This window comes from Aristolochia californica, unplaced genomic scaffold (assembly GCF_029961685.1).
Source record: "Aristolochia californica isolate CCGP_79_NKW_82.1479 unplaced genomic scaffold, dmAriCali1.0.hap1 SCAF_4, whole genome shotgun sequence".
Lineage (NCBI taxonomy): Eukaryota > Viridiplantae > Streptophyta > Magnoliopsida > Piperales > Aristolochiaceae > Aristolochia > Aristolochia californica.
Window position 1 is genome coordinate 28,141,214 of NW_027182103.1, and position 72,089 is coordinate 28,213,302.

A 72,089-nucleotide genomic window follows, 5' to 3' on the forward strand; every position below is an offset into this window, starting at 1 on the left:
TAAATCAATTTACAATCATCTATAATCGTTAGGTTAGCTTTTTTTAAAAGGACAAAATAATGGCTTGTTTGACTCGGATAAATATCCCACCGCACGTTCTCATGAGACTTTAAAGTTATTCTCTATAAAATGTTTGGATCCATAGGTCATTTGCATCTTTATCATCTTTCAAGTATGCATATCCATTCTTTTAAACATGTGTATAAAAATATCTCTCTTATAAAATTCTGAGCTATTAGGGTTGAACTAGTGGAATTTCCCAAAAATGGATAACAAAACGTTTGTGTTCATTTGTGGTGTGTGAATAAATTTTCTTTACTTACATTTTTTTATTGCAATGAATTATTTCCATACATAAACTCTAAAACTTTCATTTTGTTGTGATATATTTTCCTTTTATCTCTTTTTTTGTTTACGAGATGAAGGGAAAGTGAAAACTGAAGGTTTGATTTAAGAAAAAATTATACATCTAAAATGGAAATGCAAAATGCACAAATGTAGAGAGAGATAATTCCAAAAACTTTCTGTGATTTTCACGGATTGTAAACTCTTTTTAGTTTTTATATATCGGGTTCTTCATTCGTTGGGAAAAGGGGGAGGCAGGGGATTTTTGACTGAGTATTGACTCCCAATCTATAAATCATTCCTTACAAAAATATAGCCCATTACGCATCATAAATCACTTTACAATCATCTATGATCGTTAGGTCAGCTTTTTCTAAATGGGCAAAATAATGGAATGTATGACTCTGGTAAATATCCCTCCGCACGTTCACTTGAGAATTTAAAGTTATTCTCTTTAAATGGTTTGGATCCATAGGTAGTTTGCATCTTTAACATGTTTCAAGCCTGCATATCCATTTTTTAAAACATGTGTAGAAAAATCTCTTTCTTATAAAATTCCGAGCTATTAGGGTTGAACTAGTGCCCAAACCTGGACAAATAAACTTTTTTGTTCATTTGTGGAGTGTTAATAAATTTTCTTTACTTACATTTGTTTATTGCTATGAATTCTTTCCATACATAAACTCTAAAATTTTCATTTTGTTGTGATCTATTTGCCTTTTATCTCTATTTTTCTTACGAGATGAAGGGAAAATGAAACTCAAGCTTCGATTTAAGAAAAAAGTATACATCGAAAAAGGAAATGCACTGTGCACAAATGTAGAGAGAGAAAAATCGAAAGAGTGTCTATAATTTTTTGGGATTGTAAACACTTTTTAGTTTTTATTTATCTTGTTTTGCAAATGTCGGGAAAAGGGGGAGCCGGGGGATTTTTACTTGAGTGTTTATTCACAATCCATAAGTCATTGCTTACAAAAATATAGCCCATTACGCATGATAAATCACTTTACAATCATCTATGTTCGTAAAGTCTGCTTTTTATCAGTGGACAAAATAATGGCTTGTTTGACTCGGGTAAATATCCTACCGCACGTTCACTTGAGAATTTAATGTTACTCTCTTTAAAAGGTTAGGATCCATAGGTCATTTGCATCTTTAACATGTTTTAAGCATGCATATCCATTTTTTAAAACATGTGTAGAAATATCTCTTTCTAATAAAATTTCGAGCTATTAGGGTTGAACTAGTAAAATTTCCCAAACTCTGATAACAAAACTTTTGTGTTCATTGTTGGTGTGTAAAAAAAATTTTCGTTACTTACATTTTTTTATTTATTCAATTATTTCCATATATAAACTCTTAAACTTTCCTTTTTTTGTAATCTATTTGCCTTTTATCACTTTTTTTTTGTGGAGATGAAGGGAAAGTGAAAACTCAAGCTTTGATTTAAGAAAAAAGTATACATCTAAAACGTAAATGCACAGTGCACAAGTATACAAAGAGATAATTCCAGAAAGTGTCTTTAATATTTTGGGATTTTAACTCTTTTTAGTCTTTATATATCAGGTTCTTCAATTGTTGGGAAAAGGGGGTGGCGGGGGAATTTTAACTGTGTGTTGACTCCCAATCCATAAGTCATTCCTAAAAAAAATATAGCCCGTTATGCATGATAAATTACTTTACAATCATCTATGATCATTAGGTCAGCTTTTTCTAATTGGGCAAAATAATAGCTTGTTTGATTCGGGTAAATATCCCTCCGCACGTTCACTTGAGAATTTAATGTTATTCTCATTAAAAGGTTTTGATCCATAGGTCATTTGTATCTTCAATATATTTCAAGCATGCATATCCATTTTGTAAAACATGTGCAGAAAAATCTCTTTCTTATAAAATTCCAAGCTATTAGGGTTGAACTAGTGGAATTTCCAAAACTTGGATAACAAAATTTTTGTGTTAATTTGTGATGTGTGAATAAATTTTCTTTAATTACATTTTTTATTGCTTTTAATTCTTTCCACACATAAACTCTAAAATTTTCATTTTGTTGTGATCGATTTGCCTTTTATCTCTTATTTTGTTTACGAGATTATGGGAAAGTGATAACACAAGCTTTGATTTAAGAAAAAAAGTATACATCTAAAATAGAATTGCACAATGCACAAATGTAGAGAGAGATAATACATAAAAGTGTCTATAATTTTTAAGTATTATAAACACATTTTAGTTTTTATATATCAGGTTCTGCAATCATCAAGAAAAGGGGGAGGCAGGGGCTTTTTAACTGAGTTTTGACTACCAATCCATATGTCATTCTTTACCAAAATATAGCCCGTTATGCATGATAAATCACTTTAAAATCATCTATAATCGTTAGGTTAGCTTTTAGTAAATGGACAAAATAATGGTTTGTTTGACTTGGATAAATATCCCACCGCACGTTCACATGAGACTTTATTGTTATTCTCTATAAAATGTTTGGATCATAGGTCATTTGATTCTTTATCATCTTTCAAGTATGCATACCCATTTTTTTAAACATGTGTAGAAAAATCACTTTCATATAAAATTTTGAGCTATTAGGGTTGAATTAGTGGAATTTCCCAAACATGGATGACAAAACGTTTGTGTTCATTTGTGGTGTGTGAATAAATTTTCTTTACTTACATTTGTTTATTGCGTTCAATTCTTTCCATAAACTCTAAAATTTTCATTTTGTTGTGATCTATTTTCCTTTTATCTCTTGTTTTGTTTACGAGATGAAGGGAAAGTGAAAACTCAAGCTTTGATTTAAGAAAAAATTATACATCTAAAATGGAAATGCACAATGCACAAATGTAGAGAGAGATAATTCCAAAAAGTTTCTGTGATTTTTGGGGATTGTAAACTCTTTTTAGTTTTTATATATCGGGTTCTTCATTTGTAGGGAAAAGGGGGAGGCAAAGGATTTTTGACTGAGTATTGACTCCCAATCCATAAATCATTCTTTAAAAAAATATACCCCATTATGCATCATAAATCACTTTACAATCATCTATGATCGTTAGGTCAACTTTTTGTAAATGGGCAAAATAATTGATTGTTTGACTCTGGTAAATATCCCACCGCACGTTCACTTGAGAATTTACAGTTATTCTCTTTAAAAGGTTTTGAACCATAGGTAATTTGCATCTTTAACATGTTTCAAGCATGCATATCCATTTTTTAAAACTTGTGTAGAAAAATATCTTTCTTATAAATTCCGAGCTATTAGGGTTGAACTAGTGCCCAAACTTGGACAAAAAAACTTTTGTATTCATTTGTGCTGTGTAAATAAATTTTCTTTACTTACATTTGTTTATTGCTTTGAATTCTTTCCATACATAAACTCTAAAATTTTCATTTTGTTGTGATCTATTTGCCTTTTATCTCTATTTTCTTACGTGATGAAGGGAAAATGAAAACTCAAGCTTCATTTTAAGAAAAAAGTATACATCGAAAATGGAAATGCACAATGCACAAAAGTAGAGAGAGATAATTAAAAAAATGTCTATAATTTTTAGGGATTTTAAACTCTTTTTAGTTTTTATTTATCTGGTTTTATAATCGTCGGGAAAAGGGGGAGGTAGGGGCTTTTTAACTGAGTGTTGAATCACAATCCATAAGTCATTGCTTACAAAAATATAGCCTGTTACACATGATAAATCACTTTACAATCATCTATGATCATTAGGTCAGCTTTTTGTAAATGGGCAAAATAATAGCTTGTTTGATTCGGGTAAATATCCCTCCGCATGTTCACTTGAGAATTTAATGTTATTCTCTTTAAAAGGTTTTGATCCATAGGTCATTTGTATCTTTAACATATTTCAAGCATGCATATCCATTTTTTAAAACATGTGTTGAAATATCTCTTTCTTATAAAATTCCGAGCTATTAGGGTTGAACTAGTGGAATTTCCCAAACTTGGATAACAAAAATTTTGTGTTCATTTGTGGTGTGTAAAAAAAATTTCTTTACTTAAATTTGTTTATTTTTTTAATTATTTTCATATATAAACTCTTAAACTTTCATTTTTTGTAATCTAATTGCCTTTTTGCACTTTTTTTTACGAGATGACGAGAAAGTGAAAACTCAAGCTTTGATTTAAGAAAAAAATATACATCTAAAATGGAAATACACAATGCACAAATGTACAAAGAGATAATTCCAAAAAAGTGTCTTTAATATTTAGGGATTTTAACTCTTTTTAGTCTTTATATATTAGGTTCTACAATTGTTGGGAAAAGGGGGTAGCGGGGGAATTTTAACTGAGTGTTGACTCCCAATCCATAAGTCATTCCTAACAAAAATATAGCCCATTACGCATGATAAATCACTTTACAATCATCTATGATCATTAGGTCAGCTTTTTGTAAATGAGCAAAATAATAGCTTGTTTGATTCGGGTAAATATCCCTCCGCACGTTCACTTGATAATTTAATGTTATTCTCTTTAAAAGGTTTTGATCCATGGGTCATTTGTATCTTTAACATATTTCAAGCATGCATATCCATTTTTTTAAACATGTTTAGAAAAATCACGTACTTTTAAAATTCTGAGCTATTAGGGTTGAACTAGTGGAATTTCTCAATCATGGATAACAAAACGTTTGTCTTCATTTGAGGTGTGTGAATAAATTTTATTTACTTACATTTGTTTATTGTGTTGAATTCTTTCCACAAATAAAGTCTAAAATTTTCATTTTGTTGTGATCTATTTTCCTTTTATCTCTTTGAAAACTCAAGCTTTGATTTAAGAAAAATTATACATCTAAAATGGAAATGCACAATGCACAAATGTGGAGTTAGATAATTCCAAAAAGTGTCTATGATTTTTAGGGATTGTAAACTCTTTTTAGTTTTTATATATCAGGTTCTTCATTCGTCTGGAAAAGGGGGAGGTAGGGGATTTTTGACTGAATGTTGACTCCAATCCATAAGTCATTTCTTACAAAAATATAGCCCATTACGCATCATAAATCACTTTACAATCATCTATGATCGTTAGGTCAGCTTTTTCTAAATGGGCAAAATAATAGCTTGTTTGACTTGGGTAAATATCCCAACGCACGTTCACTTGAGAATTTAATGTTATCTCTTTAAAAAGTTTGGATCCAAAGGTAATTTTCATCTTTAAAATGTTTCAAGCATGCATATCCATTTTTTAAAACATGTGTAGAAAAATCTCTTTCTTATAAAATTCCGAGCTATTAGGGTTGAACTAGTGGAATTTCCAAATCTTGGGAAAAAAAACTTTTGTGTTCATTTGTGGTGTTTAATAAATTCTATTTACTTACATTTTTATATCGCTTTAAATTCTTTCCATACATCAACTCTAAAAGTTTCATTTTGTTGTGATCTATTTTCCTTTTATCCTTTTTTTCTTACTAGATGAAGTGAAAATGAGAACTCAAGCTTTGATTTAAGAAAAAAGTATACATCTAAAATGGAAATGCACAATGCACAAATGTAGACAGAGAAAATTCCAAAAAGTGTCTGTAATTTTTTGGGATTGTAAACTCTTTTTAGTTTTTATTTATTTGGTTTTGCAATCGTCAGGAAAAGGGGGAGGCGGGGGATTTTTAACTGAGTGTTGACTCACAATCCATAAGTCATTGCTTTCAAAAATATATCTCATTACGCATGATAAATCACTTTACAATCATCTATGATTGTTAAGTCTGCTTTTTGTCAATGGTCAAAATAATGGCTTATTTGACTCGGGTAAATATCCCACCGCACGTTCACTTGAGAATTTAAAGTTATTCTCTTTAAAAGGTTTGGATCTATAGGTCATTTGCATCTTTAACATGTTTCAAGCAAGCATATCCATTTTTTAAAACATGTGTAGAACAATACCTTTCTTATAAAATTCCAAGCTATTAGGGTTGAAGTAGTGGAATTTCCCAAACTTGGATAACAAAACTTTTGTGTTGATTTGTGGTGTGGAATAAATTTTCTTTACTTACATTTATTTATTGCTTTAAATTCTTTCCATATATAAACTCTAAACTTTTCATTTTGTTGTGATTTATTTGCCTTTAATCTCTTTTTTTGTTTACGAGATGAAAGGATTGTGAAAACTGAAGTATTCATTTAATAAAAAACTATATATCAAAAAATGGAAATGCACAATGCACAAATGTAGAGTGAGATAATTAAAAAAAGTGTCTATAATATTTAGGGATAGTAAACTCTTTTTAATTTTTATATATCAGGTTCTGCAATCGTCGAGAAAAGGGGAGGCGGGGGATTTTTAACTGACTGTTGACTCCCAATCTATAAGTCATTCCTTACAAAAACTTAGCCCGTTACGCATGATAAATCACTTCACAATCATCATTGATAGTTAGGTCTGCTTTTGGTAAATGAGTAAAATAATGGCTTGTTTGACTCAGGTAAATACCCCACCACGCGTTTACTTGATAATTTAATGTTATTCTCTTTAAAAGGTTTGGATCCCTAGGTCATTTGCATCTTTAACATGTTTCAAGCATGCATATCCATTTTTTAAAACATGTGTAGCAAAATTTCTTTCTTATAAAATTCCGAGCTATTAGGGTTGAACTAGTGGAATTTCCCAAACTTGGATAACAAAACTTTTGTGTTCATTTGAGGTGTGTGAATCAATTTTCTTTACTTACATTTGTTTATTGCTTTAAATTCTTTCCATACATAAACTCTAAAATTTTCATTTTGTTGTGATCATCTTGCCTTTTATTGCTTTTTTTTTACGAGATGAAGGGATAGTGAAAATTCAAGCTTTGATTTAAGAAAAATGTATACATCTAAAATGGAAATGCACAATGCACAAATGTAGAGAGAGATAACTTCTAAAAGTGTCGGTAATTTTTAGGGATTGTAAACTCCTTTTAGTTTTTATTTATTAGGATCTGCAATTGTCGATAAAAGGGGGAGGCTAGGGATTTTTATCTCAGTGTTGACTCCTAATCTATGAGTAATTCCTTAACAAAATATAGCCCATTACGCATGATAAATCACTTTAAATCATCTATGATAGCTACGCCAGCTTTTGGTAAATGGGCAAAATAATGGCTTGTTTGACTCAAGTAAAGATCCCACCACACGTTCACATGAGAATTTAATGTTATTCTCTTTAAAAGGTTTGGATCCATAGGTCATTTTCATCTTTAACATGTTTCAAGCATACATATCCATTTTTTAAAAAATGTGTAGAATAATCTCTTTCTTATAAAATTCAGAGCTATTAGGGTTGAACTAATGGAATTTTCCAAACTTGGATAACAAAACTTTTGTGTTCATTTGTGGTGAGTGAATAAATTTTATTTACTTGCATTTTTTTATTGCTTTGAATTCTTTCCATACCTGAACTCTAAAATTTTCATTTTGTTGTGATCCTTTTGCCTTTTATCTCTTTTTTTGTTTACGAGATGAAGGGAAAGTGAAAACTCAAGCTTTGATTTAAGAAAAAATTATACGTCTTAAATGGAAATGCAGAGTGCACAAATGTAGAGAGAGATAATTCATAAAAGTGTCTATAGTTTTTAGGGTAAACACTTTTTTAGTTTTTATATATCATGTTTTGCAATCGTTGGGAAAAATGGGAGGCGGGGGAATTTTAACTATGTGTTGACTCCCAATCCATAAGTCCTTCCTTGCAAAAATATTGCCAGTTACGCATGATAAATCACTTTACAATCATCTATGATCGTTAGGTCAACTTTTTGTAAAGGGGAAAATATGGGCTAGTTTGACTCGAGTAAATATCCCACCGCACCGTCACTTGAGAATTTAATGTTATTCTCTTTAAAAGGTTTTGATCCATAGGTCATTTGCATCTTTAACATGTTTCAAGCATACATATCCATTTTTTAAAACATGTGTAGAAAAATCTCTTTCTTTTAAAATTCAGAGCAATTAGGGTTGAACAAGTGGAATTTCCCAAACTTGGGTAACAAAACTTAAGTGTTCTTTTGTAGTGAGTGAATAAATTTTCTTTACTTTCATTTGTTTATTTCTTTGAATTCTTTCCACACATAAACTCTTAAATTTTCATTTTGTTGTGATCTATTTGCCTTTTATCTCTTGTTTTGTTTACTAGATGAAGGGAAAGTGAAAACTCAATCTTTGATTTAAGAAAAAAGTCTACATCTAAAATGGAAATGCCCAATGCAAAAATGTAGAGAGAGATAATTCGAAAAAGTGTCTACAATTTTTAGGGATTGTAAACTCTTTTTTGTATTTATTTATCAGGTTCTGCAAATGTTAGGAAAAGGTGGAGGTGGGGGATTTTTAACTGACTGCTGACTCCCAATCCTTAAGTCATTCCTTACAAAAATATAGCCCATTATGCATGATAAATCATTTTAGAATAATTTATGATCGTTAGGACATCTTTTTGTAAATGGGCAAAATAATGGCTTGTTTGACTCGGGTAAATATCCCATCGCGCGTTCAATAGAGAATTTAATGTTATTCTCTTTAAAAGGTTTGTCTCCATAGGTCATTTACATATTTAACATGTTTCAAGCATGCATATCCATTTTTTAAAACATGTGTAGAAAAATCTTTTTCCTATAAAATTCCGAGCTATTAGGGTTTATCTTGTGGAATTTCCCAAACTTGGATAACAAAAATTTTGTGTTCATTTTTGGTGTGTGAATAAATTTTATTTACTTACATTTTTTATTTCTTTAAAAATCATTTCCATACACAAAATCTAAAAATTTTGTGTTTTTGTGATTTATTTTTCCCTTTTATCTCTTTTTTTGTTTACAAGATGATGAAGGGAAAGTGAAAACTCACGTTTTGATTTAATAAAAAAGTATACATCTAAAATGGAAATTCACAATAGACAAATGTAGAGAGAGATAATTCCTAAAAGTGTCTGTAATTTTTAGGGATTGTAAACTCCTTTTAGTTTTAATATATCAGGTTTTGTAATCGCCAGGAAAAGGGGGAGGCGGGGGATTCTTAACTGAGTGTGGACTCCCAATCCATAAGTCATTCCTTAAAAAATGTAGCCCATTATGCATGATCAATCACTTTACAATCATCTATGATCTTTAGGTCAGCTTTTGGTAAATGGGCAAAATAATGTCTTGTTTGACTCAGGTAAATATCTCACCGCATGTTCACTTGAGAATCTAATGTTATTTTCTTTAAAAGGTTTTGATCCATAGGTCATTTGAATCTTTAACATGTTTCAAGCATGCATATCCACTTTTTAAAACATGTGTAGAAAGATCTCTTTCCTATAAAATTCCAAGTAGTTAGGGTTGAACTATTGGAATTTCCCAAACTTGGATAACAAAACTTTTGTGTTCAATCGTGGTGTGTGAATAAATTTTCTTTACTTACACTTGTTATTGCTTTAAATTCTTTCCATACATAAACTCTAAAATTTTCATTTTTTTTGTGATCTATTTTTCCCTTTTATCTCTTTTCTTGTTTACGAAGTGAAGGGAAAGTGAAAACTCAAGTTTTGATTTAAGAAAAAAGTATATAAATAAAATTGAAATGCACAATGCACACATGTAGAGAGAGATAATTCCAAAAAATATTTGTAATTTTTTGGAATTGTAAACTCTTTTTTAGTTTTTATATATCAGGTTTTGCAATCGTTAGGAAAAGGGGGAGGCGGGGAATTTTTACCTGAGTGTTGACTCCCAATCCATAATTCATTCCTTGCAAAAATATTGCCCGTTAAGCATGATAAATGACATTACAATCATCTATGATCGTTTTGTCAACTTTTTTTAAATGGGCAAAATAATTGCTTGTTTACTCGGGTAAATATCCCACCTCATGTTCACTTGAGAATCTAATGTTAATCTCTTTTAAAATTTTGGATCCTTAGGTCATTTGCATGTTTAACTTGTTTCATGTATGCATACCCATTTTTTAAAACTAGTGTAGAAAAATCTCTGTCTTATAAAATTCCAAGCTATTAGGGTTGAACTAGTGCAATTTCCCAAATTTGGATAACTAAACTTTTGTGTTCATTCGTGATGTGAAAATAAATTTTCTTTACTTAAATTTGTAAATGGTTTAAATTGTTTCCATACTTAAACTCTAAAATTTTCATTTTGGTGTGATCTATTTTTGCCTGTTATCTCTGGTTTGTTTTACGGATGAAGGGAAAGTGAAAACTCAAGTTTTGATTTAAGAAAAAAGTATATATCTAAAAAGGAAATGCACAATGCACAAATTTAGAGAGAGATAAATCATAAAAGTGTATATAATTTTTAAGGATTGTAAAATCGTTTTTGTTTTTACATATAAGGTTTTGCAATTGTCGGGAAAAGGGGGAGACGGGGATTTTTAACTGAGTGTTGACTATCAATCCATAAGTCATTCCTTAAAAAAATATAGCCTGTTATGCATGATAAATCACTTTACAATCATCTATGATCGTTAGGTGAGCTTTTTGTAAATGGGCAAAATAATGGATTGCTTGACTCGGGTAAATATCCCAACGCACGTTCATATGAGAATCTAATGTTATCCTCTTTAAAAGGTTTGGATCCATAGGCCATTTGCATCTTTAACATGTTTCAAGCATGCATATCCACTTTTAAAACATGTGTAGAAAAATCTCTTTCTTATAAAATTCCAAGCTATAAGGGTTGAACTAGTGGAATTTCCCAAAATTGGATAACAAAAATTTTGTGTTCATTTCTAGTGTGTGAAGAAATTTTATTTACTTAAATTTATTATTGCTTAAAATTTTTTCCATACATCAACTCTAAAATTTTCATTTTGTTGTGATCTATTTGCCTTTTATCTCTTTTTTTGTTTACAAGTTGAAGGGAAAGTGAAAACTCATCTTTTGACTTAAGAAAAAAGTATACATCTAAAATGGAAATGCACAATGCATAAATGTAGAGAGAGATAATTCTAAAAAGTACCTATAATTTTTAGGGATTGTAAACTCTTTTTTGTTTTTAGATATCAAGTTTTGCAATCGTCGGGAAAAAGGGGATGCAGGGGATTTTTAAGTAAGTGTTGACTACATATCTATAAGTCATTCCTTACAAAACTATAGCCCGTTACGCATGATAAATTACTTTACAATCATCTATGATCATTAGGTAAGCTTTTTGTAAATGGGAAAAATAATGGCTTGTTTGACTATGGAAAATAAGCCACCGCACGTTTACTTGAGAATCTAATGTTATTTTCTTTAAAAGGTTTGGATCCATAGGTCATTTGCATCTTGAACATGTTTCAAACATGCATATCCCTTATTTAAAACAAGTGTAGAAAAATCTCTTTCTTATAATATTCGAAGCTATTAGGGTTGAACTAGTGGAATTTCCCAAACTTGGATAAAAGAACTTTTGTGTTCATTTGTGGTGTGTGAAGAAATTTTCTTTACTTAAATTTGTTTTTTCTTTAAATTATTTCCCTACATAAACTCTAAAATTTTCATTTTGTAGTGATCTATTTGCCTTTTATCTCTTTTTTTGTTTACGAGTTGAAGGAAAAGTGAAAACTCAATTTTTGATTTAAGAAAAAAGTATACATCTAAAATGGAAATGCACAATGCACAAATGTAGAAAGAGAAAATTCGAAAAAGTGTCTATAATTTTAAGGGATTGTAAACTCTTTTTTATTTTTTTATATTTAGTTTTCCAATCGTCGGGACGAGGGGGAGGCGGGGGATCTTTAACTGAGTGTTGACTCCCAATCCATATGGCATTCCATAAAAAATATAGCCCGTTACATATGGTAAATCACTTTACAATCATCTATGATCGTTAAGTCAACTTTTTGTATATGGGCAAAATAATTGCTTGTTTGACTCGGGTAAATATCCCACCACACGTTCACTTGTGAGTCTAATGTTATTCTCTTTAAAAGGTTTGGATCCATAGGTCATTTTCAACTTTAACATGTTTCAAGCTTGCATATCTATTTTTAAATCGTGTGTTGAAAAATCTCTTTCTTATAAAATGGGTTGAACTAGTGGAATTTCCCAAACTTGGATAACAAACCATTTGTGTTCATTTGTGGTGTGTGAATAAATTTTCTTTACTTACATTCCTTGTTTCTTTAAATTCTTTCCGAACACAAACTCTAAAATTTTCATTTTGGTGTGATCTATTTGCCTTTTATCTCTTTTTTTGTTTGCGAGAAGACGGGAAAGCGAAAACTCAAGTTTTGATTGAAGAAAAAAGAAGACATCTAAAATGTAATTGCACAATGCACAAATGTAGAGAGAGATAATGCCAAAAAGTGTCTATAATTTTTAAGGATTTTAAACTCTTTTTAGTTTTTAAATATCACGTTCTGCAATCATCGGGAAAAGGGGGAGGTGGGGATTTTGATTCCCAATCCTTAAGTCATTCCTTACAAAAGTATAGCCCGTTCACTTTATAAATCACTTTACAATCATCTATGATCGTTAGGTCAGCTTTTTGTAAATGTGCAAAGTAATGGCTTGTTTGACTCGGGTAAATATCCCACCGCACGTTCACTTTGGAATTTATTGTTATTCTCTTTAAAAGGTTTGGATCCATAGGACATTTTAATCTTTAACATGTTTCAAGCATGCATATCTATTTTTTAAGACGTGTGGAAAAATCTCTTTCTTAGAAAATTCCGAGCCTTTAGGGTTGAAATAGTGGAATTTCCCAAACTTGGATAACAAAAATTTTGTGTTCATTTGTGGGGTATGAATAAATTTTCCTTACTTACATTTGTTATTGCTTTAAATTCTTTCCATATATAAACTCTAAAAATTTCATTTTTTTGTCATCTATTTCCCTTTTATCTCTTTTTTTGTTAACGAGATGAAGGGAAAGTGAAAACTCAAGTTTTGATTTAAGAAAAAAGTATACATCTAAAATGAAAATGCACAGTGCACAAATGTAGAGAGAGATAAATCCAAACAGTGTCTGTAATTTTTAGGGATTGTAAACTGTTTTTAGTTTTTATATATCCGATTCTGCAATCGTCAGGAAAAGGGGGAGGCGGGGGATTTTTAACTGAATGTTGACTCCCAATCCATCAATTTATTCCTTACAAAAATATAGCCCATTACACATGATAAATCACTTTACACTCATCTATGCTCGTTAGGTAAGCTTTTTGTAACTGGGCAAAATAATGGCTTGTTTGACTCGAGTAAATATCCCACCACATGTTCACTTGGGTATTTAATGTTATTCTCTTTAACAGGTTTGGATCCATAGGTCATTTGCATCTTTAACATGTTTTAGGCATGCATATCCACTTTTTAAAACATGTGTACAAAAGTCTCTTTCTTATAAAATTTTGTGCTATTAGGGTTGAACTAGTGGAATTTCCCCAACTTGGATAAAAAAATTTTGTGTTCATTTGTGGTATATGAAAATTTTTGTTTGCTTACATTTGTTTTTGCTTTAAATTCTTTCCGTACAAAAACTATATAATTTTCATTGTGTTGTGATCTATTTGCCTTTTATCTCTTTTTCTATTTACGAGATGAAGGGAAAGTTAAAACGCAAGTTTTGATTTAAGAAAAAAAGTATACATCTAAAATGGAAATGCACAGTGCACAAATGTAGAGAGAGATAATTCCAAACAGTGTCTGTAATTTTTATGGATTGTAAACTGTTTTTAGTTTTAATATATCAGGTTTTGCAATAGTCGGGAAAAGGGGGAGGCGGGGGATTTTTAACTGAGTGTTGACTCTAAATCCATAAGTCATTCCTGACAAAAATATAGCCCATTACTCATTATAAATCATTTTACAGTCATCAAAGATCGGTAGGTTAGCTTCTTGTAAATAGGTAAAGTAATGGCTTGATTGACTCACGTAAATATCCCACCGCACGTTCACTTGGGAATTTAATGTTATTGTTTTTAAAAGGTTAGGATCCATAGGTCATTTTCAACATTAATATGTTTCAAGCATATCCATTTTTTAAAAAATGTGTAGAAAAATCTGCTTATTAGAAAATTCCGAGCTATTAAGGTTGAACTAGTGGAATTTCCCAAACATGGATTACAAAAATTTTGTGTTCATTTGTGGTGTGTGAATAAAATTTCTTTACTTACGTTTGTTATTTCTTCAAATTCTTTCCACACATTAACTCTAAAATTTTCATTTTTTTGGGATCTATTTGCCTTTTATCTCTTTTTTTTTACTGGAAGAAGGGAAAGTGAAACGTCAATTTTTGATTTAAGAAAAAATTATACATCTAAAATGGAAAAGCACATTACACAAATGTAGAGAGAGATAATTCAAAAAAGTGTCTGTAATTTTTAGAAATTGTAAAGTCTTTTTGGTTTTTATATATGAGGTTCTGCAATCCACAGGAAAAGGTGGATCGAGGGATTTTTAACTGAGTGTTGACTCCAAATACAAAAGTCATTACTTACAAAAATATAGCCCGCTACACATGATAAATCACTTTACACTCATCTATGATCATTAGGTTAGCTTTTTGTAAATGGGCAAAATAATGGCTTGTTTGACTCGGGTAAATATCCCAACACACGTTCACTTGGGAATTTAATGTAATTCTATTTAAAAGGTTTGGATCCATAAGTCATGTGCATCTTTAACTTATTTCAAGCATGCATATCCAATTTTTAAAACATGTCTAGGAAAATCTCTTTTTGATAATATTCTGAGCTATTAGGGTTGAACTAGTGGAATTTCCCAAACTTGCATTACAAAACTTGTAAATTTTCTTTACATACATTTTTTGTTGCTTTAAATTCTTTCCACACATAAACTCAAAAATTATCATTTTTTTGTGATCTATTTGCCTTTTATCTCTTGTTTTGTTTACGTGATGAAAGGAAAATGAAAACTCAAGTTTTAATTTAAGAAAAAATTGTACATCTAAAATGGAAATGCTCAATGCACAAATGTAGAGAGAGATAATTCAAACAAGTGTCGGTAATTTTGAGGGATGTTAAACTCTTTTTATTTTTTATTTATCAGGTTCTAAAATAGTTGGGAAAAGGGGGAGGTGGGAATTTTTAACTGACTGTTGACTCCTAATCCATAAGTCATTCCTACCAAAGATAAATATAGCCCGTTAGGTCATCATTTTGTAAATGGGCAAAATAATGGTTTGTTTGTCTCGGGAATTTAATGTTATTCTTATTAAAAGGTTTGGATCCATAGGTCATTTGCATCTTTAACATGTTTCAAGCATGCATATCCATTTTTTAAAACATGCGTAGAAAAATCTCTTTCTTTAACAATTCCGAGCAATTAGGGTTGAACTTGTGGGATTTCCCAAACTTGGATAACAAAACTTTTGTGTTCATTTGTGGTGTGTGAATAAATTTTATTTACTTACGTTTGTTATTGCTTTAATTCTTTCCAAACATAAACTCAATCAATTTCATTTTGTTGGGATCTATTTGCCTTTTACCTCTTTTTGGGTTTACGAGATGAAAGGAAAATGAAAACTCAAGTTTTGATTTAAGAAAAAAGTATACATCTAAAATGGATATGCCCAATGCACAAAAGTAGAGAGAGATAATTCCAAAAAGTGTCTGTACTTTTTACGGAATGTAAGGTCTTTTTAGTTTTTATGTATGAGGTTCTGTAATCGTCGGGAAAAGGGGGAGGCGGGGGATTTTTAATTGAGTGTTGACTCCTAATCCATAAGTCATTCCTTACAAAATTATAGCCCGTTACGCATGATAAATCACTTTACAATCATCTATGATCGCTAGGTCAACTTTTTGTAAATGGGAAAAATAATGGCTTGTTGGACTCGAGTAAATATCCCATCGCATGTTCACTTGGAAATTTAATGTTATTCTCTTTAAAAGGTTTGGATCCATAGGTCATTTACAACTTTAACATGTTTTAGCATGCATATCCATTTTTTAAAACATGTGTAGAAAAATCTCTTTCTCATAAAATTCCGAGCTGTTAGGGATGAACTAGAGGAATTTCCAATACTAGGATAACAAAACTTTTGTGTTCATTTGTGGTGTGTGAAAAACTTTTCTTTACTTACATTTTTTATTACTTTTCATTCTTTCCGTACATCAACTCTAAAAATTTCAGTTTATTGTGATCTATTTGCCTTTAATATCTTTTTTTGTTTACGAGATGAAGAAGAAGTGAAAACTCAAGTTTAGATTTAAGAAAAAAGTATACATCTAAAATGGAAATGCACAATGCACAAATGTAGAGAGAGATAATTCCAGAAAGTGTCTCTAATGTTTAGGGATTGTAAACTCTTTTTTGTTTTTATATATCCGGTTCTACAATCGTCGGGAAAAGGGGGAGGCGTGGGATTTTGAACAGAGTGTTGACACCCAATCCATAAGTCATTCCTTACAAAAATATAGCCCGCTACGCATGATAAATCACTTTACACTCATCTATGATCATTAGGTCAGGTTTTTGTAAATGGGCAAAATAATGGCTTGTTTGACTTGGGTAAATATTCCACCGCACGTTCACTTGGGAATTTTACGTTATTCTCTTTAAAAGGTTCGGATATATAGGTCATGTGCATCTTTAACATGTTTCAAGCATGCATATCCATTTTATAAAACATGTGTAGAAAAATCTTTTTTTTTATAAAATTTTGAGCTATTTGGGTTGAACTAGTGGAATTTCCCAAATTTGCATCACAAAACTTTTGTGTTCATTTGTGGTGTGTGAATTAATTTTCTTTGCATACATTTTTTATTGCTTTAAATTCTTTCCTCACATAAACTCTAAAATTTTCATTTTGTTGTGATCTATTTGCCTTTTATCTTTTTTTTGTTTATGAGATGAAGGGAAAGTAAAAACTCAAGTTTTGATTTAAGAAAAAAGTATATATCTAAAATGGAAATGCAAAATCCACAAATGTAAAGAGACATAATTCAAAAAAGTGTCTGTAATTTCATGGATTGTAAACTTTGTTTATTTTTTATATACCAGGTTCTGCAATCGACAGGAAAAAGGGGACGCGAGGGATTTTAAACTGCGTGTTGATCCCATCCATAAGTTATTCCTTATTAAAATATGGCCCGTTACACATGATAAATCACTTTGCAATCATCTATGATCGTTTGGTCAATTTTTTTTAAATGGGCAAAATAATGGAATGTTTGACTTGGGTAAATATCCCACCACACATTCACTTGGGAATTTAATGTTATTCTCTTTAAAAGGTTTGGATTCATAGGTCATTTGCATATTTAACATGTTTCAAGCATTGTTATCGATTTTGTAAAACATGTGTCGAACAATCTTTTTCTTATAAAATTCCGAGCAATTTGGGTTGAACTAGTGGAATTTCCAAAACTTGGATAACAAAACTTTTGTGTTCATTTGTGGTGTGTGAATAAATTTTCTATACTTACATTTTTTATTTCTTTAAATTCTTTCCTTACATAAACTCTAAAATTTACATTTTGTTATGATCTATTTGCCTTTTATATCTTTTTTTTTGTTTACGAGATGAAGGGAAGGTGAATACTCAAGTTTTTATTTAAGAAAAAAGTATACATCTAAAATGGAAACACACAATGCACAAATGTAGAGAGAGATAATTCCAAAAAGTTTTTTTAATATTTAGGGATTGTAAACTCTTTTTAGTTGTTATATATCAGGTTTTGCAATCGTCAGGAAAAGGGGGGAGGCGGGGATTTTTAACTGAGTGTTGACTCTCAATCCATAAGTCATTCCTTTCAAAAATATAGCCCTCTATGCATGATAAATCACTTTACATTCCTCTATGATCGTAGTGTCTGCGTTTTGTAAATGGGCAAAATAATGGCTGGTTTGACTCAGGTAAATATCCCACCACATGTACACTAGGGAATTTAATGTTATTCTCTTTAAAATGTTTGGATCCATAGGACAATTGCATCTTTAACATGTTTCAAGCATGCATATCCATTTTTTAAAACATGTGTACTCGTTCTTATAAAATTCTGAGCTATCAGAGTGGAACTAGTGGAAATTTCCAAACATGGATAACAAAACTTTTGTGTTCATTCTTTGTGTGTGAATAAATTTTCTTTACTTAAATTTGTTTTGGCTTTAAATTCTTTCCATACATAAATTCTAAAATTTTCATTTTGTTGTGAGCTATTTGCCTTTTATCTCTTTTTTTGTTTTCGAGATGAAGGGAAAGTGAAAACTCAAATTTTGATTTAAGTAAAAAGTATACATCTAAAATGGAAATGCACAATGCACAAATGTAGAGAGAGATAATTCCTGAAAGTGTGTGTAATTTTTAGAAATTGTAAACTCTTTTAAGTTTTTTTATATATCAGGTTCTGCAATCGTCAGGAAAAGGGGGAGGTAGGGGATTTTTAACTGAGTGTTGACTCCCTATCCATAAGTCATTCCTTACAAAAATATAGCCCATTACGCATTATAAATCACTTTGCAATCATCTATGATGGTTAGGTCAGCTTTTTGCAAATGGGCAAAATAATGGCTTGTTTGACTCAGGTAAATATCCTACCGCATGTTCACTTGGGAATTTAATGTTATTCTCTTTAAAAGGTTTGGATCCATAGGTCATTTGCATATTTAACATGTTTCAAACATGCATATCCATTTTTTAAAACATGTGTAGGAAAATCTTTTTCTTATAAAATTCCGAGCTATTAGGGTTGAACTAGTGGAATTTCCCAAACTTGGATAACAAAACTTTTGTGTTCATTTTTGGAGTGTGAATAAATTTTCTTTACTTACATTTGTTATTGCTTTAAATTCTTTCCATACATAAATCGGAAAATTTTTATTTTGTTGTGATCTATTTTCCCTTTATCTCTTTTTTTGTTTACGAGATGAAGGGAAAGTAGAAACTCAAGTTTTGATTTAAGAAAAAAATATACATCTAAAATGGAAATGCGCAATGCACAAATGTAGAGAGCGATAATTCCAAAAAGTGTCTATAATTTTTAGGGATTGTAAACTCATTTTAGTTTTTATATATCAAATTCTCCAAACGTCTAGAAAAGTTGGAGGCGGGGAATTTTTAACTGAGTGTTGACTCCCAATCCATAAGTCATTCCTTAAAAAAATATATCCCGTTACGCATGATAAATCACTGTACAATCATCTAAGATCGTTAGGTCAGCTATTTGTAAATGGGAAAATAATTGCTTGTTTGACTCGGGTAAATATCCCACTGCACGTTCACTTGGGAATTTAATGTTATTCTCTTTAAAAGGTTTAGATCCATAGGTCATTTGCATCTTTAACATGTTTCAAGCATGCATATCCATTTTTTAAAACATATGTAGAAAAATCTCGTTCTTATAAAATTCCGAGCTATTATGGTTGAACTAGTGGAATTTCCCAAACTAGGATAACAAAACTTTTGTGTTCATTTCTGGTGTGTGAATAAATTTTCTTTACTTACTTTCATTATAACCTTAAATTCTTTCCGAACATAAACTTCTAAATTTTCATTTTGTGGTGATCTATTTGCCTTTGATGTCTTTTTTTGTTTACGAGATTAAGGGATTGTGAAAACTCAAGTTTTGATTTAAGAAAAAAGAATACATCTGAAATGTAAATGCACAATGCACAAATGTAGAGAGAGATCATTCCAAAAAGTTTCTGTAATTTTTAGGGATTGTAAACTCTTTTTAGTTTTTATATATCTGGTTCTGCAATCGTCGGGAATAGGGGGAGGTAGGGGATTTTTAACTGAGTGTTGACTCCCAATCCATTAGTCATTCCTCACAAAAATATACCCCATTACGCATGATAAATCACTTTACAATCATCTATGATCGATAGGTCAGTTTTTTATAAATGGGCAATGTAACGGCTTGTTTCACTCTGGTAAAAATCCCATCACACGTTCACTTGGGAATTTAATGTTATTCTCTTTTAAAGGTTTGGATCCATAGGTCATTTGAATCTTTAACATGTTTCAAGCATGCATATATAATTTTTAAAACATGTGTAGAAAAATCTCTTTCTTATAAAATTCCGAGCTATTAGGGTTGAACTAGTGGAATTTCCCTAACTTGGATAACAAAAATTTTGTGTTCATTTGTCATGTCTAAAGAAACTTTCTGTACTTACATTTTTCATTGCGTTAAATTCCTTCTATTCATAAGCTCTAAAATTTTCATTTTGTTGTGATTTATTTGCCTTTTATCTCTTTTTTTGTTTACGAGATGAAGGGAAAGTGAAAGCTCAAGTTTTGATTTAAGAAAAAAGTATACATCTAAAATGGAAATGTAAAATGTACAAATGTAGAGAGAGATAATTCCACAAAGTGTATGAAATTTTTTAGGATTGTAAACTCTTTTTAGTTTTTATATAACAGGTTCTACAATCGTCGGGAAAAGGGGGAAGCGAGGGATTTTTAACTGAGGGTTGGCTCCCAATCCATAAGTCATTCCTTGCAAAAATATAGCCCGCTACACATGATAAAGCACTTTACACTCATCTATGATCTCTAGGTCAGCTTTTTTTAAATGGGCAAAATAATGACTTATTTGACTCGGGTAAATATCCTACCGCACGTTCACTTGGAAATTTAAAGTTTTTCTCTTTAAAAGGTTTGGATCCATAGGTCATTTGCATCTTTAACATGTTTAAAGCATGCATACCCATTTTTTAAAACATGTGTTGAAAAATCTCTTCCTTATAAAATTCAGAGCAATTAAGGTTGAACTAGTGGAATTTCCCAAACTTGGATAACAAAACTTTTCTGTTCATTTGTGGTGTGTGAATAAATTTTCTTTACTTGCATTTGTTATTGTTTTAAATTCTTTCCATACATAAACTCTAAACATTTCATTTTGTTGTGATCTATTTGGCTTTTATCTCTTTTTTTGTTTACGAGATGAAGGGAAAGTGAAAACTCAAGTTTTGATTGACGAAAAAAGTATACATAAAAAATGGAAATACTCAATGCCCAAATGAAGAGAGAGATCATTCAAAAAAGTTTATGCAATTTTCATTTTGTTGTGATCTATTTGCCTGTTATTTCTTCTTTTGTTTACGAGATTAAGGGAAAGTGAAAGCTCAACTTTTTATTTAAGAAAAAAGTAGACATCTAAAATAGAAATGCACAATGCACAAATGTAGAGGGAGATAATTCCAAATAGTGTTTGTAATTTTTAGGGATTGTAAACTCTTTTTAGTTTTTATATATCAGGTTCAGCAATCGTGGGGAAAAGGGGGAGGCGGGGGATTTTTATCTTAGTGTTGACTCCCAATCCATTAGTCATTCCTTACAAAAAATATAGCCCGTTACACATGATAAATCACTTTACAATCATCTATGATCGTTAAGTCAGCTTTTTGTAAATGGGCAAAATAATGGTTTGTTTGAGTCGAGTAAATTTCCCACCGCACGTTCACTTGGGAATTTAATATTATTTTCTTTAAATGGTTTGGAATCATAGGTCATTTGCATCTTGAACATGTTTCAAGCATTCATATCCATTTTTTAAAACATGTGTTGAAAATTACCTTTCTCATAAAATTCCGAGCTATTAAGGTTGAACTAGTGGAATTTACCAAACTTGGATAGCAAATTTTTTGTGTTCATTTGTGGTGTGTGAATAAATTTTCTTTACTTAAATTTTTTATTTCTATAAATTCTTTCTAAACATAAACTCTAAAATTTTCATTTTGTCGTGATCTTTTTGCCTTTTATTATTTTTTTTACGAGATTAAGGGAAAGCGAAAAATCAAGTTTTGATTTAAAAAAAAGTATACATCTAAAATATAAATGCACAATGCACAAATTTAGAGAGAGATAATTCCAAACAATGTCTGTAAATTTTGGGGATTGTAAACTCTTTTTAGTTTTTATATATCACGTTCTACAATCGTCTGGAAAAGGGGAAGGCGAGGGATTTTTAACTGTGTGTTGACTCCCAATCCATAAATCATTCCTACCAAAAATATAGCCCGTTACGCATCATATATCACTTTACAATCACATATGATCGCAAGGTCAGTTTTTTGTAAATGATCAAAATAATGGCTTGTTTGACTCAGGTAAATATCCCACCGCACGTTCACTTGGGATTTTAATGTTATTCTCTTTAAAATGTTTGGATCCATACGTCATTTGCATCTTTAGCATGTTTCAAGAATGCATATCCATTTTTAGAACATGTGTTGAAAAATCTTTTTCTTAAAAAATTCCGAGCTATTCGGGTTGAACTAATGGAATTTCATAAACTTGGATAACAAAACTTTTGTGTTCATTTGGGGTGTGTGAATAAATTTTATTTTCATACATTTGGTACTGCTTTAAATTCTTTACATACATTAACTCTAAAATTTACATTTTGTTGAGATCTATTTGCCTTTAATCTCTTTTTTTGTTTACGTGATGAAGGGAAAGTGAAAACTCAATTTTTGATTCAAGAAAAAAGTATACATCTAAAATGGAAATGCTCAATGCACGAATGTAGGGAGAGATAATTCTAAAAAGTATTTTGGAATTTTTAGGGATTGTAAAGTATTTTTAGTATTTATATATCAGGTTCAGCGATCGTCGAGAAAAGGGGGAGGCAGGGTTTTTTAACTGAGTGTTGACTCCCAATCCATAAGTCACTCCAACCAAAAATATAGCCCATTACGCAAGATAAATCACTTTCCAATCATCTATGATCGTTAGGTCAGCTTTATGTAAATTGGACAAATAAAGGCTTGTTTGACTCAGGTAAATATCCCACCTCACATTTACATGGAAATTTAATGTTATTCTCTTTAAAAGGTTTGGATCCATAGGTCATTTGCATCTTTAACATGTTTCACGCATGCATATCCATTTTTTAAAACATGCGTAGTAAAAAAAAATTCTTTTAAAATTCCGAGTTATTAGAGTCGAACTAGTGGAATTTCCCTAACTTGGATAACAAAACTTTTGTGTTCAATTGTGGTGTGTGAATAAATTTTTTTTACTTACGTTTATTATTGCTTGAAATTCTTTACATACATAAACTCTAAAATTTTCATTTTGCTTGGATCTATTTGCCTTTTATCTCTTTTTTTTGTTTACGAGGTGAAGGGAATGTGAAAACTCAAGAATCGATTTATGAAAAAAGTATACATCTAAAATGGAAATGCACAATGCCAAAATGTAGAGAGAGATAATTCAGAAAAGTGTTTATAATTTTTAGGCATTGTAAACTCTTTTAAGTTTTTAATATATTAGGTTCTGTAATCGTTGGGGGATTTTTAATTGAGTGTTGACTCCCAATCCATAACTCATTCCTTCCAAAAATGTAGCCCGTTACGCAGGGTAAATCACATTACAATCATCTATGAACGTTAGGTTAGCTTTTTGTAAATGGGCAAAAGAATGGCTTGTTTGACTCGGGTAAATACCCCTTCGCTCATTCACTTGGGAATTTAATGTTATTCTCTTTAAAAGGTTTGGATCCATAGGTCATTTTATTCTTTAACATGTTTCAAGCATGCATATCCATTTTTTAAAACATGTGTAGAAAAATCTCTTTCCTATAAATTCCGAGCTATTAGGGTTGAACTAGTGGAATTTCCCAAACTTGGATAACAAAACTTTTGTGTTCATTTGTGTGTGTGAATAAATTTTCTTTACTTACATTTGTCATTGCTTTATATTTTTTCCATACATAAACTCCAAAATTTTCATTTTGTTATGATCTACTTGCCTTTTATCTCTTTTTTTTGTGTATGAGGTAAAGCGCAAGTGAAAACTCAAGTTTTGATTTATGAAAAATGTATATATCTAAAATGGAAATGCACAATGCACAAATTTGGAGAGAGATAATTCCAAAGAGTGTTTGTAAATTTTAGGGAATGTAAACTCTATTAAGTTTTTATATATCAGGTTCAGCAATCGTCGAGAAAAGGGGGAGGTAGGGATTTTTAACTGAGTGTTGACTCCCAATCCATAAGTCATTTCTTATAAAAATATAGCCCGTTACGCATAATAAATCACTTTACATTCATCTATGATCGTTAGGTCAGCTTTTTGTAATTGGGCAAAATAATGGTTTGTTTGAGTCGAGTAAATTTCCCACCGCACGTTCACTTGGGAATTTAATATTATTCTCTTTAAATGGTTTGGAATCATAGGTCATTTGCATCTTAAACATGTTTCAAGCATTCATATCCATTTTTTAAAACATGTGTTGAAAAATACCTTTCTCATAAAATTCCGAGCTATTAGGGTTGAACTAGTGGAATTTACCAAACTTGGATAGCAAATTTTTTGTGTTCATTTGTGGTGTGTGAATAAATTTTCTTTACTTACATTTTTTATTTCTATAAATTCTTTCTAAACATAAACTCTAAAATTTTCATTTTGTCGTGATCTTTTTGCGTTTTATTTTTTTTTTTTACGAGATTAAGGGAAAGCGAAAACTCAAGTTTTGATTTAAAAAAAAGTATACATCTAAAATATAAATGCACAATGCACAAATTTAGAGAGAGATAATTCCAAACAATGTCTGTAAATTTTGGGGATTGTAAACTCTTTTTAGTTTTTATATATCTGGTTCTACAATCGTCTGGAAAAGGGGAGGCGAAGGATTTTTAACTGTGTGTTGACTCCCAATCCATAAATCATTCCTACCAAAAATATAGCCCGTTACCCATCATATATCACTTTACAATCACATATGATCGCAAGGTCAGTTTTTTGTAAATGATCAAAATAATGGCTTGTTTGACTCAGGTAAATATCCCACCGCACGTTCACTTGGGATTTTAATGTTATTCTCTTTAAAATGTTTGGATCCATACGTCATTTGCATCTTTAGCATGTTTCAAGAATGCATATCCATTTTTTAAAACATGTGTAGAAAAATCTCTTTCTTATAAAATTCAAAGCTATTTGGGTTGAACTAGTGGAATTTCCCAATCTTGGATAACAAAACTCTTGTGATTATTTGTGGTGTGTGAATAAATTTTCTTTACTTACATTTTTACTGCTTTAAATTCTTTACTTACATTAACTCTAAATTTGACATTTTGTTGTGATTTATTTGCCTTTAATCTCTTTTTTTGTTTACGTGATAAAGGGAAAGTGAAAACTCAAGTTTTCATTTAAGAAAAAAGTATACATCTAAAATGGAAATGTACAATGTACAAATGTAGGGAGAGAAAATTCTAAAAAGTACCTGTAATCTTTGAGGGATTGTAAAGTATTTTTAATTTTTATATATCAGGTTCAGCGAACGTCGAGAAAAGGGGGAGTCAGGGGTTTTTTAACAGAGTGTTGACTCCCAATCCATAAGTCATTCCTACCAAAAATATAGCACATTACACATGATAAATCACTTTCCAATTATCTATGATCGTTAGCTCAACTTTTTATAAATTGGAAAAATAAAGGCTTGTTTGACTCGGGTAAATATCCCACCGCACATTCACTTCAAAATTTAATGTTATTCTCTTCAAAAGGTTTGGATCCATAGGTCATTTGCATCTTTAACATGTTTCAAGCATGCATATCCATTTTTTAAAACATGCATAGAAAAATCTTTTTCTTTTAAAATTCCGAGTTTTGAGGGTCGAACTAGTGGAATTTCCCAAACTTGGATAACAAAACTTTTGTGTTCATTTGTGGTGTGTGAATAAATTTTCTTTACTTACGTTTGTTATTGCTTTAAATTCTTTCCATACATAAACTCTAAAATTTTCATTTTGTTGGGATTTATTTGCCTTTTATCACTTTTTATGTTTACGAGGTGAAGGGAAAGTGAAAACTCAAGTATTAATTTAAGAAAAAAGTATACATCTAAAATGGAAATGCACAATGCAAAAATGTAGAGAGAGATAATTCAGAAAAGTGTATGTAATTTTTAGGCATTGTAAACTCTCTTAAGTTGTTAATATATTAGGTTCTGCAATCGTTGAGAAAAGGGGGAGGCGGGGGATTTTTAACTGAGTGTTGACTCCCAATCCTTAAGTCATTCCTTCCAAACATATAGCCCGTTGCATATGATAAAACAAATTACAATCATCTATGAAGGTTAGGTTAGCTTTTTGTAAATGGGCAAAAGAATGGCTTGTTTGACTCGGGTAAATATCCCACCACTCGTTCACTTGGGAATTTAATATTATTTTCTTTAGAAGGTTTGGATCCAAAGGTTATTTTATTCTTTAACATGTTTCAAGCATGCATATCCTTTTTTTAAAACATGTGTTGAAAAATCTCTTTCTTATAAAATTCTGAGCTATTAGGGTTGAACTAGTGGAATTTCCCAAACTTGGATAACAAAAATTTTGTGTTCATTTGTGTCTGTGAATAAATTTTCTTTACTTACATTTTTTATTGCTTTATATTCTTTCCTTACACAAACTCTAAAATTTTTATTTTGTTATGATCTATTTGCCTTTTATCTCTTTTTTTGTGTACGAGGTGAAGGGAAAAAGAAAATTCAAGTTTTGATTTATGAAAAAAGTATATATATAAAATGAAAATACACAATGCAAAAATTTAGAGAGATATAATTCAAAAAAGTGTCTGTAAATTTTAGGGATTGTAAACTCTATTTAGTTTTTATATATGAGGTTCAGCAATCGTCGGGAAAAGGGGAGGTGGGGGATTTTTAACTGAGTATTGACTCCCAATCCATAAGTTATTCCATACAAAAATATACCCCGTTTTGCATGATAAATCACTTTACAATCATCTATGATCATTAGGTCAGCTTTTTGTAAATGGGCAAAATAATGGTTTGTTTAACTCGGGTAATTATCCCACCTCACATTCACTTGGGAATTTAATGTTATTCTCTTTCAAAGGTTTTGATCCATTGGTCATTTTCATCTTTAACATGTTTCAAGCATGAATATCTATTTTTTAAAGCATGCATAGAAAAATCACTTTCTTTTAAAATTCCGAGCTATTAAGGTTGAACTAGTGGAATTTCCGAAACTTCAATAACAAAAATTTCGTGTTCTTTTGTGGTGGCTGAAAATTTTTTCTATACTTACGTTTGTTATTGGTTTAAATTCTTTCCATACATAAACTCTAAAATTTTCATTTTATTGTGATCTTTTTGACTTTTATCTCATTTTTTGTTTACGAGATGAAGGGAAAGTGAAAACTCAAGTTTTGATTTAAGAAAAAAGTATAAATCTCAAATGGAAATGCACAACGCACAAATGTAGAGAAAGATAATTCCAAAAAGTGTCTGTAATTATTTTTTGAATTATATATCAGGCTCTGCAATTGTCGGGACAAGGAGGAGGGGGGGGGGGGTTTAACTGAGCGTTGACTCCAAATCCATTAGTCATTCCTTACAAAAATATATCCCATTACGCATGATAAATTACTTTACAATCATTTATGATTGTTAGGTGAGCTTTTTGTAAATGGGCAAAATAATGGCTTGTTTGAGACAGGTAACTATCCCACCGCACGTTCACTTAGGAAGTTAATGTTATTCTCTTTAAAAGGTTTGGAATCATAGGTCATTTGCTTCTTTAACATGTTTCGAACATGTATATCCATTTTTTAGAACATGTCTAGAAAAATCTATTTCTTATTAAATTCCGAGCTATTAGGGTTGAACTAGTGGAATTTCCCATACTTGGATAACAAAAATTTTGTGTTCATTTGTGGTGTGGGAATAAAATTTCTTTACTTACATTTATGATTGCTTTAAATTATTTCCACACATTAACTCTAAAATTTTCATTTTGTTCTGATCTAATTGCCTTTTATATCTTTTTTTGTTTACGAGATGAAGGGAAAGTGAAAATTCAAGTTTTGATTTGAGAAAAAAGTATATATCTAAAATGGAAATGCTCAATGCACAAATGTTTAGAGATATAATTCCAAAAAGTGTATGTAATCTTTAGGGATTGTAAACTTTTTTTAGTTTTTTACATATCAGGTTCTACAATCATTGGGAAAAGAGGGAGCCAGGGGATTATTAACTGAGTGTTGACTCCCAATCCATAAATATAGCCCGTTATGCATGATATATCACTTTAAAATAATCTATGATCGCAAGGTCAGCTTTTTAAAAATGGGCAAAATAATGGCTTGTTTGACTCGGGTAATTATCCCACCGCATATTCACTTGGGAATTTATTGTTATTCTCTTTAAAAAGTTTTGATCCATAGGCCATTTGCAACTTTAACATGTTTCACGCATGCATATCCATTTTTTAAAACATGCGTAGAAAAATATTTTTCTTTTAAAATTCCGAGCTATTAGGGTTGATCTAGTGGAATTTTCCAAACTTCGATAACAAAAATTTCCTATTCATTTGTGGCGTGAAATGTTTTTTTCTTTAGTTACGTTTGTTATTGCTTTAAATTCTTTCCATACATAAACTCTAAAATTTTCATTTTGTTGTGATCTATTTGCCTTTTATCTCTTTTTTTTGTTTACCAAATGAAACGAAAGTGAAAACTCAAGTTTTGATTTAAGAAAAAGTATACATCTAAAATGGAAATGCACAATGCACAAATGTAGAGAGAGATAATTCCAAAAAGTGTCTATAATTTTTAGGGATTGTAAAGTCTTTTTAGGTTTTATATATCAGGTTCTGCAATCGTCGGGAAAAGGGGGAGTGGGGGATTTTTAACTGAGTGTTGACTCCCAATCCATAAGTCATTCCTTACAAAAATAAAGCCCGTTATGCATGATAAATCAATTTCCAATCATATATGATTGCTACGTCAGCTTTTTATAAATGGGAAAAATAAAGGCTTGTTTGACTCGAGCAAATATCCAATCGCATGTTCACTTGGGAATTTTATGTTATTCTCTTTAAAATGTTTGGATCCACACGTCCTTTTCATCTGTAACATGTTTCAAGCATGCATATCCATTTTTTAAAACATGTGTAGAAAAATCTCTTTCTTATAAAATTCTGAGCTATTTGGGTTGATCTAGTGGAACTTCGCAAAATTGGATAACAAAACTTTTGTGTTCATTTGTGGTGTGTGAATAAATTTTCTTTACTTACATTTTTTATGGCTTCAAATTCTTTCCATACATAAACTATAAAATTTACATTTTGTTGTGATCTATTTGCCTCTTATCTCTTTTTTTGTTTACATGATGAAAGAAAAGTGATAACTGAAGTGTTGATTTAAGAAAAAAAGTATACATTTAACATGGAAATGCACAATGCACAAATGTAGAGAGAGATAATTCCAAAAAGTGTCTATAATTTTTTGGAATTGTAAACTCTTTTAAGTTTTGTATATATCAAGTTCTGCAATCGTCGAGAAAAGGGGAAGGCATGGGATTTTTGATTGAGTGTTGACTCCCAATCCATAAGTCATTCCTTATAAACATATAGCCAGTTATGCATGATATATCACGTTACAATCATCTATGATCGCAGGGTCAAGTTTTTGTTAATGGGCAAAATAATGGCTTGTTTGACTCGAGAAAATATCCCACCGCATGATAAATTTGGAATTTAATGTTATTCTCTTTAAAAGGTTTGGATCCATAGGTAATTTGCATTTTTAACAAGTTTTAAGCATGCATATCCATGTTTTAAAACATGTGTAGAAAAATCCCTTTCTTTTAAAATTCCTACTTATTAGAGTTGAACTAGTGGAATTTTCAAAACTTCGATTACAAAAATTTCGTATTCATTTGTGGTGTGTGAATAAATTTTTTTTTACTTAGGTTTGTAATTGCATTAAATTCTTTCTATTCATAAACTCTAAATTTTCATTTTCTTGTGATCTATTTGCCTTTTATCTCTTTTTTGTTTACGAAATGAAGGGAAAGTGAAAAATCAAAATTTGATTTAAGAAAAAAGTACAATGCACAAATGTAGAGAAAGATGATTCCAAAAAGTGTTTGTAATTTTTGTGGATTTTAAATTCATTTTAGTTTTTATATATCAGGTTATGCAATCGTCGGGAAAAGAGGGAGGTGGGGGAATTTTAACTGAGTGTTGACTCCCAATTCATATGTCATTCCTGACAAAAATATAGCCTGTTATACATGATAAATCACTTTACAATCATCTATGATGGTTAGGTCAACTTTTTTTAAATGGGCAAAATAATGGCTTGTTTGACTCGGGAAAATATCCCACCGCACGTTCAGTTGGGAATTTAATGTTATTCTCTTTGAAAGGTTTGGATCCATAGGTCTTTTGCATATTTAACATGTTTCAAGCATGCACATCCTTTTTTAAAACATGTGTAGAAAAATCACTTTCTTATAAAATTCCGAGCTATTAGTGTTGAACTAGTGGAATTTCCAAAACTTGTATAGCAAAACTTTTGTATTCATTTGTGGTGTGTGAATATATTTTCTTTACTTACATTTGTTATTGCTTTAAATTCTTTCCATACGTTAACTCTAAAATTTTCATTTTGTTTTGATTTATTTGCCTGTTATATCTTTTTTTGTTTATGAGTTGAAGGGAAAATGAAAACTCAAGTTTTGATTTAAGGAAAAAGTATACATCTAAAATGAAAATTCACAATGCACAAATGTAGAGAGAGATAATTCCAAAAAGTGTCTGTAATTTTTAGGGATTGTAAACTCTTTTTAGTTTTTATATATCAGGTTCTACAATCGTCAGGAAAAAGGGAAGCGGGGGATTTTTAATTGAGTGTTGACTCCCAATCCATAAGTCATTCCATACAAAAATATAGCCCGTTGTGTATGTTAAATCACTTTAAAATCATCTATGATCGTTAGGTCAACTTTTTGTAAATGGGCAAAATAATTGCTTGTTTGACTCAGGTAAATATCCCACCGAACGTTCATTTGGGAATTTAATGTTATTATCTTTAAAAGGTTTGGATCCATAGGTCATTCGAATCTTTAACATGTTTCAAGCATGCATAACCATTTTTTAAAACAAGTGTAGAAAAATCTCTTTGTTATAAAATTCTGAGCTAATAGGGTTGAACTAGTGGAATTTCCTAATCTTGATAACAAAACCTTTGTGTTCATTTGTAGTGTGTGAATAAATATTCTTTACTTACATTTGTTATTGGTTTAAATTCTTTCCATACATAAACTCTAAAATTTTTATTGTATTGTGATCTATTTGCTTTTTATCTCCTTTTTGGTTTACTTGAAGAAGTGAAAGTGAAAACGAAGGTTTTGATTTAAGAAAAAAATATACATCTAAACTAGAAAGGCACAATACACAAATGTTGAGAGAGATAATTCAAAAAAGTGTTTGTAATTTTTAGGGATTGTAAACTCTTTTTAATTTTTATATATCAGGATTTTTAACTGAGTGTTGGCACCCAATCCAAAAGCCATACCATAAAAAAATATATCCTGTTATGCATGATAAATCACTTTATAATCATCTTTATCGTTAGGTCAGCTTTTTGTAAATTGGCGAAATAATGGCTCCTTTGACTAGGATAAATATCCCATCGAACTTTCACTTGGGAATTTAATGTCATTCTCTTTGTCATTCTTTTTTGTAAATCCATTTTTTAATACGTGTAAAAAAATCTGTTTCTTATAAAATTTCGAGCTATTAGGGTTGAACTATTGGAATTTTTAAGTGAGTGTTGACTCCCAAATCCATAAGTCATTCCATTCAGAAATATAACCCGTTACGCATGATAAATCACTTTACAATCATCTATGATCGTTAGGAAAGCTTTTTTGTAAATGGGCAAAATAATGGCTTGTTTGATTCAGGTAAATATCCCACCGAATGTTTTTGGGAATGTAATGTTATTATCTTTCAAACGTTTGGATCCATAGGTCATTTGCATCTTTAACATGTTTCGAGCATGCATATCCATTTTTTAAAACATGTGTAGAAAATTTTATTTCTTATGAAATTCCGAGCTATAAGGGTTGAACTAGTGGAATTTCCCAAACTTGGATAACAAAACTTTTTTGTTCAATTGTGGTGTGTGAATAAATTTTCTTTACTTACATTTGTTATTGCTTTGAATTCTTTCCCTACATAATATCTAAAATTTTCATTTCTTTGTGATCTATTTGCCTTTTATCTCTTTCTTTTGTTTACGAGATGAAGTGAAAGTGAAAACTCTAGTTTTGATTTAAGAAAAAAGTATACATCTAAAATAGAAATGCATAATGCACAAATTTAGAGAGAGATAATTCCAAAAAGTGTCTGTAAATTTTAGGGATTATAAATTCTTTTTAGTTTCTATATATCAAGTTCTGCAATCGTCGGAAAAACGGGGAGGCGGGGGATTTTTAACTGAGTGTTGACTCCCATTCCACAAGTCATTCCTTACAAAAAGATAGCCCTTTACGTATGATAAATCACTTTACAATCATCTATGATCGTTAGGTCTGCTTTTTGTAAATATCCCACTGCACGTTCACTTGGGAATTTAATGTTATTATCTTTAAAAGGTTTGGATCCATAGGTCATTTGCATCTTTAATATGTTGCAAGCATGCATATCCTTTTTTAAAAACATGTGTAGAAAAATCTTTTTCTTATAAAATTCCGACCTATTAGGGTTGAACTAGTGGAATTTCCCAAACTTGGATAACAAAACTTTTGTGTTCATTTGTGGTGTGTGAATAAATTTTCTTTACTTACAGTTGTTATTGCATTAAATTCTTTCCATATATAAACTCTAAAATTTTCAATTTGTTGTGTTCTATTTGCCTTTTAACTCTTTTTTTTACGAGATAAATAGAAGGTCAAATCTCAATTTTTTAATTAAGAAAATTATACATCTAAAATGGAAATGAAAAATGCACAAATGTAGAGTCAGATAATTCCAAAAAGTGTCTGTATTTGTTAGGGATTGTATAATATTTTTAGTTTTCATATATGAGGTTCTGTAATCATTGGGAAAAGGAGTAGGCAGAGGATTTTTAACTGAATGATGACTCCCAATCCATTAGTCATTCCATACAAAAATATAGCCCGTTATGCATTATAAATCACTTTAAAATCATTTATGATCGTTAGGTCAGCTTTCTGTAAATGGGAAAAATAATGGGTTGTCTGACTCGGATAAATATCCCACTGCACGTTCACTTGGGAATATAATATTATTTTATTTAAAAGGTTCAGATCCATAGGTCATTTGCATCTTTAACATGTTTCAAGCGTGCATATCTATTTTTTTAAAACATGTGTTGAAAAATCTCTTTCTTATAAAATTTCGACCTATTAGGGTTGAAATAGTGGAATTTTCCAAAACTTGGAGAACAAAACTTTTGTGTTCATTTCTGGTGTGTGAATAAATTTTCTTTACTTATATTTGTGATTGCTTTAAATTCTTTCCATACACAAACTCTAAAATTTTCATTTTGTTGTGTTCTATTTGCCTTTTTTCGATTTTTTGTTGACGAGTCGAAGGGAAAGTGAAAAATCAAGTTTTTTTTTTAAGAAAAAAGAATATATCTAAAATGGAAATGCACAATGAAAAAATGTAGAGAGAGATAATTCCAAAAAGTTTCTGTAATTTTTAAAGATTGTAATCTCTTTTTAGTTTTTATATATCAGGTTCTGTAATCATTAGGAAAAGGAGGAAACGGGGGTTTTTAAACTGAGTAATAATCCATAGGTCATTCCTTACAAAAATATAGCCCGTTACGCATGATAAATCACTTTAGAATAATCTATGATCGTTAGCTCAGGTTTTTGTAAATGGGCAAAAAAATGGCTTGTCGGAATTTGGTAAATATCCAACCGTACGCTCACTTGGGAATATTATGTTATTCTTTTTAAAAATTTTTGATCCATAGGTCATTTTCATTTTTAACTTGTTTCAAGCATGCATATCCGGTTTTTAAAACATGCGTAGAAAAATCTCTTTCTTACAAAATTCCGAGCCATTAGGGTTGAACTAGTGGAATTTTCCCAAAGTTGGATAACAAAACTTTTGTGTTCATTTGTGGTGTGTGAATAAATTTTCTTTAGTTAAATTTTTTATTGCTTTAAATTCTTTCAATACATAAACTCCAAAATTTTCATTTTGTTGTGATCTGTTTGCCTTTTTTCTATTATTTATTGACGAGATGAAGGGAAAGTGAAAACTCAAGTTTTGTTTTAAGAAAAAAGAATATATCTAAAATTGAAATGCACAATTGAAAAATGTAGAGAGAGATAATTCCAAAAATTGTATGTAATTTTAAAAGATTGTAAACTCTTTTTAGTTTTTATATATCAGGTACTGTAATTGTTAGAAAAAGGAGGAAACGGGGGTTTTTTAACTGAGTGTTGACTCATAATCCATAGCTCATTCCTTACAAAATATAGCCCATTACACATGATAAATCACTTTAGAATAATCTATGATTTTTAGCTCTACTTTATGTAAATGGGCAAAAAATGACTTGTCTGACTCGGGTAAATATCCCACCGCACGTTCACTTGGGAAAATAATGTTATTATTTTTAAAAGTTTTTTATCCATAGGTCATTTGAATCTTTAACATGTTTCAAGCATGCATATCCAAAACATGTGTAGAAAAATCTATTTCTTTTAAAATTCCGAGCTATTAGGGTTGAACTAGTGGAATTTTCCCAAAGTTGGATAACAAAACTTTTGTGTTCATTTGAGATGTGTGAATAATTTTTTTTTACTTAAATTTTTTATTGCTTTAAATTCTTTCAATACATAAACTCTAAAATTTTCATTTTGTTGTGATCTATTTGCCTTTTTTCTATTATTTGTTGATGAGATGAAGGGAAAGTCAAAAGTCAAGTTTTCTTTTAAGAAAAACGTATACATCTACAATGGAAATGCACAATGCAAAAATGAAGACAGAGACAATTCAAAAAAGTGTCTGTAATTTTTAGGGATTGTAAACTCTTTTTAGTTTCTATATATCAAGTTCTCCACCGAACTTTCATTTGGGAATTTATTGTTATTATCTTTAAAAGGTTTGGATACATAGGTCATTTGAAACTTGAACATGTTTCAAGCATGCATATCCGTTTTTTTTAAAATGTGTAGAAAAATCTCTTTCTTATAAAATTCTGAGCTATTAGGGTTGAACTAGTATTATTTCCCAAACTTGGATAACAAAAATTTTGTGTTCATTTGTGGAGTGTGAATAAATTTTCTTTACTTACATTTGTGATTACATTAAACTCTTTCCATACATAAACTCTAAAATTTTCATTTTGTTGTGATCTGTTTGCCTTTTATCTCCTTTTTTGTTTACGAGATAAAGGGAAAGTGAAAACTCATGTTTTGAATTAAGAAAAAAGTATACATCTAAAATGGAAATGCACAATGCACAAATGTAGAAAGAGATAATTCCAAAAAGTGTCTGTAATTTTTGGGATTATAAACTCGTTTTAGTTTTTCTATTTCAAGTTTTGCAATAGTCGGGAAAAGAGGGAGGCGGGGGATGTTTAACTAAGTGCTGACTCCCAATCCATAAGTCACTCATTAAAAAAATATAGCCTATTATGCATGATAAACCACTGTACAATCATATATGATCATTCGGTCAGCTTTTTTTAAATGGGTAAAATATTGCCTTGTTTGAATTGGGTAAATATCCCACTGCACGTTCACTTGGAAATTTAATGTTACTATCTTTAAAATTTTTAGATCCATAGATCATTTGCATCTTTAACATGTTTCAAGCATGCGTATCCTTTTTTTAAAACATGTGTAGAAAAATGTATTTCTTTTAAAATTATGAGCTATTAGGGTTGAACTAGTGGAATTTTCCCAAAGTTGGATAACAAAACTTTCGTGTTCATTTGTGGTGTGTGAATAAATTTTCTTTACTTAATTTTTTTTTAGCTTTAAATTCTTTGAATACAAAAACTCTAAAATTTTCATTTTGTTGTGATCTATTTGCCTTGTTTCTATTATTTGTTGACGAGATGAAGGGAAAGTGAAAACTCAAGGTTTCTTTTAAGAAAAAAGTATACATCTAAAATGGAAATGCACAATGCAAAAATGAAGACAAAGATAATTCCAAAAAGTATCTGTAATTTTTAGGGATTGTAAACACTTTTTAGTTTTTATATATCAGGTTTTGTAATCGTCAAGAAAAGGAGGAAACCGGGCTTTTTTAACTGAGTGTTGACTCATAATCCATAAGTCATTCCTTACAAAAAATATAGCCCGTTACGCATGATAAATCACTTCAGATTAATCTATGATCATTAGGTCAGGTTTTTGCAAATGTGCAAAATAATTGATTGTTTGACTCGGGTAAATATCCCACCGCACGTTCAGTTGGGAATTTAATGTTGTTTTCTTAAAAAGGTTTGGATCCATAGGTCATTTATATTTTTAACATGTTTCAGGCATGCATATCCATTTTTTAAAGCATGTGTTGAAAAAACTCTTTCTTATAAAATAACGAGCAGTTAGGGTTGAACTAGTGGAATTTTCCCAGACTTGGATAACAAAACTTTTGTGTTCATTTTTGGTGTGTGAATAAATTTTCTTTACTTACATTTGTTATTGCATTAAATTCTTTCCATACATAAACTCTAAAATTTTAATTTTGTTGTGATCTATTTTCCTTTTATCTCTTTTTTTGTTTACGAGATGAAGGGAAAGTGAAAAATCAAGTTTTGTTTAAGAAAAAAGTATACATCTAAAATGGAAATGCACAATGCACAAATGTAGAGAGAGATAATTCCAAAAAGTGGGAGGCGGGGCATTTTTAACTAAGTACTGAATGCCAATCCATAAGTCGTTCGTTACAAAAATATAGCCCGTTATGCATGATAAATCACTGTACAATCATATATGATCGTTAGGTCCTCATTTTTTAAATGGGTAAAATATTGACTTATTTGAATTGGGTAAATATCCCACCGCACGTTCACTTGGGAATTTAATGTTACTATCTTTAAAAGGTTTGGATCCATAGGTCATTTGCATCTTTAACATGTTTCAACCATGCATATCCATTTTTTAAAACATGTATAGAAAAATCTCTTTCTTCTAAAATTCCGAGCTATTAGGGTTCAACAAGAGGAATTGCATAAACTTGGATAACAAAACTTTTCTGTTCATTTGTGGTGTGTGAATAAATTTTCTTTACTTACATTTGTTATTGCTTTAAATTTTCATTTTTTTTGTGATCTATTTGCCTTTTATCTCTTTTTTTGTTGACGAGATGAAGGGAAAGTGAAAACTCAAGTTTTGATTTAAGAAAAAAGTATACATCTAAAATGGAAATGCACAATGCACAAATGTAGAGAGATATAATTCCAAAAAGTGACTATAATTTTTCGGAATTGTAAACTCTTTTTAGTTTTTATATATCCGGTTCTACAATCGTCAGGAAAAGGGGGAAGCGGGGGGTTTAAACTGAGTGTTGACTCTCAATTCCTATGTCATTCCTAAAAAAAAATATAGCCCGTTACGCAAGATAAATCACTTTACAATCATCTATGATCATTAGGTCAGCCTTTTGTAAATGGGCAAAATAATGGCTTGATTGATTCAGGTAAATATCCCACCGAACGTTCACTTGGAAATTTAATGTTATTATCTTTAAATGGTTTGGATCCATAGGTCATTTGCATCTTTAACATGTTTCAAGCATCTATTCTTTAAAACATGTGTAGAAAAATCTCTTTCCTATAAAATTCCGAGCCATTAGGGTTGAACTAGTGGAATTTCCCAAACTTGTATAAAAAACTTTTGTGTTCATTTGTGGTGTGTGAATAAATTTTCTTTATGTACATTTTTTATTGCTTTAAATTCTTTCCACACATAAACTCTAAAATTTTCATTTTGTTGTGATCTATTTGCCTTTTATCTCTTTTTTTGGTTATGAGTTAAAGTGTCAGTGAAAACTCAAGTTTTAATTTAAGAAAAATTTATACATCTAAAATGGAAATTCACAATGCACAAATGTTCAGAGAGATTATTCCAAAAAGTGTCTGGAATTTTTAGGGATTGCAAACTCTTTTTAGTTTTTATATCTCTGGTTCTGCAATCGTCGGGAATAGGGAGAGGCGGGGGATTTTTAACTGAATGTTGACCCCCAATCCATAAGTTATTCCTTACAAAAATAGAGCAAAATATGCATGATAAATCACTTTACACTCATCTATGATCGTTAGGTCAGCTTTTTGTAAATGGGCAAAATAATGGCTTGTTTGACTCGGGTAAATATCCCATCGAACGTTCACTTGAAAATTTATTGTCATTTTCTTTAAAAGGTTTGGATACATAGGTCATTAGCATCTTAAACATGTTTCAAGCATGCATATCCATTTTTTAAAACATGTGTAGAGAAATCTATTTCTTATACAATTCTGAGCATTAAGGGTTGAACTTGTAGAATTTTCCCAGACTTGGGTAGCAAAACTTTGTGTTAAATTTTGGTGTGTGAATAAATTTTCTTTACTTACATTTGTTATAGCTTTAAATTCTTTCCATGGATAAAATCTAAAATTTTCATTTTGTTGTGATCTATTTGCCTTTTATCTCTTTTTTTGTTTACAAGATGAAGGGAAATTGAAAACTCAAGTTTTGATTTGAGAAAGAAGTATAGATCTAAAATGGAAATGCAGAATGCACAAATGTAGAGAGAGATAATTCCAAAAAGTGTCTGTAAATTTTAGGGATTCTAAACTCTTTTTAGTTCTTATATATCAAGTTATGTAGAGGTCGAGAAAAAGGGGAGGCGGGGGATTTTTAACTGAGTGTTGACTCCCAATCCATAAGTCATTTCTTACAAAAATATAGCCCGTTGCGCATGATAAATCACTTTACAATCATCTTTGATCATTAGTTCAGCTTTTTGTAAATTGGCAAAATAATGGCTTGTTGCACTCGGGTAAATATCCCACCACATGTTCACTTGGGAATTTAAAGTTATTATCTTTAAAAGGTTTAGATCCATAGGTCATTTGCATCTTTAACATGTATCAAGCATGCATATCCATTTTTTAAAACCTGTGTAGAAGAATCGCTTTCTTATAAAATTCTGAGCTATTAGGGTTGAACTAGTGGAATTTCCGAAACTTGGATAACAGAACTTTTCTTTTCATTGGTGGTGTGTGAATAAATTTTCTTTACGTACATTTGTTATTGCTTTAAATTCTTTCCACACATAAACTCTAAAATTTTCATTTTGTTGTGATCTATTTGCTTTTTATCTCTCTTTTTTTGTTTACGAGATGAAGTGAAAGTGAAAACTCAAGTTTTGATTTAAGAAAAATGTATACATCTAAAATGGGAATTCACAATGCACAAATGTTGAGAGAGGTAATTCAGAAAAGTGTCTACAATTTTTAGGGATTGTAAACTATTTTTAGTTTTTATATCTCAGGTTCTACAATCGTCGGGAATAGGGGGAGGCATGGGATTTTTAATTGAGTATTGACACCCAATCCATAAGTCATTCCTTACTAAAATATAGCCCGTTATGCATGATAAATCACTTTAAAATCATCTAGGATCGATATGTCAGCTTTTTGTAAATAGGCAAAATAATGGCTTGTTTGACTCAGGTAAATATCCCACCAAACGTTCACTTGGGAATTTATTGTCATTATCTTTAAAAGGTTTGGATTCAGAGGTCATTTGCATCTTTAACATGTTTCAAGCATGCATATCCATTTTTTTAAAAATGTGTAGAAAAATCTCTTTCTTATAAAATTTCAAGCTATTAGAGTTGAACTAGTATTATTTGAGTTCATTTGTGGTGTTTGAATAAAATTTTTTACTTACATTTGTGATTGCATTAAATTCTTTCCATACATAAACTCTAAAATTTTCATTTTGTAGTGATCTGTTTGCCTTTTATCTCGTTTTTTGTTTACGAGATGAAGGGAAAGTGAAAACTCAAATTTTGAATTAAGAAAGAAGTATACATCTAATGGAAATGCACAATGCACAAATGTAGAGAGATAATTCCAAAAAGTGTCTATAATTTTTGGGATTATAAACTCTTTTTAGTTTTTATATTTCAAGTTCTGCAATCGTCGGGAAAAGAGGGAGGGGGGGATTTTAACTAAGTGCTGACTCCCAATCTATAAGTCATTCATTACAAAAATACAGCCCGTTATGCATGATAAATCACTGTATAATCATATATAATCATTAGGTCAACTTTTTATAAATGGGTAAAATATTGGTTGTTAGAATTGTGCAAATATCCCACCGCACATTCACTTGGGAATTTAATGTTACTATCTTTAAAAGGTTTGGATCCATAGGTCATTTGCATCTTTAACATGTTTCAACCATGCATATCCATTTTTTAAAACATATGTAGAAAAATCTCTTTCTGCTAAAATTTCGAGCTATTAGGGTTGAACAAGAGGAATTGCCCAAACTTGGATAACAAATTTTTCTGTTCATTAGTGCTGTGTGAATAAATTTTCTTTACCTATATTTGTTATTGCTTTAAATTCTTTCCATACATAAACTCTAAAATTTTCATTTTGTTGGGATCTATTTGCATTTTATCTCTTTTTTTGTTTACGAGATGAAAGGAAACTGAAAACTCAAGTTTTGATTTAAGAAAAAAGTATACATGTAAAATGGAAATGCACAATGCACAAATGTAGAGAGATATAATTCCAAAAAGTGACTGTAATTTTTAGGGATTGTAAACTCTTTTTAGTTTTTATATATCCGTTTCTGCAATCGTCAGGAAAAGGGGGAAGCGAGGGATTTTTAACTGAGTGTTGACTCTCAATCCTTAAGTCATTCCTTAAAAAAATATAGCCTGTTATGCATGATAAATCACTTTACAATCATACATGATCGTTAGGTTAGCTTTTTTTAAATGGGTAAAATATTGGCTTGTTTGACTCAGGTAAATATCCCATCGAACGTTCACTTGGAAATTTAATGTTATTATCTTTAAAAGGTTTGGATCCATAGGTCATTTTCTTCTTTAATATGTTTCAAACATGCATATCCATTTTTTAAAACATGTGTAGAAAAATCTATTTCTTATAAATTCCGAGCTATTAGGGTTGAACTAGAACAATTTCCAAAACTTGGATAACAAAAATTTTGTGTTCATTTGTGGTCTGTGAATAAATTTTCTTTACTTACATTTGGTATTGCTTTAAATTCTTTGCTTACATAAACTCAAAAAATTTCAGTTTGTTGTGAACTATTTGCCTTTTATCTCTTTTTTTGTTTACGAGATGAAGTGAAAGTGAAAACTCAAGTTTTGATTTTAGAAAAAAGTACACATCTAAAATGGAAATGCACAATGCACAAATGTAGAGAGAGATAATTCCAAAAAAAGTCTGTAATTTTTAGGGATTGTAAACTCTTTGTAGTTTTTACATATCAAGTTCTGCATTCATTGGGAAAAGAGGGTAGCGGAGTATTTTTAACTGTGTGTTGACTCCCAATGCAAAAGTCATTCCTTCCAAAAATATAGCCCGTTACGCATGATAAATGACTTTACAATCATCTATGATCATTGTGTCAGCTTTTTGTAAATGGCAAAAAAATGGCTTGTTTGACTCAGGTGAATATCCCAACACACGTTCACTTGGGAATTTAATGTTATTATCTTTACAAGGTTTGTATCCATAAGTCATTTGTATCTTTAACATGTTTCAAGCTTGCTTATCCATTTTTTAAAACATATGTAGAAAAATCTCTTTCTTCTAAAATTCTTAGCTATTAGGGTTGAACATGTGGAATTTCCCAAACTTGGATAACTAAACTTTTCTGTTCATTTGTGGTGTGTGAATAAATTTTCTTTACTTACATTTTTTATTTGCATTAAATTCTTTCCATACTTAAACTCTAAAATTTTCATTTTGTTGTGATCTATTTGCCTTTTTTCTCTTTTTTTGTTTACGAGATGAAGGGAAACTATAAACTCAAGTTTTGATTTAAGAAAAAACTATACATCTAAAATAGACAAGCATAATGCACAAATGTAGAGTGAGATAATTCCAAAAGTGTCTGTAATTTTTAGGGATTGTAAACTATTTTTTGTTTTTATAACAAGTTCTACAATCGTAGGGAAAAGGGGGAGGTGAGAGTTTTTTAACTGAGTGTTGACTCCAAATCCATAACTCATTCCTTACAAAAAAATAGCCCATTACGCATGATAAATCTCTTTACAATCATCTATGATCATTAGGTCACCTTTTTCTAAATGGGCAAAATAATGGCTTGTCTGACTCGGGTAAATATCCCACCGCACATTCACTTGGGAATTTAATGTTATTCTCATTAAAAGTTTTGGATCCATAGGTCATTTGCATCTTTAACATGTTTCAAGCATGCATATCCATTTTTTTAAAACATGTGTAGAAAAATCTCTTTCTTATAAAATTCCGAGCTATTAGGGTTGAACTAGTGGAATTTCCCAAACTTGGATAAAAATACTTTTGTGTTCATTTGTTGTCTGCGAATAAATTTTCTTTACTCATATTTGTTGTTGCTTTAAATTCTTGCCATACATAAACTCTAAAATTTTCATTTTGTTGTGATCTATTTGCCTTTTATCTCTTTTTTTGTTTACGAGATGAAGTGAAATTCAAAATTCAAGTTTTGATTTAAGAAAAAAGTACACATGTAAAATGGAAATGCACAATGCACAAATGTAGAGAGAGATACTTCCTAAAAAGTGCCTATAATTTTTAGGGATTCTAAACTCTTTTTAGCATTTATATATGAGGTTTGGCAATCGTCAGGAAAAGGGGGAGGCAGGGACTTTTAACTGAGTGTTGACTCCCAATCGATAAGTCATTCCTTAAAAAAATAAAGCCCGTTATGCATGATAGATCACTTTACAATCATCTATGATCGTTAGGTCAGCTTTTTGTAAATGGGCAAAGTAATGGCTTATCTGACTCGAGTAAATATCCCACCACAGGTTCACTTGGGAATTTAATGTTGTTCTCTTTAAAAAGTTTGGATCCATAGGTCATTTGCATCTTTAACATGTTTCAAGCATGCATATCCATTTTTTCAAACATGTGTCAAAAAATCTCTTTCTTATAAAATTCGGAGGTATCAGGGTTGAACTAGTGGAATTTTCCCAAACTTGGATAACAAAACTTTTGTGTTCATTTGTGGTGTGTGAATAAATTTTCTTTACTTACATTTTTTATTGCTTTAAACTCTTTCCATACATATACTCTAAAATTTTCATTTTGTTGTGATCTATTTGCTTTTTATCTCTTTTTTTGTTTACGAGATGAATGGAAAGTTAAAACTCAAGTTTTGATTTAAGAAAAAATTATACATCTAAAATCAAAATGCACAATGTAAAACGTAGAGAGAGACAATTCCAAAAAATGTCTGTAATTTTTAGGGATTGTCAACTCTTTTTAGTTTTTATATATCAGGTTCTGCAATCGTCGGGAAAAGGGGGAGGCGGGGGATTTTTTACTGAGTGTTGACTCGCAATCCATATGCCATTCCTTACAAAAATATAGAATGTTACGATTGATAAATCACTTTAGAATCATCTATGATCGTTAGGTCAGCTTTTTGTAAATGGGCAAAATTATGGTTTATTTCACTCGGGTAAATATCCCACCACACGTTCACTTGGGAACTTAATGTTATATTCTTTAAAAGGTTAGGATCCATAGGTAATTTGCATATTTAAATTATTTCAAGCATGCATATCCATTTTTTAAAACATGCGTAGAAAAATCTCTTTCTTATAAAATTCCTAGCTATTATGGTTGAACTAGTGGAATTTCCCCAAACTTGGATACCAAAAATTTAGAGTGCATTTTTGGTGTGTGAATAAATTTTATTTACTTACAGTTGTTATTGCTTTAAATTCTTTCCATACATAAACTCTAAATTTTTTTTTTTTTTGTGATCTATTTGCCTTTTTTCTCTTTTTTTTTGTTTACGAGATGAAGGGAAAGTGAAAACTCAAGTTTTGATTTAAGAAAAAAGTATACATCTAAAATAGAATTACACAATGCACAAATGTAGAGAGAGATAATACCCAAAAAGTGCCTATAATTTTTAGGGATTCTAAACTCTTTTTAGCATTTATATATCAGGTTTGGCAATCGTCAAGAAATGGGGGAGGCAGGGGACTTTTAACTGAGTGTTGACTCCCAATCCATAAGTCATTCCTAAAAAAAATAAAGCCAGTTACGCATGATAAATCACTTTACAAACTTCTGTGATCGTGAGGACAGCGTTTTGTAAATGGGCAAAATAATGATTGTTTGACTCGGGTAAATATTCCACCGCACATTCACTTGGGAATTTAATGTTATTCTCTTTTAAAGGTTTGGATCCATAGGTCATTTACATCTTTAACATGCTTCAAGCATGCATATCCATTTTTTTAAACATGTGTAGAAAAATCTCTTTCTTATAAAAATCCGAGCTATTAGGGTTGAACTAGTGAAATTTTCACAAACTTGGATAACAAAAATTTTGTGTTCATTTGTGGTGTGTGAATAAATTTTCTTTACTTAAATTTTTTACTGCTTTAAATTCTTTCCAAACATAAACTCTAAAATTTTAATTTTGTAGTGATCTTTTTGCCTTTTTTCTATTTTTTTGTTTACGAGATGAAGGGAAAGTGAAAAATCAAGTGTTGATTTAAGAAAAAAGTATACTTATAAAAATGAAATGCACAATGCACAAATGTAAAAAGAGATAATTCTAAAAATTGTCTATAATTTTTAGGGATTGTAAAATCTTTTTAGTTTTTATATAAACGGTTCAGCAATAGTTGGGAAAAGGGGGAGGCAGGGGTTTCTAACAGAGTGTTGACTCCCAATCCATAAGTCATTCCTTTTAAAAATTTAGCCCATTACGCATGATAAATCACTTTACAATCATTTATGATCGTTAGGTCAGCTTTTTGTAAATGGGAAAAATAATGGCTTGTTTGACTCGAGTAAATATCCCACCACACATTCTCTTGGGAATTTAATGTTATTCTCTTTAAAAGGTTTGGATCCATAGGTCATTTGCATCTTTAACATGTTTCATGCATGCATATCTATTTTTTAACACATGTGTAGAAAAATCTCTTTCTTATACAATTTCGAGCTAATAGGGTTGTTGAACTTGTGGAATTTCCCAAACTTGGATAAGAAAACTTTTGTGTTCATTTGCGTTGTGTGAATAAATTTTATTTTCTTACGTTTGCTAATGCTTTAACTTCTTTCCAAAATGGAAATTCACAATGCACAAATGTAGAGAGATAATTCCAAAAAGTGTCTATTTTAGGCATTGTAAACTCTTTTTAAATTTTATATATCAGGTTCAGCAATCGTTGGTAAAAGGGGGAGGCGGGGGATTTTTAACTGAGTGTTGAATCCCAGTCCATAAGTCATTCCTTAAAAAAATATAACCCATTACACATGATAAATCACTTTACAATCATCTATGATCATTAGGTTAGCTTTTTGTAAATGGGCAAAATAATGGCTTGTTTCACTCGGGTAAATATCCCACTGAACTTTCACTTGGGAATTTAATGTTATTATCTTTAAAAGGTTTGGATCCATAGGTCATTTGAATCTTTAACATGTTTCAAACTTGCATATCCATTTTTAAAAACATGTGGAGAAAAATCTCTTTCTTATAAAATTTTGAGCTATTAAGGTTGAACTAGTCGAATTTCCCAAACTTGGATAAGAAAACTTTTGTGTTCATTTGTGATGTGTGAATAAATTTTTGTTTCTTACATTTGTTATTGTTTTAAATTCTTTCCATTTATAAACTCTAAAATTTTCATTTTGTTGTGTTCTATTTGCCTTTTATCTCTTTTTTTGTTTACGAGATGAAGGGAAAGTGCAAAATCAAGTTTTGATTAAAGAAAAAAGTGTACATCTAAAATGGAAATGCCCAATGCACAGATGTAGAGAGGGATAATTCAAAAAAGTGTCTATAATTTTTAGGAACTCTAAACTGTTTTTAGTTTTTATATATCAATTTCGGCAATCGTTGGGAAAAGGGGGAGGGGGGGGGGGGGGGGGGGATTTTTAACTGAGTGTCGACTCCCAATCCATAAGTCATTCCTTACAAAAATATAGCCCGTTACACAAGAAAATCACTTTAGAATCATCTATGATCGTTAGTTCAGCTTTTTATAAATGGGAAAAATAATAGCTTGTTTGACTTAGGTAAAAATCTCACCCCACATTCAGTTGGGAATTTAATGTTATTTTCTTTAAAAGGTTTGGATCCAGAGGTCATTTGCATCATTAACATGTTTCAAGCATGCTTATCCATTTTTTAAAACATGTGTAGAAAAATCTCTTTCTTATAAAATTCTGAGCTATTAGGGTTGAAAAAGTTGAATTTTCCCAAACTTAGATGACAAAACTTTAGTGTTCATTTGTGGTGTGTGAATAAATTTTCTTTATTTACATTTGTTATTTCTTTAAATTCTTTCCATTAATAAACTCTAAAATTTCCATTTTGTTGTGATCTATTTGTATTTTCTCTCTCTTTTTGTTTCCGAGATGAAGGGAAAGTGAAAACTCAAGTTTTGATTTAAGAAAAAGTATATGTCTAAAATGAAAATGCAAAATTAAAAAATGTAGAAAGAGATATTTCCAAAAAGTGTTTGTAATTTTTTGGGATTTTAAACTATTTTTAGTTTTTATATATCAGGTTCAGTAATCGTAGGGAAAAGGGGGAGGCGGGCGATTATTAACGGAGTGTTGACTCCCAATCCATAAGTCATTCCTTACAAAAAAATAGCCCATTAAGCTTGATAAATCACTTTACAATCATCTATGATCGTTAGGTCAACTTTTTTATAAATGGGCAAAATAATGGCTTGTTTGACTCTGGTAAATATCCCACCGCACGTTCACTTGGGAATTTAAAATTATTCTCTTTTAAAAGGTTTGGATCCATAGGTTTTTTGCATCACTAACATGTTCCAAGCATGCATATCCATTTTTTTAAACATGTGTAGAAAAATCTCTTTCTTATAAAATTCTGAGCTATTAGGGTTGAACTAGTGGAATTTTCCCAAACTTGGATAACAAAATTTTATGTGTTCATCTGTGGTGTGTGAATATATTTTCTTTACTTACATTTGTTATTTTTTTACATTCTTTCCATAATAAACTTTAAAATTTTCATTTTATTGTGATATATTTGCTTTTTCTCTCTTTTTTTTTACGAGATAAAGGGAAAGTTAAAACTCAAGTTTTGATTTAAAAAAAAAGTATACACCAAAAATGTAAATGCACTATGCACAAATTTAGAGAGAGATAATTCCAAAAACTGTCTATAATTTTTAGGAATTGAAAACTCTTTTTAGTTTTTATGTATCAGGTTCTGCAATCTTTAGGAAAAGGGGGAGGCGGGGGATTTTTAACTGAGAGTTGACTCCCAATACATAAGTCATTCCTTACCAGAATATAGCCCGTTACGCATGATGAATCACTATACAATCATCTCTGATCGTTAGTTTAGCTTTTTGTAAATGTGCAAAAGAATGGCTTGTTTCACTTGAGTAAATATCCCACCGCACATTCACTTGGGAATTTAATGTTATTCTCTTTAAAATGTTTGGATCCATAGGTCATTTGCATCTTTAACATGTTTCAAGAATGCATATCCATATTTTAAAACATGTATAGAAAAATCTCTTTCTTATAAAATTTTGAGCTATTAGGGTTGAACTAGTGGAATTTCCCAAACCTGGAAAACAAAACTTTTGTGTTCATTTGAGGTGTGTGAATAAATTTTCTTTACTTACATTTGTTATTGCTTTAAATTCTTTCCATACATAAACTCTAAAATTTTCGTTTTGTTGTGATCTATTTGTCTTTTATCTCTTTTGTTGTTTACAAAATGAAGGGAAAGTGAAAACTCAAGTTTTGATTTAAGAAAAAAGTATACATCTAAAATGGAAATGCACAATGCACAAATGTAGAGAAAGATAATTCCAAAAAGTGTCTATAATTTTTAGGGATTGTAAAATCTTTTTAGTTTTTATATATTAGGTTATGCAATCATCGGGAAAAGGAGGAGGCGGGGAATTTTTAACTGAGTATTGACTCCGAATCCATAAGTCATTCCTTACAAAAATATAGCCCACTACATTTGATAAATACTATACAATCATCTATGATTGTTTGGTCAGCTTTTAGTCAATGGGTAAAATAATGGCTCATATGACTCAGGTATATATGCCACTGCACCTTCACTTAGGAATTTAATGTTATTCTATTTAAAAGGTTTGGATCTATAGGTCATTTTCCTCTTTAACAAGTTTCCAACATGCATATCCATTTTTTAAAACATGTGTAGAAAAATCTCTTTCTAATAAAATTCAGAGCTATTAGGGTTGAACTAGTGGAATTTCCCAAACTTGGATAACACAACTTTTATGTTCCTTTGTGGTGTGTGAATAAATTTAATTTCCTTACTTTTGTTATTACTTTATATTATTTCCTTAAGAAACTCTAAAATTTTCATTTTGTTGTGATCTATTTGCCTTTTATCTCTTTTTTTGTTTACGAGATGAAGGGAAAGTGAAAACTCAAGTTTTGATTTAAGAAAAAAGTATACATCTAAAATGGAAATGCAAAATGCACAAAAGTGGAGAGAGATAATTCTAAAAAGTGTCTGTAATTTCAAGGGGTATTTTTAACTGAGTGTTGACTCCCAATCCATAAGCCATTCCTTAAAAAAATATAGCCAGTTACGCATGATATATCACTTTACAATCATATATTATCGTTAGGTCAGCTTTTTATAAATGGGCAAAATAATGGCTAGTTTGACTCGGGTAAATATCCCACCGCACGTTCACTTGAGAATTTAATGTTATTCTCTTTAAAAGGTTTGGATCCATAGGTCATTTTCAACTTTAACATGTTTCAAGCATGCATATCAATTTTTTCAAACATGTATTGAAAAATCTCTTTCTTATGAAATTCTGAGCTATTAGGGTTGAACAAGTTGAATTTCCCAAACTTGGATAACAAAACTTTTGTGTTCATTTGCAGTGTGTGAATTAATTTTATTTACTTAAATTTGTTATTTCCTTAAATTATTTCCATACATAAACTCTAAATTTTTCATTTTGTTGTGATCTATTTGCTTTTTATCTCTTTTTTTTTTGTTTACGAGATTAAGGGTAAGTGAAAATTCAAGTTTTGATTTAAGAAAAAAGTATACATCTAAAATGGAAATGCACATTGGACCAATGTAGAGAGAGATAATTCCAAAAAGTGTCTGTAATTTTGAAGGATTGTAAGCTCTTTTTAGTTGTTTTATATATCCGGTTCTGGAATCATCAGGAAAAGGGGGAGGGGTGGATTTTTTACTGAGTGTTGACTCCCAATCCATAAGTCATTCCTTAAAAAAATATAGCTAGTTACGCATGATAAATCATTTTAAAATCATCTGTGATCGTTAGGTCAGCTTTTTATAAATGGGCAAAATAATGGCTAGTTTGACTCGGATAAATATCCCACCGGACGTTCACATTGGAATTTAATGTTATTCTCTTTAAAAGGTTTGGATCCATAGGTCATTTTCGTCTTTAACATGTTTCAAGCTTTCATATCCATTTCTTAAAACATGTGTGGAAAACACTTTTTCTTATAAAATTCCGAGCTATTAGGGTTGAAATAGTGGAATTTCCCAAAGTTGGATAACAAAACTTTTTTGTTCATTTGTGTTGTGTGAATAAATTTTCTTTACTTACGTTTGTTATTGCTTTAAATTATTTCCATACATAAACTCTTGAATTTTGATATTGTTGTTATCTATTTGGCTTTTAATCATTTTTTTATTTACGAGATGAAGGGAAAGATAAAACTCAAGTTATGATTTAAGAAAAAAGTATACATCTAAAATGGAAATGCACAATGCACAAATGTAGAGAGAGATAATTCCAAAAAGTGACTGTAATATTAGAGATTGTAAAGTCTTGTTAGTTTTTTACATATGAGGCTTTGCAATCGTCAGGCAAAGGGGGAGGCAGGGGATTTTTAACTGAGTGTCGACTCCCAATCCATAAGTCATTCCTTACAAAATATAGTCCGTTACACATGATAAATATTTTTTCAATCATCTATGATCGTTAGGTCAGCTTTTTGGAAATGGGCAAAGTAATGCCTTGTTTGACTCAAGTAAATATCCAACCGCACGTTCACTTGGGAATTTAATGTTATTCTCTTTAAAAGGTTTTGATCCATTGGTCATTTGCATCGTTAACATATTTCAAGCATGCATATATATTTTTTATAACATGTGTAGAAAAATCTCTTTCTTATAAAATTCCGATCTATTAGGGCTGAACTAGTGGCCTTTCTCAAACTTGGATAACATAACTTGTGTGTTCATTTGTGGTGTGTGAGTAAATTTTAATTTCTTACATTTGTTATTGCTTTAAATTCATTCCTTACATAAACTCTAAAATTTTCATTTTGTATTCATCGATTTGACTTTTATCTCTTTTTTTGTTTACGAGATGAATGGAAAGTGAAAAATCAAGTTTTGATTTACGAAAAAGAGTATACATATAAAATGGAAATGCACAATGGACAAATGTAGAGAGAGATAATTCAAAAAACTATTTGTTATTTAAGGATTGTAAACTCTTTTTAGTTTTTTATATATCAGGTTCTGCAATCATCGGGAACAGGGGGAGGCGGGGGATTTTTATTTGAGTGTTGGCTCCCAATCCATAAGTTATTCCTTAAAAAAATATAGCCAGTTACGCATGATAAATATCCCACAACTCGTTCACTTCAAAATTTAAAGTTATTCCCTTTTTAAAGGTTTTGATCCATAGGTCATTTGCAACTTTAACATGTCTCAAGCCTGCTTATCCATTTTTTAAAACATGTGTAGAAAAATCTCTTTCTTATAAAATTCCGAGCTATTAGGGTTGTACTGGTGGAATTTCCCAATCTTGCATAAAAAATTTTTTGTCTTTGTTTGTGGTGTGTGAATAAATTTTCTTTACTTACTTTTTTTATTGCTTTAAATTCTTTCCATTAATAAACTTTAATATTTTTATTTTGTTGTGATCTATTTGCCATTTATCTCTTTTTTTGTTTACGAGAGGAAGGGAAAGTGAAAACTCTAGTTTTAATTTAAGAAAAAAGTATACATCTAAAATGGAAATGCATAATGCACAAATATAGGGAGAGAAAATTCCAAAAGGAGTCTGTAATTTTTAGGCATTGTAAACTCTTTTTAGTTTTTTATATATCAGGTTCTGCAATCGTGGGGAAAAGCGGGAGGCGGGGGATTTTAACTGAGTCTTGACTCCCAATCCATAAGTCATTCCTTGAAAAAATATAGCTTGTTACGCATGATAAATCACTTTACAATCATCTATGATCGTTAGGTCAACTTTTTTGTAAATGGTCAAAATAATGGCTTGTTTGACTCTGGTAAATATCTCACTGCACGTTCACTTGGGAATTTAAAATTATTCTCTTTTAAAAGGTTTGGATCCATAGGTCATTTGCATCACTAACATGTTTCAAGCATGCATATCCATTTTTTTAAACATGTGTAGAAAAATCTTTTTCTTATAAAATTCCGAGCTATTAGGGTTGAACTAGTGGAATTTTCCCAAACTTGGAGAACAAAATTTTATGTGTCCATCTGTGGTGTGTGAATATATTTTCTTTACTTAAATTTGTTATTGCTTTAAATTCTTTCCAGACATAAACTCTAAAATTTTCATTTTTCTATTTTTATTTGCCTTTTTTCTATTTTTTTCTTTACGAGATGAAGGGAAAGTGAAAACTCAATTTTTGATTTTTGAAAAAAATTATACATCTAAAATGAAAATGCACAATGTAAAAATGTAGAGAGAGATAATTCCAAAAAGTGTCTGTAATTTTGAGCGATTGTAAACTCTTTTTAGTTTTTATATATCAGTGTCTGCAATCGTCGAGAAAAGGGGGAGTCGGGGATTTTTAACTGAGTGTTGACTCCCAATCCATAAGTCATTCCTTAAAAAAATAAAGCCCATTATGCATGATAAATCACTTTACAATTATCTATGATCGTTAGGTCAAATTATTGTAAATGGGCAAAATAATGGCTTGTTTCACTCAAGTAAATATCCCATCGCACGTTCACTTGGGAATTTAATGTTATTATCTTTAAAAGTTTTGGATCCACAGGTCATTTTCATCTTTAACATGTTTCAAGCATGCTTATCCATTTTTTAGAACATGTGTAGAAAAATCTCTTTCTTATAAAATTTAGAGCTATTAGGGTTGAACTAGTGGAATTTCCCAAACTTGGATAACTAAACTTTGTGTTCATTTGTGGTGCGTGAATAAATTATCTTTACTTACTATTGTTAATGCTTTAAATTCTTTCCATACATATATTCTAAAAATTTTATTTTGTTGTGATCCATTTTCGTTTTATCTCTTTTCTTGTTTACGAGAAGAAGGGAAAGTGAAAAACTCAAGTTTTGATTTAAGAAAAAAGTATACATATAAAATGGAAATGCACAATGTACAAATGTAGAGAGAGATTATTCCAAAAATGTCTTTAATTTTTAGGGATTGTAAACTCTTTCCAGTTTTGCAATCGTTGAGAAAAGGGGAGGCGAGGGATTTTTAACTGGGTGTTGATTCCCAATCCATAGGTCATTACTTACAAAAATATAGCCCGTTACGCATTATAAATCCCTTTACAATCATCCATGATCGTTAGGTAAGCTTTTAGTAATTGGGTAAAATAATGGCTTGTTTGACTCGCGTAAATATCACATCGCACGTTCAGTTGGGAATGTAATGTTATTCTTTTTAAAAGGATTTGATCCATAGGTCATTTGCATCTTTAACATGTTTCAAAAATGCATATCCATTTTTTAAAACATGTGTGGAAAACTTTCTTTCTTATAAAATTCTGAGCTATTAGGGTTGAACTAGTGGAATTTCCCGACTTAGATAACCAAAATTTTGTGTTCATTTGTGGTGTGTGATAAAATTTTATTTACTTATATTTGTTATTGCCAAAAATTCTTTCCATAAATACACTTTAAAATTTTCCTTTTGTTGTGAACTATTTGCCTTTTTCTCTTTTTTTTTTGTTTACGAGATGAAGGGAAAGTGCAAACTCAAGTTTTTATTTAAGAAAAAAGTATGCATAAAAAATGGAAATGCACAATGCACAAATGTAGAGAGAGATAATTCCACAAAGGTTCTATAATTTTTAGGGATTGTAAACTCTTTTTTGTTTTTTATATATCAGGTTCTGCAATCGTCAGGAAAAGGGGGAGGTGGGGGAATTTTAACTGAGTGTTGACTCCCAATCCATAAGTCATTTCTTACAAAAATATAGCCCGTTATGCAAGATAAATCACTTTACAATCATCTATGATCGTTAAGTCAACTTTTTTGTAAATAGGCAAAATAATGACTTGTTTGACTTGGGTAAATATCCCACCCCACGCTCACTTGGGAATTTAATGTTATTCTCTTTAAAAGGTTTGGTTCCATAGGTCATGTACATCTTTAACATGTTTCAAGAATGCATATCCATTTTTTTAAAACATGTGTAGAAACATCTCTTTCTTATAAAATTCTGAGCTATTAGGGTTGAACTAGTGGAATTTCCCATACTTAGATAACAAAACTTTTGTGTTCATTTGTAGTGTGCGAATAAATTTTCTTTCTTACATTTTTTATTGATTTAAATTCTTTCCATACATAAACAGTAAAATTTTCATTTTGTTGTGATCTATTTGCCTTTCATCTCTTTTTTTTGTTTATGAGATGAAGGGAAAGTGAAAACACAAGTTTTGATTTGAAAAAAAAGATATAAAATGGAAATGCACAATGCACAAATGTAGAGAGAGATAATTCAAAAAAGTGTCTGTCATTTTTAGTGATTGTAAACTCTTTTTGTTTTTATATATCAGTTTTTGCAATCGTCGGGAGAAGGGGGAGGCGGGGGATTTTTAACTGAGTGTTGACTCCCATTCTATAAGTCATTCCTTAGAACAATATAGTTCGTTACGCTTGATAAATCACTTTACAATCATCTTTGATCGTTAGGTCATCTTTTTGTAAATGGGCAAAATAATGACTTGTTTGGCCGAGGAAATATCCCACCGCACGTTCACTAGGGAATTTAATGTTATTCTCTTTAAAAGGATTGGATCCATAGGTCATTTGAATCTTTAACATGTTTCAAGCATGCATATCCATTTTTAAAACATGTGTAGAAAAATCACTTTCTTCTAAAATTCCGAGCTATTAGGGTTTAACTAGTGGAATTTCCCAAATATGGATAACAAAATTTTTGTGTTTATTTGTGGTGTGTGAATAAATTTTCCTTACATTTGTTACTGCTTTAAATTCTTTCCATACATAAACTTTAAAATTTTAATTTTGTTGTAAATTATTTGCCTTTTATCTCTTTTTTTGTTTAGGAAAACTCAAGTTTTGATTTAAGAAAAAAGTATACATCTTAAAATGAAATGCACAATGCACAAATATAGAGAAAGATAATCTTAAATAGTTTCTGTAATTTTTAGGTTAGATTTTTGTAAATGGGCAAAATAATTGCTTTTTTGACTCAGGTAAATATCCCACCACACGTTCACTTGGAAATTTAATGTTATTCTCTTTAAATGGTTTGGATCCATACGTCATTTGCATATTTAACACATTTCAAGCATGCATATCCATTTTTTAAATCATTTTTAGAAAATTATTTTTCTTATAAAATTCCGAGCTATTAGGGTTGAACTAGTGGAATTTCCCAAACTTGGATAACAAAACTTTTGTGTTCATTTGTGGTGTGTGAATAAATTCTCTTTACTTTAATTTGTTATTGTTTTAAATTCTTTCCACACATCAACTCTAAAATTTTCATTTTATTGTGATCTATTTGCCTTTTTAACATTTTTTGTTCACAAGATGAAGGCAAAGTGAAAACACAAGTTTTGATTTAAGAATAAAGTATACATCTAAAATTGAAATGTAAAATGCACAAATGTAGAGAGAGATAATTCCAAAAAGTGTCTGTAATTTTTAGGGATTGTAAACTTTTTTTAGTTTTTATATATAAGGCTGCAATCATCGGGAAAAGGGGGAGGGGGGAGGGAATTTTAAACAGAGTGTTGACTCCCAATCCATAAGTCATTCCTTACAAAAATATAGCCTCTTACGCATGCTAAATCACTTTACAGTCACCTATGATCGTTATGTCTGTTTTTTCTAAACGGGAATAATAATGGCTTCCTGGACTCCAGTAAATATCTCACCGCACATTCACTTGGGAATTTAATGTTATTCTCTTTAAAAGGTTTGGATCCATAGGACATTTGCATCTTTAACATGTTTCAAGCATGCATATCCATTTTTTAAAACATGTGAAGAAAAATCTCTTTCTTATAAAATTTCCTGCGATTAGGGTTGAACTAGAGGAATTTCCCAAACTTCGATAACAATACTTTTGTGTTCATTTGTGGTTTGCGAATAAATTTTCTTTACTTACATTTGTTATTGCTTTAAATTATTTCCATAATTAAACTCTAAAATTTTCATTTTGTTGTCATCTATTTGCCTTTTATCTCTTTTTTTGTTTACGAAATGAAGGGCAAGTGAAAACTCAAGTTTTGATATAAGAAAAAAGATACATCAAAAATGAAAATGCACAATGTACAACTGTACAGAGAGATAATTCCTAAAAGTGTCTGTAATTTTTAGGGATTGTAAACTCTATTTAGTTTTTATATATCGAGTTCTTCAATCGTCGAGAAAAGGGGGAGGTGGGAGATTTTTAACTGAGTGTTGACTCCTAATCCGTAAGTCATTCCTTACAAAAATATAGCCCGTTACCCTTGATAAACCACTTTACAATCATCTATGATCGTTAGGTCAACTTTTTGTAAATGGGAAAAATAATGGCTTGTTTGACTCGGGTAAATATCCCACCACACGTTCACTTAGGAATTTAATGTTATTCTCTTTAAAATGTTTGGATCCATAGGTCATTTGAATCTTTAACATGTTTCAAGCATGCATATCAGTTTTTATAACAAGTGTAGGAAATCTCTTTCTTATTAATTTCCTAGCTATTAGGGTTGAACTAGTGGAATTTCCAAAACTTAAATAACAAAAATTTTGTGTTCATTTGTGGTGTGTGAATAAATTTTCTTTACTTACATTGGTTATTGCTTTAAATTCTTTCCATACATAATCTCTAAAATTTTCATTTTGTTATGATCTATTTGCCTTTTAATTCTTTTTTATTTACAAGATGAAGGAGAAGTGAAAACTCTAGTTTTGAATTAAGAAAAAAGTATACATCTAAAATGGAAATACACAATACACAAATGTAGACAGAGATAATTCTAAAAATTTTATGTAATTTTTAGGGATTGTAAATTCTTTTTAGTTTTTTAAATATTTGGTTCTGCAATCTTTAGGAAAAGGGGGAGGCGGGGGAATTTTAATTGAGTGTTGGCTCCCAATCCATAAGTCATTCCTTACAAAAATATATCCCGTTATGCATGATAAATCACATTACAATCATCTATGATCTTTAGGTCAGCTTTTTGTAAATGGGCAAAATAATGGCTTGCTTGACTCAGGTAAATATCCCACCACATGTTCACTTGGGAATTTAATGTTATTCTCTTTAAAAGGTTTGGATCCATAGGTCATTTCCATCTTTAACATGTTTCAACTATGCATATCCATTTTTTTAAACATGTGTAGAAAAATCTCTTTCTTATAAAATTCTAAGCATTTAGGGTTCAACTAGTGGAATTTTGAATTTTGCAAACTTGGATAACAAAACTTTTGTGTTCATTTGTGGTGTGTGAATAAATTTTCTTTACTTACATTTTTTATTTCTTTAAATTCATTTCATACAAAAACTCTAAAATTTTCTTTTTGTAGTGATCTATTTGCCTTTTATTTCTTTTTTTGTTTATATGATGAAGGGAAAGTGAAAACTCAAGTTTTATTTAAGAAAAAAGTATACATGCAAAATGGAAATGCACAATGCACAAATTGTTAGGGATTGTATACTCTTTTTAGCTTTTATATATCAGGTTCTGCAATTGTTGGGAAAAGGGGGACAAGGGGGATTTTTAACTGAGTGTTGACTCCCAATCCATAAGCCATTCCTTACAATAATATAGTCTGTTGCACATGATAAATCACTTTATAGTCATCTATGATCGTTAGGTCAGGTTTATTAAATGGGCAAAATAATAGCTTGTTTGACTGGGTAAATATTCCACCACACGTTCACTTGGGAATTTAATATTATTCTCTTTATTATGATTGCATCCATAGGTCATTTGCATCTTTAACTTGTTTCAAATATGCATATCCATTTATTAAAACAGGTGTAGAAAAATCTCTTTCTTATAAAATTTCGAGCTATAAGGGTTAACTAGTGGAATTTCCCAAACTTGGATAACAAACTTTTGTGTTCATTTGTGGTGTGTGAATAAATTTTATTTACTCACATTTGTTACTGTTTTAAATTCTTTCCATACATTAACTCTAAAATTTTCATTTTGTTGTGAACTATTTGCCTTTTATCTCTATTTTTGTTTACGACGTGAAGGGCCAAGTGAAAACTCAAGTTTTGATTTAAGAAAAAAGTATACATCTAAAATGGAAATGTGTGATCACAAAAGTTAAAAGAGACAATTCCAAAACGTTTCAGCAATTTTACGTATTGTAAAGTCTTTTTAGTTTTTATATATCAGGTTCTGCAATCGTCGAGAAAAGGGGGAGGCAGAGGAATTTTAACTGAGTGTTGACTCCAATCCATGAGTCATTCCTTATAAAAATATAACCCGTTACCCATGATAAATCGCTTTTTTTACATCTATGATTGTTAGGTCAGCTTTTTGTAAATGGGAAAAATAATGGCTTGTTTGACTCAGGTAAATATACCACCGAACGTTCACTTGGGAATTTGATGTTATTCTCTTTAAAAGGTTTGGATCTGTAGGTCATTTGCATCTTTAAATTGTTTCAGGCATGCATATCCATTTCTTAAAACATTTTTTGAAAAATCTCTTTCTTATAAAATTCCTAGCTATAAGGGTTGCACTAGTGGAATTTCCCAAACTTGGATAACAAAACTTTTGTGTTCATTTGGGGTGTGTGAATAAATTTACTTTACTTACAATATTTATTGCGTTAAATTCTTTCCATACATAAACTGTAAAATTTTCATTTTGTTGTGATCTATTTGCCTTTTATCTCTTTTTTTGTTTACGACAAGAAGGGAAAGTGAAAGCTCATGTTTTGATTAAAGAAAAAAGTATACAAGTAAAATTCAAATGCACAATGCACAAATGAAGAGTGAGACAATTCCAAAAACTGTCGGTAATTTTTAGGGATTGTAAACTCTTTTTAGTTTTTATATATCAGGTTCTGCAATCATTGGGAAAAGGAAGAAGTGGGGGATTTTTAACTGAGTGTTGACTCCCAATACATAAGTAATTCCTTACAAAAATATATCCCGTTATGCATGATAAATCACTTTACAATCATCTATGGTCGTTAGGTCAGGTTTCTGTAAATGGGTAAAAGAATGGCTTGTTTAACTTGGGTAAATATCCCACTGCACTTCACTTGAGAATTTAATGTTATTCTCTTTAAAAGCCTTGGATCCATAGGTCATTTGCATCTTTAACATTTTTTAACCATGCATATCCCATTTTTAAAACATGTGTAGAAAAATCTCTTTCTGATAAATTTCTGAGCTATTAGGGTTGAACTAGTGGAATTTCCAAAAATTGGATAACAAAACTTTTGTGTTCATTTGTGGTGTGTGAATAAATTTACTTTACTTACATTTGTTATTTCTTTAAAATCTTTCCATACATAAACTCTAAAATTTTGTTTTTGTTGTGATCTATTTGCCTTTTATCTCTTTATTGTTTTCAAGATGAAGAGAAACTGAATACTCAAGTTTATATTTAAGAAAAAAGTATAAATCTAAAGTGGCAATCCCAATGCTCAAATGTAGAGAGAGATAATTCCAAAAAAGTGTCTGTAATTTTTAGGGATTGTAAACTCTTTTTAGTTTTTTTATATATCAGGTTCTGCAATCGTCGAGAAAAGGGGAAGGCGGGGGATTTTTAAGTGACTATTGACACCCAATCCATAAGTCATTCCTTAGAAAAAAATATAGCCCGTTATGCATGATAAATCACTTTACAATCATCTATGATCGTTAGGTCAGCTTTTTATAAATGGGTAAAATAATGGCTTGTTTGACTTTGGTAAATATCCCATCGCATGTTCACTTGGGAATTTAATGTTATTCTCTAGAAAATGTTTGGATCCATACATCATTTTTATCGTTAACATGTTGCAATCATGCATATCCATTTTTTAAAACATGTGTAGAAAAATCTCTTTCTTATAAAATCTCGAGCTATTAGGGTTGAACTAGTGGAATTTCCCAAACTAGGATAACAAAACTTTTGTGTTCATTTGTGGTGTGTGAATAAATTTTATTTTCTTACATTTGTTATTGCTTTAAATTCTTTCCATATGTAAAATCTAAAATTTTCAATTTGTTGTGATCTATTTGCCTTTTATCTCTTTTTTTGTTTACGAGATGAAGAGGAAGTGAAAACTAAAGTTTTGATTTAAGAGAAAAGTATACATCTAAAATGGAAATGCACAATGCACAAATGTAGAGAGAGATAATTCCAAAACGTATATGTAGTTTTTAGGGATTGTAAGCTCTTTTTAGTTTTTTATATATATCAGCATCTGCAATCGTCGGGAAAAGGAGGTAGCTGGGGATTTTTAACTGAGTGTTGGCTCCCAATCCATAAGTAATTCCTTACAAAAATATATCCCATTACGCATGATAAATCACTTTACAATCATCTATTATCTTTAGGTAAGCTTTTTTTAAATGGGATAAATAATGGCTTGTTTGACTCGGGTAAATATCCCACCGTACTTCACTTGGGAATTTAATGTTATTCTCTTGAAAAGCTTTGGATCCATATGCCATTTGCATCTTTAACATGTTTCAAGCATGCATATCAGTTTTTTAAAACTTGTGTAGAAAAATATTTCTTATAAAATTCCGAGCTAATAGGGTTGAACTACTGGAATTTCCAAAACTTGCTAACAAAACTTTTGTCTAAATTTGTGATGTGTGAATAACTTTTATTTACTTACATTTGTTACTTCTCTAAATTCTTTCCATACATAAACTCTAAAATTTTTATTTTGTTGTGATCTATTTGTCTTTTATCTCTTTTTTTGTTTACGAGATGAAGGGAAAGTGAAAACTCAAGTTAGATTTAAGAAAAAAGTATACATCTAAAATCGAAATGCACAATGCACAAATGTAGAGAGAGATAATTCCAAAAAGTGTCTCCAATTTTTAGGGATTATATGCTCTTTTCTATCTTTATATATTTGGTTCTGCAATTGTCGGGAAAAGAGGGATGCGGGGATTTTTAACTGAGTGTTGACTCCCAATCCATAAGTCATTCCTTACAAAATATAGACCGTTATGCATGATAAATCACTTTATAGTCATCTATGATCGTCAGGTCAGATTTTTGTAAATTGGTAAAATAATGGCTTGTTTGACTCGGATAAATATCCCACCGCACTTTCACTTGAGAATTTAATGTTATTCTCTTTAAATGGTTTGGATGCATAGGTCATTTGCATCTTTACCATGTTTCAAGCATGCATATCCATTTTTCAAAACATGTGTAGAAAAATCTCTTTCTTTTAAAATTCTGTGCTACAAGGGATGAACTAGTCGAATTTCCCTAACTTGGGTAACAAAAACTTTTGTGTTCATTTGTGGTGTGTGAATAAATTTTCTTTACTTACATTTGCTATTGCTTTGAATTTTTTCCATACATAAACTCTAAAATTTTCATTTTGTGTAATCTATCTGCTTTTTATCTCTTGTTTTGTTTACAAGATGAAGGGAAAGTAAAAACTCAAGTTTTGATTTAAGAAAAAAGTATACATCTAAAATGTAAATGCACAATGCACAAATGTAGAGAGAGATAATCCCAAAAACTATCTGTAATTTTTAGGGAATGTAAACTCTATTTAGTTTTTAATATATGAGGTTCTGCAATCGTCGGGAAATGGGGAGGCGGGGGATTTTTAACTGAGGGTTGACTCCCAATCCATAAGTCATTCCTTAAAAAAATATAGGCCGTTACGCATGATAAATCATTTTACAATCATATATGATCGTTAGGTCTGCTTTTTGTCGATGGGCAAAATAATGGCTTGTTTGACTCAGGTAAATATCCCACCGCGTGTTAACTTGGGAATTTAATGTTATTCTCTTCAAAAGGTTTTGATCCATAGGTCATTTGTATCTTTAACATGTTTCAAGCATGCTTATCCATTTTTTAAAACATGTGTAGAAAAATCTCTTTCTTATTAAATTCCGAGCTATTAGGGTTGAACTAGTGGAATTTCCAAAACTTGGATAACAAAACTTTTGTGGAATGTGAATAAATGTTCTTTACTTACATTTGTTATTTCTTTAAATTATTTCCTTAAATAAACTCTAAAATTTTCATTTTGTTGTGATCTATTTGCCTTTTATCTCTTTTTGTGTTTATGAGATGAAGGGAAAGTGATAACTCAAGTTTTAATTTAAGAAAAAAGTATATATCTAAAATGGATATGCACAATACACAAATGTAGAGAGAGATAATTCCAAAAAGTGTCTTTAATTTTTAGAGATTGTAAACTCTTTTTAGTTTGTTATATATATCCGGTTCTGCAATCATTAGGAAAAGGGGGAGGTCGGGGATTTTTAATTGAGTGTTGAATCCCAATCCATAAGTCACTCCTTACAAAAATCTAGCCCGTTACGCATGATAAATCACTTTACAATCATCAATGATTGTTTGGTCAGTCTTTTGTAAATGGGCAAAGTAATGGCTGGTTTGACTTGGGTAAATATCCCACTGAATGTTCACTTGGGAATTTAAAGTTATTATCTTTAAAATTTTTGGATCAATAGGTCATTTGCATCTTTAAAATGTTTCAAGCATGCATATCCATTTTTTAAGACATGTGTAGAAAAATCTCTATCTTTTAAAATTCTGAGCTATTAGGGTTGAACTAGTGAAATTTCCAAAACTTGGATAACAAAACTCTTGTGTTCATTTGTTGTGTGAGAATAAATTTTTTTTCTGAAATTTGTTATTGCTTTAAATTCTTTCCATACATAAACTCTAAAATTTTCATTTTGTTATGATCTATTTGCCTTTTTTCTCTTTTTTTGTCTACGAGATGAAGGGAAAGTGAATCCTCAAGTTTTGATTTAAGAAAAAAGTATACATCTAAAAGGAAATGCACAATACACAAATGGAGAGAGATATAATTCCAAAAAGTGTCTGTAATTTTTAAGGATTGTAAACTCTTTTTAGTTTTTATATATCAGTTTTTGCAACCGTCGAAAAAAGGGGGAGGCGGGAGATTTTTAACTGAGTGTTGACTCCCAGTCCATAAGTTGTTTCTTACAAAAATATAGCCCGTTACGCATGATAAATCACTTTACAATCATCTATGATCGTTAGGTCAGCTTTTTGTAATTGGACAAAATAATGGCTTGTTTGACTCGGGTAAATATCCCACCATACGTTCACTTGGGAATTTTAATGTTATACTCTTCCAATGGTTTGGATCCATAGGTCATTTTCATATTTAACATGTTTCAAGCATGCATATCCATTTTTTAAAACATGTGTATAAAAATCTCTTCTTATAAAATTCCGAGCTATTAGGTTTGAACTAGTGGAATTTCCCAAACTAGGATAACAAAACTTTTGTGTTTATTTGTGGTGTGTGAATAAATTTCCTTTACTTACATTTGTTATTGCTTTAAATTATTTGCATACATAAACTCTAAAATTTTCATTTTTTTGTTATCTATTTGCCTTCTATCTCTTTTTTTTTTGGTTTATGAGATGAAGGGAAAGTGAAAACTCAAATTTTGATTTAAGAAAAAAGTTAACATCTAAAGTGAAAATGCACAATGGACAATTTTAGAGAGAGATAGTTCCAAAAAGTGTTTGTAATTTTTAGGGATTGTAAACACTTTTTAGTTTTTTATATATCAAGCTCTGCAATCGTCGGGAAAACGGGGAGGCGGGGGATTTTTAACTGAGTGTTGACTCCCAATCCATAAGTCATTCCTTACAAAAATATAACCTGTTATGCAAGATAAATCACTTTACAATCATCTATGATCGTATGTCAGCTTTTTGTAAATGGGCAAAATAATGGCATGTTTGACTCGAGTAAATTTCCCACCACACATACACTTGGGAATTTAATGTTATTCTCTTTAAAATGTTTGGATCCATAGTTCATTTTTATATTTAACATGTTTCAAGCATGCTTATCAATTTTTTAAAACATGTGTACAAAAATCTTTTTCTTATAAAATTCTGAGCAATTAGGGTTGAACTAATGGAACTTCCCAAACTTGGATAACCAAACTTTTCATATCATTTGTAGTGTATGAATAAATTTTCCTTAATTAATTTTTTTATTGCTTTAAATTATTTCCATAGATAAACTCTAAAATTTTCATTTTGTAATGATCTATTTGCCTTTTATCTCTTTTTTAGTTTGCGAGATGAAGGGAAAGTGAAAACTCAAGTTTTTATTTAAGAAAAAAGTATACATCTAAAATGGAAATGTACAATGCACAAATGTAGAGAGAGATAATTCCAAAAAATTTCTCTTTTTTTTTACAGATTGTAAACCCTTTTTAGTTTTTTTATATATCATGTTCTGCAAAAGTCAAGAAAAGGGGAATGCATGGGATTTTTAACTGAGTGTTGACTCCCAATACATAAGTGATTCCTTACAAAAATATAGCCCGTTACGCATGATAAATCACTGTCAAGCATCTATGATCGTTATGTCAGTTTTTTTTAAAAGGCAAAATAATGGCGTGTTTGACTCGGGTAAATATCCCACCGAACGTTCACTTGGGAATTTAATGTTATTATCTTTAAAATGTTTGGATCCATAGGTCTTTTTCATCTTTAATATGTTTCAAGCATGCATATCCTTTTTTAAAAAACATGTGTAGAAAAATCTCTTTCTAATAAAATTCCGAGCAATTAGGGTTGAACTAGAGGAATTTCCCAAACTTGGATAACAAAAATTTATGTTCGTTTGTGGTGTGTGAATAAATTTTCTTTACTTACATTTGTTATTGCTTTAAATTCTTTCCATACGTAAACTCTAAAATTTTCATTTTGTTGTGATCTATTAGCCTTTTATCTCTTTTTTTGTTTACGAGATGAAGGGAAAGGCAAAACTCAAGTTTTTATTTCAGAAAAAAGTATTCATCTAAAATGGAGATGCACAATGCACAAATGTAGAGAGAGATAATTCCAAAAAATGCTTGTAATTTTTAGGGATTGTAAACTCATTTTAGTTTTTATATATCAAGTTCTGCAATCATGGGAAAAAGGGGGAGTCGGGGATTTTTAATTGAGTGTTGACTCCCAATCCATAAGTCATTCCTTACAAAAATATAGCCCGTTATGGATGATAAATTGCTTTATAATCATCTATGATTGTTAGGTCAGTTTTTTGTAAAAGGGCAAAATAATTGGCTTGTTTGACTCGGGTAAATATCCCACCATACGTTAACTTGTGAATTTAATGTTATTATCTTTAAAAGGTTTGGATCCATAGGTCATTTGCATCTTTAACATGTTTCAAGCATGCATATCCATTTTTTAAAACATGTGTAGAAGAATCTCTTTCTTTTAAAATTTCGAGCTGTTAGGGTTGAACAAGTGGACTTCCCAAACTTGGATAACAAAACTTTTATGTTCATTTTTTGTGTGAGAATAAATTTTTTTTACTTACGTTTTTTATTGCTTTAAATTCTTTCTATATATAAACTCTAAAATTTTCATTTTGTTGTGATATATCTGCCTTTTATCTCTTCTTTCTTTTCACGAGATGAAGGACAACTGAAAAATCTTGTTTTGATTTAAGAAAAAAGTATACATCTAAAATAGAAATGCATAGGGCACAAATGTAGAGAGAGATAATTCCAAAAAGTGTCTTTAATTTTTAGGGATTTTAAACTCTTTCTAGTTTTTATATATCAGGTTATGCAATCGTCGGGAAAAGGGTGAGGCGGGGGATTTTTAACTTAGTGTTGACAGCCAATACATCTGACATTCCTTACCAAAATATAGCCCGTAACGCATGATAAATCACTTTATAATCATCTATGATAGTTAGGTCAACTTTTTGTAAATGGGCAAAATAATGGCTAGTTTGACTCGAGTAAATATCCCACCGCACGTTCACTTGGGAATTTAATGTTATTATCTTTAAAAGGTTTGTATCCATAGGTCATTTGAATCTTTAACATGTATCAAGCAAGCATATCCATTTTTTAAAACATTTGTAGAAAATAACTTTCTTATAAAATTCCTAGCTATTATGGTTAAACTAGTGGAATTTCCTAAACTTGGATAACAAAACTTTTTTGTTCATTTGTGGTGTGAGAATAAATTTTCTTTACTTACATTTTTTATCGCTTTAAATTCTTTCTATACATAAACTCTAAAATTTTCTTTTTGTTGTGATCTATTTGCCTTTTATTTCTTTTTTTTTTTTTTTACGAGATGAAGGGAAAGTGAAAACTCAAGTTTTGATTTAAGAAAAAAGTATACATCTAAAATGGAAATGCTCAGTGCAAAAATGTAGAGAGTGACAATTCCAAAAAGTGTCTGTAATTTTTAGGGATGGTAAACTCATTTTAGTTTTTATATATCAGGTTCTACAAACGTCGAGAAAAGGGGTAGGCAGGGGATTTTTAACTGAGTGTTGACTCCCAATCCATAAGTCATTCCTTACAAAAATATACAACGTTATGCTTGATAAATCACTTTACAATCATCTATGATCGTTAGGTTAGCTTTTTGTGAATGGGCAAAATAATGGCTTGTTTGACTCAGGTAAATATCCCACCGAACGTTCACTTGGGAATTTAATTTTATTATCTTTAAAAGGTTTGGATCCAAAGGTCATTTGCATCCATAACATTTTTCAAGCATGCATATCCTTTTTTAAAAACAGGAGTAGAAAAATCTCTTTCTTATAAAATTCCAAGCTATTATGGTTGAAGTGTGGAATTTTCCCACACTTGGATAACTAAAATTTTGTTTTCATTTGTGGTGTGTTAATAAATTTTATTTACTTAACTTTGTTATTTCTTTAAATTATTTCCATACATAAACTCTAAAATTTTCATTTTTTTGTGATCTATTTGCCTTTTATCCTTTTTTTTTATACAAGATGAAGGGAAAGTGAAAACTCATGTTTGATTTAAGAAAAAGGTATATTTCTAAGAAGGAAATACACAATGCGAAAATCCAAAGAGAGATAATTCCAAAGAGTATCTGTAATTTTTAGGGATTGTAAAATCTTTTTAGTTTTTATATATCAAGTTCTGCAATTGTCGGGAAAAGGGGCAGGCGGGGGATTTTTAACTGACTGTTGACTCCCAATCCATAAGTCATTCCATACAAAAAATATAGCCCATTACGCATGATAAATCACTTTACAATCTTCTGTGATCGTTAGGTCAGCTTTTTGTAAATGGTCAAAACAATGGCTTGTTTGACTCGGGAAAATATCTTACCGCACGTGCATTTGGGAATTTTAAGTTATTCTCTTTAAAAGGATTGGATCCATAGGGCATTTGAATATTTAACATGTTTCAAGCTTGCATATCCATTTTTTAAAACATGTGTAGAAAAATTTTTCTTATAAAATTTTGAGCTATTAGGGTTGAACTAGTGGAATTTCCCAAACTTGGTTAACAAAACTTTTGTGTTCCTTTGTGGTGTGTGAATAAAATTTATTTACTTACATTTTTTTTTGCTTTCAATTCTTTCCATACATACTCTGAAATTTTTATTTTGTTGTGATCTATTTGCCTTTTGTCTATTTTTTTGTTTACGTGATGAAGGGAAAGTGAAAAATCAAGTTTTGATTTAAGAAAAAAGTATACATCTTAAATGGAAATGCACAATGCATAAATTTAGAGTGACATAATTCCAAAAAGTGTCTGTTATTTTTAGGGATTGTAAACTCTTTTTTGTTTTTATATATCAGGTTTTGCAATCGTCTGGAAATGGGGGAGGCGGGGGATTTTTAACTGAGTGTTGACTCCCAAATATAGCCCATTACGCTTGATAAATCTCTTTACAATCATCTATGATCGTTAGGTCAGCTTTTTGTAAATAGGCAAAATAATGGCATGTTTCAGTCGGGTACATATCCCTCCGAACGTTCACTTGGGAATTTAATGTTATTATCTTTAAATGGTTTGGATCCATAGGTCATTTTAAACTTCAACATGTTTCAAACATGCATATCCATTTTTTGAAACATGTGTAGAAAAAGTTTTTCTTATAAAATTTTGAGCTATTAGTGTTGAACTAGTGGAATTTCCCAAACATGGATATCAAAACTTTTGTGTTCATTTGTGTGAATAAATTTTCTTTGCTTAAATTTTTTATTGCTTTAAATTCTTTCCATAGAAAAACCCTAAAATTTTCATTTTGTTGTGATCTATATGCCTTTTTTCTCTTTTTTTGTTTACGAGATGAAGGGAAAGTGAAAACTCAAGTTTTGATTTAAGAAAAAAGAATACATCTAAAATGGAAATGCACAGTGCACAAATATAGAGAGAGATAATTTCAAAAAGTTTCTGTAATTTTTTAGGGATTGTAAATTCTTTTATGTTTTTATATATCTGGTTCAGCAATCGTTGGGAAAAACGGGAGGCGGGGGATTTTTAACAGAGTGTTGACCCCCAATCCATAAGTCATTCCTTACAAAAATATTGCCCATTACGCATGATTAATCGTTAAGTTAGTTTTTTGTAAGTGGGCAAAATAATGGCTTGTTGGACTCGGGTAAATATCCCACCACACTTTCACTTGGGAAATTAATGTTATCGTCTTTAAAATGTTTGGATCCATAGGTCATTTGCATCTTTAACATGTTTAAAGCATTCATATCCAATTTTTAAAACGTGTGTAGAAAAATCTCTTTCTTATAAAATTCCGAGTTATAAGGGTTGAACCAATGGAATTTTCCCAAACTTGGAAAACAAAACTTTTGTGTTCATTTGAGGTGTGTGAATAAATTTTATTTATTTACATTTTTTATTGCTTTAAATTCTTCCCATAAATAAAATCTAAAATTTTCATTTTATTGTGATCTATTTGCCTTTTATCTCTTTTTTTGTTTACGAGATAAAGGGAAAGTGAAAACTCAAATTTTAATTTAAGAAAAAAGTATACATCTAAAATGGAAACGCACAATGAAAAAATGTAGAGAGAGATAATTCTAAAAATTGTTTGTAATTTTTTGGGATTGTGAACTCTTTTCTGTTTTTATATATCAGGTTCTGCAATCGTTCGGAAAAGGGGGAGGCGAGGGATTTTTAACTGCGCAATCCATAAGTCATTCCTTAAAAAAATAGCCCATTACGCATGGTAAATCACTTTACAATCATCTATGATCGTTGGTCAGCTTTTTGTAAATGGGCAAAATAATGGCTTGTTTGAGTCGGGTAAATATCCCACCGCACGTTCTCTTAGGAATTTAAAGTTATTCCCATTAAAAGGATTGGATCCATAGGTCATTTGAATCTTTAACATGTTTCAGGCATGCATATCTAATTTTTAAAACATGTGTAGAAAAATCTCTTTCTTATAAAATTCCGAGCTAAAAGGGTTGAACTAGTGAAATTTCCCAAACTTGGTTAACAAAACTTTTGTGTTCATTTTTGGTGTGCGAATAAATTTTGTTTTCTTACATTTGTTATTGCTTTAAATTCTTTCCATACATAAGCTCTAAAATTTTCATTTTGTTGTGATCTATTTGCCTTTTATATCTTTTTTTGTTTACGAGGTGAAGTGAAAATGGAAACTCAAGTTTTGATTGAAGAAAAAAGTATACATCTAAAATGGAAATTCACATTTGAAAAAATGTAGAGAGAGTTAATTCCAAAAAATGTCTGTAATTTTACGGATTGTAAACTCTTTTTAGTTTTTTATGTATCATGTTCTGCAATCGTCGAAAAAAGGGCGAAGCGAGGGATTATTAACTGAGTGTTGACTCCCAATCCATAAGTCTTTTCTTACAAAAATGTAGCCCTTTATGCATGATAAATCACTTTACAATCATCTATGATCGTTTGCTGAGATTTTTGTAAATGGACAAAATAAAGGCTTGTCTGACCCGGGAAAATATCTAACCGCACGTGCATTTGTTATTGCTTTAAATTCTTTCTGTACATAAAATTCAAAATTTTCATTTTGTTGTGATCTATTTGCCTTTTGTGTATTTTTTTTTGTTTACGAGATGAAGGGAAATTAAAAAAATCAAGTTTTGATTTAAGTAAAAAGTATACATCTTAAATGGAAATGCACAATCCACAAATTAAGCGAGAGATAATTCCAGAATGTGTTTGTAATTTTTAAGGGGGAGGCGGAGGATTTTTATCTGAGTGTTGACTCCCAGTCCATAAGTTGTTCCTTACAAAAATATAGCCCGTTACGCATGATAAATCACTTTACAATCATCTATGATTGTTAGGTCAGCTTTTTGTAATTGGGCAAAATAATGGCTTGTTTGACTCGGGTAAATATCCCACCATACGTTCACTTGGGAATTTTAATGTTAACATGTTTCAAGCATGCATATCCATTTTTTAAAACATGTGTATTAAAATCTCTTTCTTATAAAATTCCGAGCTATTAGGTTTGAACCAGTGGAATTTCCCAAACTAGGATAACAAAACTTTTGTGTTTATTTATGGTGTGTGACTAAATTTTCATTACTTACATTTGTTATTGCTTTAAATTATTTGCATACATAAACTCTAAAATTTTCATTTTTTTGTTATCTAGTTGCCTTTTATCTCTTTTTTTGTTTATGAGATGAAGGGAAAGTGAAAACTCAAATTTCGATTTAAGAAAAAAGTTTACATCTAAAGTGAAAATGCACAATGCACAATTGTAGAGAGAGATAATTCCAAAAAGTGTTTGTAATTTTTAGGGATTGTAAACACTTTTTAGTTTTTTTATATATCAAGCTCTGCAATCGTCGAAAAAATGGGGAGGCGGGGGATTTTTCACTGAGTGTTGACTCCCAATCCATAGGGCATTTCTTACAAAAATATAGCCTGTTACGCTTGATTAATCACTTTACAATCATCTTTGATCATTAGGTCAACTTTTTGTAAATGGGCAAAATAATCTCTTGTTTGACTCGGGCAAATATCCCACTGCACGTTCACTTGGGAATTTAATGTTATTATCTTTAAAATGTTTGGATCCATAGGTTATTTGCATCCTTAACATGTTTCAAGCATGCATATCCGTTTTTTAAAACATGTGTAGAAAATCCCTTTTTTTATTAAATTCCGAGCTATTAGGGTTGAACTAGTGGAATTTTCCCAAACTTGGATAACTAAACTTTTGTGTTCATTTGTGGTGTGTGAATAAATTTTCTTTACTTAAATTTTTTATTGTTTTAAATTCTTTCCATACATAAAATCTAAATTTTTTAATTTGTTGAGATCTATTTGCCTTTTATCACTTTTTTTGTTTACGACAGGAAGGGAAAGTGAAAACTCATGTTTTAATATAAGAGAAAAGTATACATCTAAAATGGAAACGCACAATGCAAAAACTATAGAGAGAGATAATTCCAAAAAGTATCTGTAATTTTTAGGGATTGTAAAGTATTTTGTGTTTTTATATATCAAGTTCTGCAATCGTCGGGAAAAGGGGGAGGCGAGGAATTTTTAACTGAGTGTTGACTCGCAATCCATAAGTCATTCCTTACAAAATTATTGCCCGTTACACTTGATAAATCATTGTACAATCATCTATGATCGTTAGGTCAGCTTTTTGTAAATGGGCAAAATAATGGCTTGTTTGACTATGGTAATTATCCCACTGCACGTTCTCTTAGGAATTCAAAGTGATTCTCTTTAAAAGGTTTGGATCCATAGGTCATTTGAATCTTTAACATGTTTCAAGCATGCAAATCCATTTTTTAAAATCTCTTTCTTATAAAATTCTGAACTAAAAAGGTTGAACTAGTGGAATATCCCAAACTTGGTTAACAAAATTTTTGTGTTCATTTGTGGTGTGTGAATAAATTTTCTTTTCTTACATTTGTTATTGCTTTAATTTATTTCAATACATAAACTGTAAAATTTTAATTTTGTTGTGGTGTATTTGACTTTTATATCTTTTTTTGTTTACGAGATGAAGTGAAAGTGAAAACTCAAGTTTTGATTTAAGAAAAAAGTATACACCTTAAATGGAAATGCACATTGCAAAAATATAAAGAGAGATAATTCCAAAAAGTGTCAGGAATTTTTAGGGATTGTAAACTCTTTTTAGTTTTTTATTTATCATGTTCTGCAATCATAGGGAAAAAGGGGAGGCGGGAGATTTTTAACTGAGTGTTGAATCCCAATCCATAAGTAATTCCTTACAAAAATATCGCCCCTTTCACTCGGGTAAATATCCCACCGAACGTTCACTTAGGAATTTAATGTTATTATCTTTAAGTGGTTAGGATCCGTAGGTCATTTGCATCTTCAACATGTCTCAAGCATGCATATCAATTTTTTAAAACATGTGTTGAAAAATCTCTTTCTTAAAAAATTCTGAGCTATTTGGGTTGAACAAGTGGAATTTCCCAAACTCGGATGACAAAACTTTTGTGTTCATTTGTGGTGTGTGTATAACTTTTCTTTACTTACATTTGTTATTGCTTTAAATTATTTCCATACATAAATTCTAAAATTTTCATTTTGTTGAGATCTATTTGCCTTTTATCTCTTTTTTTGTTTACGAGATGAAGGGAAAGTGAAAACTCAAGTTTTGATTTAATAAAAAATTATACATCTAAAATGGAAATGCACAATGCACA